We start from the raw sequence: 72,089 nt of genomic DNA on the forward strand, positions 1-72,089 counted from the left end.
GCCAAATTGATAATTTTGAAATGAGGCGTAATCACAGAGACCGTGTATCTGCCACGACCTTGCTTGTCTGCATCCACATACATGGCACAAAGGTCATCCGCACACTGTGTATGGCTTCCGCCCGGGTAATTCGTCTGTCATCATGTCGTCCCGGTAGCATGTTTTGTTTTGCGAAACAAACACTACACCAGCCAGCTCGGCTCGTGGCGTGGTCGCACTTCAGCGGTATGCCGTGGCACGAACTACCTGAGCCGCCGTTGCCTAGCAACGCCGCAGCCGTGGACCAACTGATGACGCCGCCGTCGACGCCGCTGCCGTCGCCGCTCGCTCCACCAGATGTGCTCCGCTCGTGTAGAGGAAGAGGAGGTGTCGCCTCGCGGGACCTGAACATCGGGAGAACAAACTCTGCAAAACTGCGCATGCGCGCCCAGAGCACAGATGGAAAGGAGGATACGGAGGGGGAGCGTTTTTGGTGGCCGGATGTCATGCCAGAGAATTTTTCGGGTTTGTGTTTTTGCAACAATTAACTCTCAAACCTCTCAAACGCAGGCGCGCCAATAATGCCGTGGTCGAGGATGACCAAGAGGCTGGCGTGCGTTTCAGTGAACGGGTGTGTGCGCCAACACAGTGCCTCGTTTGTGCATGCTATGCGAGCTCGGTGAATATTGCTTTCAGTTAATGCTGTAGTTCATGGTTTAGACTGAGGTGAGTGCTGTGAGAATACTTCTTTGTGCACATGCGCTGTTGTCTCGTACTTGCCCGCCAACTCTAGATAGTGTTCGTCACTCTCTCATCGCCCTGCAGGTTGTTGGCAGAGCTGCTGCATGACAGCGCAAGTGTGCGATGGTGTGGATTATTAATGCGGCGCCTTCAGATGTAACAACTTCACGACAGCCTCCTGGTGAAGGAGCGCAAAAAGGCCGCGGAGTGGCGAGGTCGTTTTGCGACCATTGAATGTTTGCAACTGCGCACCGATCGATAGCCGGTGGCCTCTAACGAAACTTTTGTCTTTTTCAAGATCCATCTCCTTCGCGCATGTCCTCTTTATAAATTTTGGCCGCAGCCGTTATTTCCGTGTGTGCCGGAGTAAACGCGCCGGCTGTGGGATTTATTGCCTTCCTCGCAGCTTCAGCGGATGGGGTACGCGACAAGCGCTATGAAACCATCGAGCTTCGCGACAGGTAGGTGGCACTTACCTGTGCGGAACAGCCGTATGTTTCTTATTTTTCACGCGGTGGTGCAGTGCAGGAAATCAGCTTTGTGACACTGCCGAAGGGCGAAAGAAGGGATTGCTGGCCGGCGAGAAGCCAAACTTTAAATATAAGTTGGCTCATTGTTAAATAAAACTGACGCACCTCTTAGCGCCACCAACCGTCTGTACAGCATGAGATTGTAGTCAAGTTTATGCACAGATATGTATGTAATGCATTCACTGTGTTTACTCGCTCAGGTCGGTCATTGCTAAGTAACTCCTTTGTTAGGCGATGGACGCCACAAGGAAGTCATCTTGCATACAGAGATGACTTTATTAGCCCTCAGCTGGCATCAGATTCGAGGTCTTTGGAATTATTTGTGATTTTACAACCGAGATAACTACATTGGTATAATTGCTTAAGCATCTTTAAGCACCTTGATTTAACATTTGGGATGCCTGTCTTTACCACTGTTTCTCAACATTCTCTCTACAAGTTCCAATGCATTCGAGGAAGCTGTGGGAAAGATTTTCAGAGAAAATATTGCATTCAATAATAACAGACCGTGCAAGGAGAGCTAGCGGCCGCTGCATGGGCCTCACGTGGCCTTGAAGCAAGAACGCAGCTGCTACTATAACCACTTTCCAGTGCAGTTCCATGCAAGCAACATCGACGGCACGTACTGTATCGATGGATCCACTGCACTGTTTTTGCTTGTTGCTGATTAATTGTCTTGTAAATGCGCTAGATGTTCATGTGTGTGCTAACCAGTGGCAGGCAATTTTTTACTTTGTTTTTCTGCTTCTGCAGGAGCCCTCACTTGTTTTACTCATTCTGGGAGTGAGGTTGTTGAATTTATTTGAGCAAACTAGCTGCAGTTGTAGCATTGCTCTGATCTGCAGTGTCCTTCTTTCTTGCCTCCTTTTTTATTTGTCTGTACAGATGCAGTAAGCTCTTGGGGCTGATGTGCGATTTCCCAGCTCGATTCTATCTTGACCAAGTTAGCTGGGATCGGTATGATGATATGCGTACTCTCACTGTTTCGACAGGTTCAGAGTGTGGCCCTAGTTAAGTTTAAACAGTTTGTAATCTTTAAAACTTATCAGCTTTTAACTTTATTGTGGAATGCGTATTTTGGCATCTGTGCATTTCCTGATATGCTGCTTTTTGAAAATTATACTGAGCGCTTTCAGCTACGTGATTAGCAGAGAGAGAAGTTGGGGAAACACCATTTTGCCTGTGTAATTTCTTGTCAGGTTCGGAATGAATGCAAGATTTAGGCCGGGGCAAATTTACACTTGTTTCAGTTTCGTTTAGTTTATTGGGGTTTAACGTCCCAAAGCGACTAAGGCTATAGGAGACGCCGCAGTGAAGGGCTCCCGGAATTTCGAGCACCTGGGGTTCTTTAACGTGCACTGACATCGCACAGTACACGGGCGCCTAGAATTTCGCCCTCCGCTGCCGGAATCGAACCCGCGTCTTTCGGGCCAGCAGCCGAGCGCCATAACCACTCAGCCATCGCGGCGGCTTACACTTGATTCATAAGCATACAGTGTGTCGTATAAAACAAGCTAGACTAAGGTTCCTTATAGAGGAAGGGTTCGGAAAATGGGCTCCTGGGAGTGCCTACTTGGTTCCTGAGATCTCTCTCCTTTCTCTGCACTCCTTCCTTTGCCCACTTTATTTAGGGACTGATTAATAGTATGATTGCACATAGCAGAATATTTCAGCATTCATCCATTTGTTAGTAAATGTATTTGGGTATTTTTGTCATCCGTGTCTGCATGATTTTTTTCGTCCATGTCAGGAAGGTATGAAGTCGGGACATAGGGCTCCCCAGCAACTTGAGAACCCTTGTTCCACAGGCATGACCCTTGTTCGTATGAGCAGTTTTACAACTGGTGGGTGTATTGTTCAAAGACACGCATCATGAAACTCAGCTACGTCTGTTTGTAGTCACTTCGCAGTGTGTACTGCATTGCATATGAGGCACCATTCGGAGTGGGCTTGGGAGCAGCAGGCTGGGCACTAGGCTCGAAATTATACCCCACTAATGCCTACAGAATTGACAATATTTTTTCTTTTCCTGCTGCCCGGCTGACTCAGTCAGAATTATCAAATTTTTGTCATTACATGTTTCTTATGTTCTGTGATACCGAGTCAAACCTTGGCCCAAATTACAAAGATATGTTACAATGGTATGCGCTTGGGCTAAGAGACAGGAGATCCTCTATTAATAACCTAAAACAACGGGAAAGCAAAAAAGAGTAGAAAATGTTATTTGAGCAAAAACAGATGCAAACAATTAAAAACAACATGTACGTCGGCAGAAAAACCTCATTTTATCGCATCTGAAGCGGTAACAGCATGAAGAGATGTTTCTCGCGACGTGCCGTATAGTGATGACAGCCATTGCTTACCTCCGCAACTGCTACTGGTACATCCACACGAAGTGAAACTTGGCTGCAGAGTGGTGCTTTCAGCAATGGTGTTTGATTGTGGCTGCTTCAGTGTTCAGTCAGCTTGTGTTATCAGATAATTAGACCTGCACTAGTACATTGCACAGTGGTGCCTAATTACATTTCTGAGATGCTGCGACATGCAATAAATGAAAGATGCACCCTATATTCCTTTTACGGTTCCACAGCTCCTACCAAACTTTCTGTAAAATGTACATGCATCTTGGCAGCTTCTTCACTTAAACCACGTGAAGAAAAACATTACTTGAAAAATATGTATCGTTGTTGGGCTTGCAAAGTGAAGCCTGGGAGCAGCAAGTGAACAGTGAACCAATGTCTTTATTAAACGCAGGTACTTATAGCGCACTCTATATGTAAGAGAGCGAGTGTGTTATCGTGCATCCGACAGTTGCATGCTCCTGATTGCTGGAGCCCATGCTTGGTGCGCAGGCGTGCGCCAGCGCAAGCAGAGATGATACAAACTAGATCAGAAATCACGTATGTACCCGATACACCTTAATCTGCAGGTTACTTTCACTAGCGGTTTTCGGACGATGGGTGAAATTTTCTGCAAATCGACAAACCTGAGAGGTTCAGCGGCCCTCAGCTAATTGCTGTCATTCATCACCTCATGCAGTTAGCACTTTACGATAGAGTTGATGAACATGAGAGCAGGACTCCAAGAAAGAACTTGGTCGCACATAGAGGCTGGCTTTTAAGTGAAAAGCAGAAGTTTAAAACATTAGGCCAAATGCATTTTTGAAATTAGATTTTAATGCAATAAGGTCACATCAGAATATTGACATGGATGCCACTGGTAGGCAGCTAGTGGCTACCATTTACACCGAATCCCAAGAGAGAGAGAGAAGGCAAAAGCCATTAGTATGTAGAGAAGATGGGATTGTTGGATTGAAAAGCACCATTGTACATTCTGACATCGTGCACCACAACCTCAAGTACACACACAGTGAGCCGGTGCCAGAGTTGTAACGTGTTACCGGGAATTGATTAATTGTAATTTTGTAATTAATCAGTTCCTTTTTTGAAGTGGTAACGTTCTGAGAAATTCAGTTACTTTTTCTGTAATTGATTACTGGCAATCAGTTACTGTTTTTCCAAAAACAAGTTGTAACCAACGGTGCAGCTATGAGAACCTCGACATGACGGAAAGCTATCGCGTTCCTTTCTCTTTTTCCTCTTTTATTCCCACGTTGCTCCCTTTCCTTGCGGCTATCTTGTTTGTGCTGCCTATATCTGCGATAAAAATGTAGTGTGTTCCTTGTGGTGAGTGATACGTAATGATTTGCCTGCTGGATTATTACACGATACATTTGCCATGAGCTTGACTAAATGCATTCTTATTGCTGGCAACACGCTGTCACTTTACTGTGCCTTAGACCAAACGACCACAAAACAAGTGCGACGTAACATGCATCCCTTATTTTTTCATGCAGACTACTCCCGTACCTTTCACGGCGCTGCACACTATTTATAAAACGAAGGGTAGAGCAAGCGGGAATGTTTCCTTCGTGACAGAGCGACAATGGACCGACGGCCGAAAAGCATCGCGCGCAATTGTGTCTGGAACACAACTGGGTCACTGCCATGTTCTGCGGCTGTTCTCGTCCCTAGAAATATCAAGTGACCACTCTGTATGGCTGCCTTCACCCCCGCCATCTTGTCAGATGGCGCCGCAATTTACCTCTACACCGAGCTTCCACACAGAGCATGGAGGCGGGCATATAGCTCAAGAAGGCGCGTAAAGCAGGGAGTCTATTGAAACCAGCACTACTCCTACAGTGTTTATTATTATCTGAAGGAAAAGTTTTAGGATCAAGTCGGCTTCTATTGTGGATAAAATAACAGCACCGCAAAGACGAATCACACAGGCATGGTTATTTATTTATTTATTTAAACATACTACAGGCATTTTTTGGGCCCATGCAGGCGTGTTTACAATGCATCAATGTGATCAAACAGTGAAAACAAAATACAAAGATACACAGATTTCCTCTGACCCAAACACAAAAAGAATAGGAGAGAATTCAACAAAAAAGTAATTTTTTGAATAGAATTATCAAATAATTTCACGGACGTACACTTCACCGCATCTTGAGGTAATTTATTCCAATAGAATATGGCATCTGGAAACAGTGACAACTTGTGGATATTTACACGGCTGACTGGTTGACGGACTGTTTTACTATTTTTAGTTCTAGACGATTGTTTGAAAGGAGGGTGTAAGTATTGCGAATTCGCTATCTGGAAGTGGCCGTGAAGGAGTTGGAACAAAACTTTAATCATGAAATGTTTCTTCGCTTTAACAGTCTTTGTAAATTTGATTAAATTATTATACTGGTAGCGCTAGTTTGACATGTACACTTTTAGTAAAGAAACCTTTGTGCTAGTCTTTGGATGCGCTCTAATTTGTTGGTTAAAATTTTTTGATGGGGGCTCCAGACTATATCCGCATATTCTAGGGTAGGTTTGATAAGAGTTTTATAGGCACTGAGTTAAATATGGGCCGGCGTGTTACGCAGCTTTCTGCTTAAATAATTTAATTTATCTCCAGCGTTAGAACAAATAGATTTGATGTAGGGTTCCCAACGCAGGTTGTATGTTAGGATAAGTCCCGGACACTTCACCTGATCATATTTTTAACCTGTGTGTCACCAAGTGTGTATGTAAAATTCAGAGGATGATTCTTATTAGTGAATGTGTTGTTTCGGTCTCATCCGCGTTTAGTTTCGTTCCCCACATCTTACACCAAATGTGGATTGATGGTGATAAAGATGAATTTTTATGGCGCAAGGACAGCTTTGGCCAAAGAGCGCGATGACACAAGGTAGTTTTCATTTCACAAGGTGGGGTCAAAGACCCATTTCTTTATTATTTCATCCTAAGAAGACGAGCACCAGGAAGGGGAAAGCTTGCGCCCATTCTATCACCGGTGGGTAACCGGCGGCACTGGGGATCGAACCCCGCACCTCCCGCATGCGAGGCGGATGCTCAAATCACTAGGTCACCGCTGTGGTTAAAAATGTGGATTGCTTCTAAGGAATTGATAAGGAGAATATTGTCTATTTTTTTTACATGTATGCATACGACACAGTCGCCTGCAAAAAGGCGAAGCTGGATCGATGAACTAACAGAGGGTTTAATATCGTTTATTTAAATGAGAAAAAAAGAGTTGCAAGAACTGATCCCTGCGATAAACCCGAATACACATCTAAGTTATGCGAAACTTGTTGACCCATTTTAAAACATGTTTTTCTGTTCTGTAAATAGCAGGAAATCCATGACACGATGATGCAATCCATTCCATAAGATGGTAATTTTGTTTTAAGGTCATCGTGAGGAACAAAAACAAACGGTTGAGGAAAATTTAAGAATATAGCAACTATCTGATTGCCTTCATTAATTGTGTTAGCGATGCCATGAGTAATTTCAGCAAACTGCGTTGCTTTTAAAAACTAGCTGTTCTGAAACAATGTGTTTTTTCGTAAATGGGTCGTAAGTGAGATTAATATTTTCTGGATATGAGAATATGGCTTTATAAATAATGTGTTCCATCACTTTGCAGCTGTTGCTTGTAAGCAATATTGGACGATAGTTACGCAATTCAGTTTTAGAACCCGATTTGTGTATAGGAATTATTTTGGCACAGTGCCAGTCATCTGTAATTACGAGTGTTTGTAATAATCTTGTATAAACTATAAGCAGGTATTTAGACACCTAGTCAGCTTATCGGGCTGAAAATGTGTTTGAGATGGAATCAGGACCCGGAGATTTCATTGTGTCAAGTTTTTATAAAAGAGAAAGGATTCCAGCTTCACTAGTGGTTAGTTCTGTAATGAGTTCCTTGATTGTGCAAGCGGGTAGAGATGCGTGGGAGGCTGTTCGGATGAAACCAAACTGGAAAAACGTATCGAATTTATTTGCAATATCATCAGGTTTACTGATGGTGTCACTGAAATCGGTAATGATAGAACCAGTTGACGGCTCTTCAGATAAGTACCGCCAAAACTTATGACGGTTGAGGGCCATGATAGGAGGCAGCGTCAAATCAAAAAAGCGAGTTTTTGCATCTCGGACTTTCCTCTGTAAACAGTTAACATGGCTTGCAATGTCGTTTTTATTTCCTGTTTTTCGTCGTCGTTTTATTTTTCTTTTAAGTTGAATTATCTCGTGCGTTATGCACGGGTACTCCCTGTTTATGCGTTTTTTTTTCGGAGCAGAAGGTATCTCTTTTTCGCAAGTCTGTACAACATTATTGAAACAGCACACAAGTTCACGCACATCCGTCAATGCGCTGAATTCGTCACAGTTGTACTCTAGTGCATTTGAAATTGCAGGGTCATCTGCACGTTCATAGTCCTTCACAAAGGTTGGAGATGTTTTCCTCTTTTTGCAAGTGACTGATATGGGGCATGAAGTACCAGTAATTGATGGTCAGATGTGCTGTCTTCGACACGCACTGAAAAATCTGCAAGCTTATTCCCAACAAAAACTAAATCAAGAAGTGAACAGGAAGACGACAGAACTCGGGTGTGATCGATAACCATTTGATCCAAGGAAAAACGAAATGCAGTAAATAAAAGTGTTTCCGCAATTTGGGCATTTTTTAGTTATGTGAAAATTCCGCCCAATTTATCCCTGGCAGATTAAAGTCCCCCGAGAAAATCAACTTAGGTCAGGAATTAGTGTGCTGGGCCAGGTAATGGTACAATTTTTCAAGATAATCTGGAGGGGCGTTTAGGGGTCGATACACGCCTCCCAGTAATATACATTTACCGGAATATGTTATCTTGCACCACACACTTTCGTGGTCATCAGTACCTTTCGGGACTGAACACTTTATGTTGCTTTTATAGCATAGCTACACCTCCCCCTCGTGGCTCTCTATCCTAGCGTAATACTTTATATGTTGATGGGACAACTTCGGAATCACGTACCCCTGCTTGTAACCATGTTTCCGTTTTAATTATATTGTGAGGATGCCCCATAATTAGCTGCTCGAGGTGGCCTAATTTATTCACTACACTTCTAGGATTAAATGAAAGGATTCTTACCGTTTTGGCTGGTCAGATACGATTGCTGCACGAGCTTGCTGCTCCTGGAGTGGAAATTGGCTGAGTGTTCGTTGCATCATCGGCCCTTCTTGTTATTTCTACCCTGGTTTGTTTTGTTTCGTTCCAAACTAAAACCTTGCCGTTGACCTTTAGCTTGTCAAAGTAAAGCGACACCTTCGCTTCAGCTTCCCTCTCGCGTTCCAATGAGCGCCATACCTTGGTGCATAATTCTCGCACACGTTTTGAAAAATCTGCAGATATGGAAATGCCAGAACCTTTTAGTTTGAAACAGCTTCACATAATATCCTATTTGTCTGCGGAATTGAAGGCCCGAACTATGACTGGACGGGGTTTTTGCTCTTAGGATTACCTATCCCATAAATACCTTCGACCGATTGCACTTCCATGCCCAGCTTGTCTCTGAAGATTTCTTGCTTAATTTGATGCTCAAGTGATTTAGCATCCTCCACCGGTTTCTCGATCACACCGAAATTCACTAAATTGTAGCGCTGTCTTCGCTTTTATAAGTCATCGATTTTTGCTGCTATACCTTAGATGCGTTTGTTCGTACTTCTGTATAGTCTCACTTCCATCAGTTCTTTCTTCGCATTTGTTCAGCCTACCCAAGTCGTTTCCAATTGTTTCAATTCTCAACCTTATATTGTCGACCGTTTTCTCTACGTGTTTTAGGTTTGTAACTAGTTACTTCAAAATTTTGTTGGTTTTTGCTTGCCCTTTCAGAAAATGTTTCATTAGTTCATTGCTAGGATGGCCGTCAGAGTCAGAGCTGGGGCCTGGGTTGAGCGCAATGTCACCGGAAGTCAGCAGTAAAAGCCTGATGACACTATAACAATCACAAAGTATACTTAGGAGAAACTGTGGACTTGGTAGCACCATCAGGGTTACATCATCGTATCTAATTGAGGAAACAAAGTATTTGTCACCAACCTGTACGACAAAAACGAAGAATTTGAGCATTGGTCTCTGGCCTGTGCCACCATGTGTACTGAAGCATCAGCTGACGGGGTGCTGGTTATATTCCCGCGTAGGCGTGGTTCCGTTGACGTCCCAGCAGCAGCTCGGCGATAGCGGCTCACCAGGTTTGCTTCGATGTAGCGCAGATTAAAGGCATTTTCTTGGGAAAGCAGCTGTTTTGCCGCCACCGCCGATAAACTGCCTTCCAACTGGCCATGTGCGTCCGGGCTGGTGGTCAAGCTGTACGGCCACAGAACAACCTATAATACTAAAACGAAGAATTTAAGCATTGGTGTGGTCAGTGTCACCAATTCCAGTGAAGTATGAGCTGACGGGATGCTGGTTATATTCCCGCGTAGGCGTGGTTTCGTAAACGTCCCAGCAGCAGCTCGGCGATAGCGGCTCTCCAGGTTTGCTTCGATGTAGCGCAGATTGCACGCATTTTCTTGGAAAAGCAGCTGTTTTGCCGCCACCGCCGATAAACTGCCTTCCAACTGGCCATGTGCGTCCGTGCTGGTGGTCAAGCTGTACGGGCACAGAACAACCTATACGACTTAAACGAAGAATTTAAGCATTGGTGTGGTCAGTGTCACCAATTCCACTGAAGTATCAGCTGATGGGATGCTGGTTATATTCCCGCGTAGGCGTGGTTTCGTGGACGTCCCAGCAGCAGCTCGGTGATAGCGGCTCTCCAGGCTTGCTTCGATGTAGCGCAGATTGCACGCATTTTCTTGGAAAAGTGCTGTTTTGCCGCCACCGCCGATAGACTGCCTTCCAACTGGTCATGTGCGTCCGTGCTGGTGGTCAAGCTGTACGGGCACAGAACAACCTATACGACTTAAACGAAGAATTTAGGCATTGGTGTAGTCAGTGTCACCAATTCCACTGAAGTATCAGCTGACGGGATGCTGGTTATATTCCCGCGTAGGCGTGGTTTCGTTGACGTCCCAGCAGCAGCTCGGCGATAGCGGCTCTCCAGGTTTGCTTCGATGTAGCGCAGATTGCACGCATTTTCTTGAAAAAGCAGCTGTTTTGCCGCCACCGCCGATAGACTGCCTTCCAACTGGTCATGTGCGTCCGTGCTGGTGGTCAAGCTGTACGGGCACAGAACAACCTATACGACTTAAACGATGAATTTAAGCATTGGTGTGGTCAGTGTCACCAATTCCACTGAAGTATCAGCTGACGGGATGCTGGTTATATTCCCGCGTAGGCGTGGTTCCGTTGACGTCCCAACAGCAGCTGGGCGATAGCGGATCTCCAGGTTTGCTTCGATGTAGCGCATATTGCACGCACTTTCTTGGAAAAGCAGCTGTTTTGCCGCCACCGCCGATAAACTGCCTTCCAAATGGTCATGTGCGTCCGTGCTGGTGGTCAAGCTGTAAGGGCACAGAACAACCTATACGACTTAAACGAAGAATTTAAGCATTGGTGTGGTCAGTGTCACCAATTCCACTGAAGTATCAGCTGATGGGATGCTGGTTATATTCCCGCGTAGGCGTGGTTTCGTTGACGTCCCAGCAACAGCTCGATGATAGCGGATCTCCAGACTTGCTTCGATGTAGCGCAGATTGCACGCATTTTCTTGGCAAAGTGCTGTTTTGCCGCCACCGCCGATAGACTGCCTTCCAACTGGTCATGTGCGTCCGTGCTGGTGGTCAAGCTGTACGGGCACAGAACAACCTATACGACCTAAACGAAGAATTTAGGCATTGGTGTAGTCAGTGTCACCAATTCCACTGAAGTATCAGCTGACGGGATGCTGGTTATATTCCCGCGTAGGCGTGGTTTCGTTGACGTCCCAGCAGCAGCTGGGCGATAGCGGCTCTCCAGGTTTGCTTCGATGTAGCGCAGATTGCACGCACTTTCTTGGAAAAGCAGCTGTTTTGCCGCCAACGCCGATAGACTGCCTTCCAACTGGTCATGTGCGTCCGTGCTGGTGGTCAAGCTGTACGGGCACAGAACAACCTATACGACTTAAACGAAGAATTTAGGCATTGGTGTAGTCAGTGTCACCAATTCCACTGAAGTATCAGCTGACGGGATGCTGGTTATATTCCCGCGTAGGCGTGGTTCCGTTGACGTCCCAACAGCAGCTGGGCGATAGCGGATCTCCAGGTTTGCTTCGATGTAGCGCAGATTGCACGCACTTTCTTGGAAAAGCAGCTGTTTTGCCGCCAACGCCGATAGACTGCCTTCCAACTGGTCATGTGCGTCCGTGCTGGTGGTCAAGCTGTACGGGCACAGAACAACCTATACGACCTAAACGAAGAATTTAGGCATTGGTGTAGTCAGTGTCACCAATTCCACTGAAGTATCAGCTGACGGGATGCTGGTTATATTCCCGCGTAGGCGTGGTTCCGTTGACGTCCCAACAGCAGCTGGGCGATAGCGGCTCTCCAGGTTTGCTTCGATGTAGCGCAGATTGCACGCATTTTCTTGGAAAAGCAGCTGTTTTGCCGCCACCGCCGATAAACTGCCATCCAAATGGTCATGTGCGACCGGGCGTGTGGTCAAGCTATACGGCCACAGAGCAACCTATACGACAAAAATAAATAATTTAAGCATTGGTCTGTTCAGTGTCACCAATTCCACTGAAGTATCAGCTGACGGGATGCTGGTTATATTCCCCGCGTATGCGTGGTTTCGTTGACGTCCCAGCAGCAGCTCGGTGATAGCGGATCTCCAGGCTTGCTTCGATGTAGCGCAGATTGCACGCATTTTCTTGGAAAAGCAGCTGTTTTGCCGCCACCGCCGATAAACTGCCTTCCAACTGGTCATGTGCGACCGGGCTGGTGGTCAAGCTGTACGGCCACAGAGCAACCTATACGACAAAAACAAAGAATTTAAGCATTGGTCTGTTCAGTGTCACCAATTCCACTGAAGTATCAGCTGACGGGATGCTGGTTATATTCCCCGCGTAGGCGTGGTTTTGTTGACGTCCCAGCAGCAGCTCGGTGATAGCGGATCTCCAGGCTTGCTTCGATGTAGCGCAGATTGCACGCATTTTCATGGAAAAGCAGCTGTTTTGCCGCCACCGCCGATAGACTGCCTTCCTACTGGTCATGTGCCTCCGTGCTGGTGGTCAAGCTGTACGGGCACAGAACAACCTATACGACTAAAACGAAGAATTTAAGCATTGGTGTGGTCAGTGTCACCAATTCCACTGAAGTATCAGCTTACGGGATGCTGATTATATTCCCCGCGTAGGCGTGGTTTTGTTGACGTCCCAGGAGCAGCTCGGCGATAGCGGCTCTCCAGGCTTGCTTCGATGTAGCGCAGATTGCACGCATTTTCTTGGAAGAGCAGCTGTTTTGCCGCCACCGCCGATAAACTGCCTTCCAACTGGTCATGTGCGACCGGGCTGGTGGTCAAGCTGTACGGCCACAGAGCAACCTATACGACAAAAACAAAGAATTTAAGCATTGGTCTGTTCAGTGTCACCAATTCCACTGAAGTATCAGCTGACGGGATGCTGGTTATATTCCCCGCGTAGGCGTGGTTTCGTTGACGTCCCAGCAGCAGCTCGGTGATAGCGGATCTCCAGGCTTGCTTCGATGTAGCGCAGATTGCACACATTTTCTTGGAGAAGCAGCTGTTTTGCCGCCACCGCCGATAAACTGCCTTCCAACTGGTCATGTGCGACCGGGCTGGTGGTCAAGCTGTACGGCCACAGAGCAACCTATACGACTTAAACCAAGAATTAAGGCATTGGTGTGGTCAGTGTCACCAATTCCACTGAAGTATCAGCTTACGGGATGCTGATTATATTCCCCGCGTAGGCGTGGTTTTGTTGACGTCCCAGCAGCAGCTCGGCGATAGCGGCTCTCCAGGTTTGCTTCTATGTAGCGCAGATTGCATGCATTTTCTAGGAAAAGCAGCTGTTTTGCCGCCACCGCCGATAAACTGCCTTCCAACTGGTCATGTGCGACCGTGCTGGTGGTCAAGCTGTACGGCCACAGAACAACCCATAAGACTAAAACGAAGAATTTAAGCATTGGTGTGGTCAGTGTCACCAATACCACTGAAGTATCAGCTGACGGGATGCTGGTTATATTCCCGCGTAGGCGTGGTTCCGTTGACGTCCCAACAGCAGCTGGGCGATAGCGGCTCTCCAGGTTTGCTTCGATGTAGCGCAGATTGCACGCACTTTCTTGGAAAAGCAGCTGTTTTGCCGCCAACGCCGATAGACTGCCTTCCAACTGGTCATGTGCGTCCGTGCTGGTGGTCAAGCTGTACGGGCACAGAACAACCTATACGACTTAAACGAAGAATTTAAGCATTGTTGTGGTCAGTGTCACCAATACCACTGAAGTATCAGCTGACGGGATGCTGGTTATATTCCCGCGTAGGCGTGGTTTCGTTGACGTCCCAGCAACTGCTCGATGATAGCGGATCTCCAGGCTTGCTTCGATGTAGCGCAGATTGCACGCATTTTCTTGGAAAAGTGCTGTTTTGCCGCCACCGCCGATAGACTGCCTTCCAACTGGTCATGTGCGTCCGTGCTGGTGGTCAAGCTGTACGGCCACAGAGCAACCTATACGACAAAAACAAAGAATTTAAGCATTGGTCTGTTCATGGTCACCATTCGACTGAAGTATCAGCTGACGGGATGCTGGTTTTATTCCCGCGTAGGCGGGGTTTCGTTGACGTCCCAGTAGCAGCTCGGTAATAGCGGATCTCCAGGCTTGCTTCGATGTAGCGCAGATTGCACGCATTTTCTTGGAAAAGCAGCTGTTTTGCCGCCACCGCCGATAAACTGCCATCCAAATGGTCATGTGCGACCGGGCGTGTGGTCAAGCTATACGGCCACAGAGCAACCTATACGACAAAAATAAATAATTTAAGCATTGGTCTGTTCAGTGTCACCAATTCCACTGAAGTATCAGCTGACGGGATGCTGGTTATATTCCCCGCGTATGCGTGGTTTCGTTGACGTCCCAGCAGCAGCTCGGTGATAGCGGATCTCCAGGCTTGCTTCGATGTAGCGCAGATTGCACGCATTTTCTTGGAAAAGCAGCTGTTTTGCCGCCACCGCCGATAAACTGCCTTCCAACTGGTCATGTGCGACCGGGCTGGTGGTCAAGCTGTACGGCCACAGAGCAACCTATACGACAAAAACAAAGAATTTAAGCATTGGTCTGTTCAGTGTCACCAATTCCACTGAAGTATCAGCTGACGGGATGCTGGTTATATTCCCCGCGTAGGCGTGGTTTTGTTGACGTCCCAGCAGCAGCTCGGTGATAGCGGATCTCCAGGCTTGCTTCGATGTAGCGCAGATTGCACGCATTTTCATGGAAAAGCAGCTGTTTTGCCGCCACCGCCGATAGACTGCCTTCCTACTGGTCATGTGCCTCCGTGCTGGTGGTCAAGCTGTACGGGCACAGAACAACCTATACGACTAAAACGAAGAATTTAAGCATTGGTGTGGTCAGTGTCACCAATTCCACTGAAGTATCAGCTTACGGGATGCTGATTATATTCCCCGCGTAGGCGTGGTTTTGTTGACGTCCCAGGAGCAGCTCGGCGATAGCGGCTCTCCAGGCTTGCTTCGATGTAGCGCAGATTGCACGCATTTTCTTGGAAGAGCAGCTGTTTTGCCGCCACCGCCGATAAACTGCCTTCCAACTGGTCATGTGCGACCGGGCTGGTGGTCAAGCTGTACGGCCACAGAGCAACCTATACGACAAAAACAAAGAATTTAAGCATTGGTCTGTTCAGTGTCACCAATTCCACTGAAGTATCAGCTGACGGGATGCTGGTTATATTCCCCGCGTAGGCGTGGTTTCGTTGACGTCCCAGCAGCAGCTCGGTGATAGCGGATCTCCAGGCTTGCTTCGATGTAGCGCAGATTGCACACATTTTCTTGGAGAAGCAGCTGTTTTGCCGCCACCGCCGATAAACTGCCTTCCAACTGGTCATGTGCGACCGGGCTGGTGGTCAAGCTGTACGGCCACAGAGCAACCTATACGACTTAAACCAAGAATTTAAGCATTGGTGTGGTCAGTGTCACCAATTCCACTGAAGTATCAGCTTACGGGATGCTGATTATATTCCCCGCGTAGGCGTGGTTTTGTTGACGTCCCAGCAGCAGCTCGGCGATAGCGGCTCTCCAGGTTTGCTTCTATGTAGCGCAGATTGCATGCATTTTCTAGGAAAAGCAGCTGTTTTGCCGCCACCGCCGATAAACTGCCTTCCAACTGGTCATGTGCGACCGTGCTGGTGGTCAAGCTGTACGGCCACAGAACAACCCATAAGACTAAAACGAAGAATTTAAGCATTGGTGTGGTCAGTGTCACCAATACCACTGAAGTATCAGCTGACGGGATGCTGGTTATATTTCCGCGTAGGCGTGGTTTCGTTGACGTCCCAGTAGCAGCTCGGTGATAGCGGCTCTCCAGGCTTGCTTCGATGTAGCGCAGATTGCACGCATTTTCTTGGAAGAGCAGCTGTTTTGCCGCCACCGCCGATAAACTGCCTTCCAACTGGTCATGTGCGACCGGGCTGGTGGTCAAGCTGTACGGCCACAGAGCAACCTATACGACAAAAACAAAGAATTTAAGCATTGGTCTGTTCAGTGTCACCAATTCCACTGAAGTATCAGCTGACGGGATGCTGGTTATATTCCCCGCGTAGGCGTGGTTTCGTTGACGTCCCAGTAGCAGCTCGGTGATAGCGGCTCTCCAGGCTTGCTTCGATGTAGCGCAGATTGCACGCATTTTCTTGGAAGAGCAGCTGTTTTGCCGCCACCGCCGATAAACTGCCTTCCAACTGGTCATGTGCGACCGGGCTGGTGGTCAAGCTGTACGGCCACAGAGCAACCTATACGACAAAAACAAAGAATTTAAGCATTGGTCTGTTCAGTGTCACCAATTCCACTGAAGTATCAGCTGACGGGATGCTGGTTATATTCCCCGCGTAGGCGTGGTTTCGTGGACGTCCCAGCAGCAGTTCGGTGATAGCGGCTCTCCAGGCTTGCTTCGATGTAGCGCAGATTGCACGCATTTTCTTGGAAAAGTGCTGTTTTGCCGCCACCGCCGATAGACTGCCTTCCAACTGGTCATGTGCGTCCGTGCTGGTGGTCAAGCTGTACGGGCACCGAGCAATCTATACGACTTAAACGAAGAATTTAGGCATTGGTGTAGTCAGTGTCACCAATTCCACTGAAGTATCAGCTGACGGGATGCTGGTTATATTCCCGCGTAGGCGTGGTTTCGTTGACGTCCCAGCAGCAGCTCGGCGATAGCGGCTCTCCAGGTTTGCTTCGATGTAGCGCAGATTGCACGCATTTTTTTGGAAAAGAAGCTGTTTTGCCGCCACCGCCGATAGACTGCCTTCCAACTGGTCATGTGCGTCCGTGCTGGTGGTCAAGCTGTACGGGCACAGAACAACCTATACGACTTAAACGATGAATTTAAGCATTGGTGTGGTCAGTGTCACCAATTCCACTGAAGTATCAGCTGACGGGATGCTGGTTATATTCCCGCGTAGGCGTGGGTCCGTTGACGTCCCAGCAGCAGCTCGGCGATAGCGGCTCTCCAGGTTTGCTTCGATGTAGCGCAGATTGCACGCACTTTCTTGGAAAAGCAGCTGTTTTGCCGCCACCGCCGATAAACTTCCTTCCAACTGGCCATGTGCGTCCGTGCTGGTGGTCAAGCTGTACGGGCACAGAACAACCTATACGACTTAAACGAAGATGTTAAGCATTACTGTGGTCAGTGTCACCAATTCCACTGAAGTATCAGCTGATGGGATGCTGGTTATATTCCCGCGTAGGCGTGGTTTCGTTGACGTCCCAGCAGCAGCTCGGCGATAGCGGCTCTCCAGGTTTGCTTCGATGTAGCGCAGATTGCACGCACTTTCTTGGAAAAGCAGCTGTTTTGCCGCCACCGCCGATAAACTGCCTTCCAACTGGTCATGTGCGTCCGTGCTGGTGGTCAAGCTGTACGGGCACAAAACAACCTATACGACTTAAACGAAGAATTTAAGCATTGGTGTGGTCAGTGTCACCAATTCCACTGAAGTATCAGCTGATGGGATGCTGGTTATATTCCCGCGTAGGCGTGGTTTCGTTGACGTCCCAGCAGCAGCTCGGTGATAGCGGCTCTCCAGGCTTGCTTCGATGTAGCGCAGATTGCACGCATTTTCTTGGAAAAGTGTTGTTTTGCCGCCACCGGCGATAGACTGCCTTCCAACTGGTCATGTGCGTCCGTGCTGGTGGTCAAGCTGTACGGCCACAGAGCAACCTATACGACAAAAACAAAGAATTTAAGCATTGGTCTGTTCAGGGTCACCATTCGACTGAAGTATCAGCTGAAGGGATGCTGGTTTTATTCCCGCGTAGGCGGGGTTTCGTTGACGTCCCAGTAGCAGCTCGGTGATAGCCGCTCTCCAGGCTTGCTTCGATGTAGCGCAGATTGCACGCATTTTCTTGGAAAAGCAGCTGTTTTGCCGCCACCGCCGATAAACTGCCTTCCAACTGGCCATGTGCGACCGTGCTGGTGGTCAAGCTGTACGGCCACAGAACAACCCATAAGACTAAAACGAAGAATTTATGCATTGGTGTGGTCAGTGTCACCAATACCACTGAAGTATCAGCTGACGGGATGCTGGTTATATTCCCGCGTAGGCGTGGTTTCGTGGACGTCCCAGCAACAGCTCGATGATAGCGGATCTCCAGGCTTGCTTCGATGTAGCGCAGATTGCACGCACTTTCTTGGAAAAGCAGCTGTTTTGCCGCCACCGCCGATAAACTGCCTTCCAACTGGTCATGTGCGTCCGGGCTAGTGGTCAAGCTGTACGGCCACAGAACAACCTATAATACTAAAACGAAGAATTTAAGCATTGGTGTGGTCAGTGTCACCAATTCCACTGAAGTATGAGCTGACGGGATGCTGGTTATATTCCCGCGTATGCGTGGTTTCGTTGACGTCCCAGCAGCAGCTCGGCGATAGCGGCTCTCCAGGTTTGCTTCGATGTAGCGCATATTGCACGCATTTTCTTGGAAAAGCAGCTGTTTTGCCGCCACCGCCGATAAACTGCCTTCCAACGGGTCATGTGCGTCCGTGCTGGTGGTCAAGCAGTACGGGCACAGAACAACCTATACGACTTAAACGAAGAATTTAAGCATTGGAGTGGTCAGTGTCACCAATTCCACTGAAGTATCAGCTGATGGGATGCTGGTTATATTCCCGCGTAGGCGTGGTTTCGTGGACGTCCCAGCAGCAGCTCGGTGATAGCGGGTCTCCAGGCTTGCTTCGATGTAGCGCAGATTGCACGCATTTTCTTGAAAAAGTGCTGTTTTGCCGCCACCGCCGATAGACTGCCTTCCAACTGGTCATGTGCGTCCGTGCTGGTGGTCAAGCTGTACGGGCACAGAACAACCTATACGACTTAAACGAAGAATTTAGGCATTGGTGTAGTCAGTGTCACCAATTCCACTGAAGTATCAGCTGACGGGATGCTGGTTATATTCCCGCGTAGGCGTGGTTTCGTTGACGTCCCAGCAGCAGCTTGGCGATAGCGGCTCTCCAGGCTTGCTTCGATGTAGCGCAGATTGCACGCACTTTCTTGGAAAGGCAGCTGTTTTGCCGCCAACGCCGATAGACTGCCTTCCAACTGGTCATGTGCGTCCGTGCTGGTGGTCAAGCTGTACGGGCACAGAACAACCTATACGACTTAAACGAAGAATTTAAGCATTGGTGTGGTCAGTGTCACCAATTCCACTGAAGTATCAGCTGATGGGATGCTGGTTATATTCCCGCGTAGGCGTGGTTTCGTTGACGTCCCAGCAGCAGCTCGGCGATAGCGGCTCTCCAGGTTTGCTTCGATGTAGCGCAGATTGCACGCACTTTCTTGGAAAAGCAGCTGTTTTGCCGCCACCGCCGATAAACTGCCTTCCAACTGGCCATGTGCGTCCGTGCTGGTGGTCAAGCTGTACGGGCACAGAACAACCTATACGACTTAAACGAAGAAGTTAAGCATTACTGTGGTCAGTGTCACCAAATCCACTGAGGTATCAGCTGATGGGATGCTGGTTATATTCCCACGTAGGCGAGGTTTCGTTGACGTCCCAGCAGCAGCTCGGCGATAGCGGCTCTCCAGGTTTGCTTCGATGTAGCGCAGCTTGCACGCACTTTCTTGGAAAAGCAGCTGTTTTGCCGCCACCGCCGATAAACTGCCTTCCAACTGGTCATGTGCGTCCGTGCTGGTGGTCAAGCTGTACGGGCACAAAACAACCTATACGACTTAAACGAAGAATTTAAGCATTGGTGTGGTCAGTGTCACCAATTACACTGAAGTATCAGCTGATGGGATGCTGGTTATATTCCCGCGTAGGCGTGGTTTCGTTAACGTCCCAGCAGCAGCTCGGTGATAGCGGCTCTCCAGGGTTGCTTCGATGTAGCGCAGATTGCACGCATTTTCTTGGAAAAGTGCTGTTTTGCCGCCACCGGCGATAGACTGCCTTCCAACTGGTCATGTGCGTCCGTGCTGGTGGTCAAGCTGTACGGCCACAGAGCAACCTATACGACAAAAACAAAGAATTTAAGCATTGGTCTGTTCAGGGTCACCATTCGACTGAAGTATCAGCTGAAGGGATGCTGGTTTTATTCCCGCGTGGGCGGGGTTTCGTTGACGTCCCAGTAGCAGCTCGGTGATAGCCGCTCTCCAGGCTTGCTTCGATGTAGCGCAGATTGCACGCATTTTCTTGGAAAAGCAGCTGTTTTGCCGCCACCGCCGATAAACTGCCTTCCAACTGGTCATGTGCGACCGTGCTGGTGGTCAAGCTGTACGGCCACAGAACAACCCATAAGACTAAAACGAAGAATTTATGCATTGGTGTGGTCAGTGTCACCAATACCACTGAAGTATCAGCTGACGGGATGCTGGTTATATTCCCGCGTAGGCGTGGTTTCGTTGACGTCCCAGCAACAGCTCGATGATAGCGGATCTCCAGGCTTGCTTCGATGTAGCGCAGATTGCACGCATTTTCTTGGAAAAGTGCTGTTTTGCCGCCAACGCCGATAGACTGCCTTCCAACTGGTCATGTGCGTCCGTGCTGGTGGTCAAGCTGTACGGCCACAGAGCAACCTATACGACAAAAACAAAGAATTTAAGCATTGGTCTGTTCAGTGTCACCAATTCCACTGAAGTATCAGCTGACGGGATGCTGGTTATATTCCCCGCGTAGGCGTGGTTTCGTTGACGTCCCAGCAGCAGCTCGGTGATAGCGGATCTCCAGGCTTGCTTCGATGTAGCGCAGATTGCACGCATTTTCTTGGAAAAGCATCTGTTTTGCCGCCACCGCCGATAAACTGCCTTCCAACTGCTCATGTGCGACCGGGCTGGTGGTCAAGCTGTACGGCCACAGAGCAACCTATACGACAAAAAAAAAGAATTTAAGCATTGGTCTGTTCAGTGTCACCAATTCCACTGAAGTATCAGCTGACGGGAAGCTGGTTATATTCCCCGCGTAGGCGTGGTTTTGTTGACGTCCCAGCAGCAGCTCGGTGATAGCGGATCTCCAGGCTTGCTTCGATGTAGCGCAGATTGCACGCATTTTCTTGGAAAAGCAGCTGTTTTGCCGCCACCGCCGATAGACTGCCTTCCAACTGGTCATGTGCCTCCGTGCTGGTGGTCAAGCTGTACGGGCACAGAACAACCTATACGACTAAAACCAAGAATTTAAGCATTGGTGTGGTCAGTGTCACCAATTCCACTGAAGCATCAGCTGACGGGATATCTGATTATATTCCCCGCGTAGGCGTGGTTTTGTTGACGTCCCAGCAGCAGCTCGGCGATAGCGGCTCTCCAGGTTTGCTTCTATGTAGCGCAGATTGCATGCATTTTCTAGGAAAAGCAGCTGATTTGCCGCCACCGCCGATAAACTGCCTTCCAACTGGTCATGTGCGTCCGTGCTGGTGGTCAAGCTGTACGGGCACAGAACAACCTATACGACTAAAACGAAGAATTTAAGCATTGGTGTGGTCAGTGTCACCAATTCCACTGAAGTATCAGCTGATGGGATGCTGGTTTTATTCCCGCGTAGGCGGGGTTTCGTTGACGTCCCAGCAGCAGCTCGGCGATAGCGGCTCTCCAGGTTTGCTTCGATGTAGCGCAGATTGCACGCATTTTCTTGGAAAGGAAGCTGTTTGGCCGCCACCGCCGATAGACTGCCTTCCAACTGGTCATGTGCGTCCGTGCTGGTGGTCAAGCTGTACGGGCACAGAACAACCTATATGACTTAAACGAAGAATTTAAGCATTGGTGTGGTCAGTGTCACCAATTCCACTGAAGTATCAGCTGACGGGATGCTGGTTATATTCCCGCGTAGGCGTGGTTTCGTTGACGTCCCAGCAGCAGCTCGGCGATAGCGGCTCTCCAGGTTTGCTTCGATGTAGCGCAGATTGCACGCATTTTCTTGGAAAAGAAGCTGTTTTGCCGCCACCGCCGATAGACTGCCTTCCAACTGGTCATGTGCGTCCGTGCTGGTGGTCAAGCTGTACGGGCACAGAACAACCTATACGAATAAAACGATGAACTTAAGCATTGGTGTGGTCAGTGTCACCAATTCCACTGAAGTATCAGCTGACGGGATGCTGGTTATATTCCCGCGTAGGCGTGGTTCCGTTGATGTCCCAACAGCAGCTGGGCGATAGCGGATCTCCAGGTTTGCTTCGATGTAGCGCATATTGCACGCACTTTCTTGGAAAAGCAGCTGTTTTGCCGCCACCGCCGATAAACTGCCTTCCAAATGGTCATGTGCGTCCGTGCTGGTGGTCATGCTGTACGGGCACAGAACAACCTATAGTACTTAAACGAAGAATTTGCGCATTGGTGTGGTCAGTGTCACCAATTCCACTGAAGTATCAGCTGATGGGATGCTGGTTATATTCCCGCGTAGGCGTGGTTTCGTTGACGTCCCAGCAGCAGCTCGGCGATAGCGGCTCTCCAGGTTTGCTTCGATGTAGCGCAGATTGCAAGCACTTTCTTGGAAAAGCAGCTGTTTTGCCGCCACCGCCGATAGACTGCCTTCCAACTGGTCATGTGCGTCCGTGCTGGTGGTCAAGCTGTACGGGCACAGAACAACCTATACGACTTAAACGAAGAATTTAGGCATTGGTGTAGTCAGTGTCACCAATTCCACTCAAGTATCAGCTGACGGGATGCTGGTTATATTCCCGCGTAGGCGTGGTTTCGTTGACGTCCCAGCAGCAGCTCGGCGATAGCGGCTCTCCAGGCTTGCTTCGATGTACCGCAGATTGCACGCACTTTCTTGGAAAAGCAGCTGTTTTGCCGCCACCGCCGATAAACTGCCTTCCAAATGGTCATGTGCGTCCGTGCTGGTGGTCAAGCTGTACGGGCACAGAACAACCTATACGACTTAAACGAAGAATTTAAGCATTGGTGTGGTCAGTGTCACCAATTCCACTGAAGTATCAGCTGATGGGATGCTGGTTATATTCCCGCGTAGGCGTGGTTTCGTTGACGTCCCAGCAGCAGCTCGGCGATAGCGGCTCTCCAGGCTTGCTTCGATGTAGCGCAGATTGCACGCATTTTCTTGGAAAAGCAGCTGTTTTGCCGCCACCGCCGATAAACTGCCTTCCAGCTGGTCATGTGCGACCGGGCTGGTGGTCAAGCTGTACGGCCACAGAGCAACCTATACGACAAAAACAAAGAATTTAAGCATTGGTCTGTTCAGTGTCACCAATTCCACTGAAGTATCAGCTGACGGGATGCTGGTTATATTCCCCGCGTAGGCGTGGTTTCGTTGACGTCCCAGCAGCAGCTCGGTGATAGCGGATCTCCAGGCTTGCTTCGATGTAGCGCAGATTGCACGCATTTTCTTGGAAAAGCATCTGTTTTGCCGCCACCGCCGATAAACTGCCTTCCAACTGCTCATGTGCGACCGGGCTGGTGGTCAAGCTGTACGGCCACAGAGCAACCTATACGACAAAAAAAAAAGAATTTAAGCATTGGTCTGTTCAGTGTCACCAATTCCACTGAAGTATCAGCTGACGGGAAGCTGGTTATATTCCCCGCGTAGGCGTGGTTTTGTTGACGTCCCAGCAGCAGCTCGGCGATAGCGGCTCTCCAGGTTTGCTTCGATGTAGCGCAGATTGCAAGCACTTTCTTGGAAAAGCAGCTGTTTTGCCGCCACCGCCGATAGACTGCCTTCCAACTGGTCATGTGCGTCCGTGCTGGTGGTCAAGCTGTACGGGCACAGAACAACCTATACGACTTAAACGAAGAATTTAGGCATTGGTGTAGTCAGTGTCACCAATTCCACTCAAGTATCAGCTGACGGGATGCTGGTTATATTCCCGCGTAGGCGTGGTTTCGTTGACGTCCCAGCAGCAGCTCGGCGATAGCGGCTCTCCAGGCTTGCTTCGATGTACCGCAGATTGCACGCACTTTCTTGGAAAAGCAGCTGTTTTGCCGCCACCGCCGATAAACTGCCTTCCAAATGGTCATGTGCGTCCGTGCTGGTGGTCAAGCTGTACGGGCACAGAACAACCTATACGACTTAAACGAAGAATTTAAGCATTGGTGTGGTCAGTGTCACCAATTCCACTGAAGTATCAGCTGATGGGATGCTGGTTATATTCCCGCGTAGGCGTGGTTTCGTTGACGTCCCAGCAGCAGCTCGGCGATAGCGGCTCTCCAGGCTTGCTTCGATGTAGCGCAGATTGCACGCATTTTCTTGGAAAAGCAGCTGTTTTGCCGCCACCGCCGATAAACTGCCTTCCAGCTGGTCATGTGCGACCGGGCTGGTGGTCAAGCTGTACGGCCACAGAGCAACCTATACGACAAAAACAAAGAATTTAAGCATTGGTCTGTTCAGTGTCACCAATTCCACTGAAGTATCAGCTGACGGGATGCTGGTTATATTGCCCGCGTAGGCGTGGTTTCGTTGACGTCCCAGCAGCAGCTCGGTGATAGCGGATCTCCAGGCTTGCTTCGATGTAGCGCAGATTGCACGCATTTTCTTGGAAAAGCATCTGTTTTGCCGCCACCGCCGATAAACTGCCTTCCAACTGCTCATGTGCGACCGGGCTGGTGGTCAAGCTGTACGGCCACAGAGCAACCTATACGACAAAAAAAAAAGAATTTAAGCATTGGTCTGTTCAGTGTCACCAATTCCACTGAAGTATCAGCTGACGGGAAGCTGGTTATATTCCCCGCGTAGGCGTGGTTTTGTTGACGTCCCAGCAGCAGCTAGGTGATAGCGGATCTCCAGGCTTGCTTCGATGTAGCGCAGATTGCACGCATTTTCTTGGAAAAGCAGCTGTTTTGCCGCCACCGCCGATAGACTGCCTTCCAACTGGTCATGTGCCTCCGTGCTGGTGGTCAAGCTGTACGGGCACAGAACAACATATACGACTAAAACGAAGAATTTAAGCATTGGTCTGTTCAGTGTCACCAATTCCACTGAAGTATCAGCTGACGGGAAGCTGGTTATATTCCCCGCGTAGGCGTGGTTTTGTTGACGTCCCAGCAGCAGCTCGGTGATAGCGGATCTCCAGGCTTGCTTCGATGTAGCGCAGATTGCACGCATTTTCTTGGAAAAGCAGCTGTTTTGCCGCCACCGCCGATAGACTGCCTTCCAACTGGTCATGTGCCTCCGTGCTGGTGGTCAAGCTGTACGGGCACAGAACAACATATACGACTAAAACGAAGAATTTAAGCATTGGTGTGGTCAGTGTCACCAATTCCACTGAAGTATCAGCTGACAGGATGCTGGCTATATTCCCCGCGTAGGCGTGGTTTCGTTGACGTCCCAGCAGCAGCTCGGCGATAGCGGCTATCCAGGTTTGCTTCTATGTAGCGCAGATTGCATGCATTTTCTAGGAAAAGCAGCTGATTTGCCGCCACCGCCGATAAACTGCCTTCCAACTGGTCATGTGCGTCCGTGCTGGTGGTCAAGCTGTACGGGCACAGAACAACCTATACGACTAAAACGAACAATTTAAGCATTGGTGTGGTCAGTGTCACCAATTCCACTGAATTATCAGCTGATGGGATGCTGGTTTTATTCCCGCGTAGGCGGGGTTTCGTTGACGTCCCAACAGCAGCTCGGCGATAGCGGCTCTCCAGGTTTGCTTCGATGTAGCGCAGATTGCACGCATTTTCTTGCAAAAGAAGCTGTTTTGCCGCCACCGCCGAAAGACTGCCTTCCAACTGGTCATGTGCGTCCGTGCTGGTGGTCAAGCTGTACGGGCACAGAACAACCTATACGACTTAAACGAAGAATTTAAGCATTGGTGTGGTCAGTGTCACCAATTCCACTGAAGTATCAGCTGACGGGATGCTGGTTATATTCCCGCGTAGGCGTGGTTTCGTTGACGTCCCAGCAGAAGCTCGGCGATAGCGGCTCTCCAGGTTTGCTTCGATGTAGCGCAGATTGCACGCATTTTCTTGGAAAAGAAGCTGTTTTGCCGCCACCGCCGATAGACTGCCTTCCAACTGGTCATGTGCGTCCGTGCTGGTGGTCAAGCTGTACGGGCACAGAACAACCTATACGACTTAAACGATGAATTTAAGCATTGGTGTAGTCACTGTCACCAATTCCACTGAAGTATCAGCTGACGGGATGCTGGTTATATTCCCGCGTAGGCGTGGTTCCGTTGATGTCCCAACAGCAGCTGGGCGATAGCGGATCTCCAGGTTTGCTTCGATGTAGCGCATATTGCACGCACTTTCTTGGAAAAGCAGCTGTTTTGCCGCCACCGCCGATAAACTGCCTTCCAAATGGTCATGTGCGTCCGTGCTGGTGGTCATGCTGTACGGGCACAGAACAACCTATAGTACTTAAACGAAGAATTTAAGCATTGGTGTGGTCAGTGTCACCAATTCCACTGAAGTATCAGCTGATGGGATGCTGGTTATATTCCCGCGTAGGCCTGGTTTCGTTGACGTCCCAGCAGCAGCTCGGCGATAGCGGCTCTCCAGGTTTGCTTCGATGTAGCGCAGATTGCAAGCACTTTCTTGGAAAAGCAGCTGTTTGGCCGCCACCGGCGATAGACTGCCTTCCAACTGGTCATGTGCGTCCGTGCTGGTGGTCAAGCTGTACGGGCACAGAACAACCTATACGACTTAAACGAAGAATTTAGGCATTGGTGTAGTCAGTGTCACCAATTCCACTGAAGTATCAGCTGACGGGATGCTGGTTATATTCCCGCGTAGGCGTGGTTTCGTTGACGTCCCAGCAGCAGCTCGGCGATAGCGGCTCTCCAGGTTTGCTTCGATGTAGCGCATATTGCACGCACTTTCTTGGAAAAGCAGCTGTTTTGCCGCCAACGCCGATAGACTGCCTTCCAACTGGTCATGTGCGTCCGTGCTGGTGGTCAAGCTGTACGGGCACAGAACCTATACGACTTAAACGAAGAATTTAAGCATTGGTGTGGTCAGTGTCACCAATTCCACTGAAGTATCAGCTGATGGGATGCTGGTTATATTCCCGCGTAGGCGTGGTTTCGTTGACGTCCCAGCAGCAGCTCGGCGATAGCGGCTCTCCAGGTTTGCTTCGATGTAGCGCAGATTGCACGCACTTTCTTGGAAAAGCAGCGGTTTTGCAGCCACCGCCGATAAACTGCCTTCCAACTGGCCATGTGCGTCCGTGCTGGTGGTCAAGCTGTACGGGCACAGAACAACCTATACGACTTAAACGAAGAAGTTAAGCATTACTGTGGTCAGTGTCACCAATTCCACTGAAGTATCAGCTGATGGGATGCTGGTTATATTCCCGCGTAGGCGTGGTTTCGTTGACGTCCCAGCAGCAGCTCGGCGATAGCGGCTCTCCAGGTTTGCTTCGATGTAGCGCAGATTGCACGCACTTTCTTGGAAAAGCAGCTGTTTTGCCGCCACCGCCGATAAACTGCCTTCCAACTGGTCATGTGCGTCCGTGCTGGTGGTCAAGCTGTACGGGCACAAAACAACCTATACGACTTAAACGAAGAATTTAAGCATTGGTGTGGTCAGTGTCACCAATTCCACTGAAGTATCAGCTGATGGGATGCTGGTTATATTCCCGCGTAGGCGTGGTTTCGTTGACGTCCCAGCAGCAGCTCGGTGATAGCGGCTCTCCAGGCTTGCTTCGATGTAGCGCAGATTGCACGCATTTTCTTGGAAAAGTGCTGTTTTGCCGCCACCGGCGATAGACTGCCTTCCAACTGGTCATGTGCGTCCGTGCTGGTGGTCAAGCTGTACGGCCACAGAGCAACCTATACGACAAAAACAAAGAATTTAAGCATTGGTCTGTTTAGGGTCACCATTCGACTGAAGTATCAGCTGAAGGGATGCTGGTTTTATTCCCGCGTAGGCGGGGTTTCGTTGACGTCCCAGTAGCAGCTCGGTGATAGCCGCTCTCCAGGCTTGCTTCGATGTAGCGCATATTGCACGCATTTTCTTGGAAAAGCAGCTGTTTTGCCGCCACCGCCGATAAACTGCCTTCCAACTGGCCATGTGCGACCGTGCTGGTGGTCAAGCTGTACGGCCACAGAACAACCCATAAGACTAAAACGAAGAATTTATGCATTGGTGTGGTCAGTGTCACCAATACCACTGAAGTATCAGCTGACGGGATGCTGGTTATATTCCCGCGTAGGCGTGGTTTCGTTGACGTCCCAGCAGCAGCTCGGCGATAGCGGCTCTCCAGGTTTGCTTCGATGTAGCGCAGATTGCACGCACTTTCTGGGAAAAGCAGCGGTTTTGCAGCCACCGCCGATAAACTGCCTTCCAACTGGCCATGTGCGTCCGTGCTGGTGGTCAAGCTGTACGGGCACAGAACAACCTATACGACTTAAACGAAGAAGTTAAGCATTACTGTGGTCAGTGTCACCAATTCCACTGAAGTATCAGCTGATGGGATGCTGGTTATATTCCCGCGTAGGCGTGGTTTCGTTGACGTCCCAGCAGCAGCTCGGCGATAGCGGCTCTCCAGGTTTGCTTCGATGTAGCGCAGATTGCACGCACTTTCTTGGAAAAGCAGCTGTTTTGCCGCCACCGCCGATAAACTGCCTTCCAACTGGTCATGTGCGTCCGTGCTGGTGGTCAAGCTGTACGGGCACAAAACAACCTATACGACTTAAACGAAGAATTTAAGCATTGGTGTGGTCAGTGTCACCAATTCCACTGAAGTATCAGCTGATGGGATGCTGGTTATATTCCCGCGTAGGCGTGGTTTCGTTGACGTCCCAGCAGCAGCTCGGTGATAGCGGCTCTCCAGGCTTGCTTCGATGTAGCGCAGATTGCACGCATTTTCTTGGAAAAGTGCTGTTTTGCCGCCACCGGCGATAGACTGCCTTCCAACTGGTCATGTGCGTCCGTGCTGGTGGTCAAGCTGTACGGCCACAGAGCAACCTATACGACAAAAACAAAGAATTTAAGCATTGGTCTGTTCAGGGTCACCATTCGACTGAAGTATCAGCTGAAGGGATGCTGGTTTTATTCCCGCGTAGGCGGGGTTTCGTTGACGTCCCAGTAGCAGCTCGGTGATAGCGGATCTCCAGGCTTGCTTCGATGTAGCGCAGATTGCACGCACTTTCTTGGAAAAGCAGCTGTTTTGCCGCCACCGCCGATAAACTGCCTTCCAACTGGTCATGTGCGTCCGGGCTAGTGGTCAAGCTGTACGGCCACAGAACAACCTATAATACTAAAACAAAGAATTTAAGCATTGGTGTGGTCAGTGTCACCAATTCCACTGAAGTATGAGCTGACGGGATGCTGGTTATATTCCCGCGTATGCGTGGTTTCGTTGACGTCCCAGCAGCAGCTCGGCGATAGCGGCTCTCCAGGTTTGCTTCGATGTAGCGCATATTGCACGCATTTTCTTGGAAAAGCAGCTGTTTTGCCGCCACCGCCGATAAACTGCCTTCCAACTGGTCATGTGCGTCCGTGCTGGTGGTCAAGCTGTACGGGCACAGAACAACCTATACGACTTAAACGAAGAATTTAAGCATTGGTGTGGTCAGTGTCACCAATTCCACTGAAGTATCAGCTGATGGGATGCTGGTTATATTCCCGCGTAGGCGTGGTTTCGTTGACGTCCCAGCAGAAGCTCGGCGATAGCGGCTCTCCAGGTTTGCTTCGATGTAGCGCAGATTGCACGCATTTTCTTGGAAAAGAAGCTGTTTTGCCGCCACCGCCGATAGACTGCCTTCCAACTGGTCATGTGCGTCCGTGCTGGTGGTCAAGCTGTACGGGCACAGAACAACCTATACGACTTAAACGAAGAATTTAAGCATTGGTGTGGTCAGTGTCACCAATTCCACTGAAGTATCAGCTGACAGGATGCTGGCTATATTCCCCGCGTAGGCGTGGTTTCGTTGACGTCCCAGCAGCAGCTCGGCGATAGCGGCTATCCAGGTTTGCTTCTATGTAGCGCAGATTGCATGCATTTTCTAGGAAAAGCAGCTGATTTGCCGCCACCGCCGATAAACTGCCTTCCAACTGGTCATGTGCGTCCGTGCTGGTGGTCAAGCTGTACGGGCACAGAACAACCTATACGACTAAAACGAACAATTTAAGCATTGGTGTGGTCAGTGTCACCAATTCCACTGAAGTATCAGCTGATGGGATGCTGGTTTTATTCCCGCGTAGGCGGGGTTTCGTTGACGTCCCAACAGCAGCTCGGCGATAGCGGCTCTCCAGGTTTGCTTCGATGTAGCGCAGATTGCACGCATTTTCTTGCAAAAGAAGCTGTTTTGCCGCCACCGCCGAAAGACTGCCTTCCAACTGGTCATGTGCGTCCGTGCTGGTGGTCAAGCTGTACGGGCACAGAACAACCTATACGACTTAAACGAAGAATTTAAGCATTGGTGTGGTCAGTGTCACCAATTCCACTGAAGTATCACCTGACGGGATGCTGGTTATATTCCCGCGTAGGCGTGGTTTCGTTGACGTCCCAGCAGAAGCTCGGCGATAGCGGCTCTCCAGGTTTGCTTCGATGTAGCGCAGATTGCACGCATTTTCTTGGAAAAGAAGCTGTTTTGCCGCCACCGCCGATAGACTGCCTTCCAACTGGTCATGTGCGTCCGTGCTGGTGGTCAAGCTGTACGGGCACAGAACAACCTATACGACTTAAACGATGAATTTAAGCATTGGTGTAGTCACTGTCACCAATTCCACTGAAGTATCAGCTGACGGGATGCTGGTTATATTCCCGCGTAGGCGTGGTTCCGTTGATGTCCCAACAGCAGCTGGGCGATAGCGGATCTCCAGGTTTGCTTCGATGTAGCGCATATTGCACGCACTTTCTTGGAAAAGCAGCTGTTTTGCCGCCACCGCCGATAAACTGCCTTCCAAATGGTCATGTGCGTCCGTGCTGGTGGTCATGCTGTACGGGCACAGAACAACCTATAGTACTTAAACGAAGAATTTAAGCATTGGTGTGGTCAGTGTCACCAATTCCACTGAAGTATCAGCTGATGGGATGCTGGTTATATTCCCGCGTAGGCCTGGTTTCGTTGACGTCCCAGCAGCAGCTCGGCGATAGCGGCTCTCCAGGTTTGCTTCGATGTAGCGCAGATTGCAAGCACTTTCTTGGAAAAGCAGCTGTTTGGCCGCCACCGGCGATAGACTGCCTTCCAACTGGTCATGTGCGTCCGTGCTGGTGGTCAAGCTGTACGGGCACAGAACAACCTATACGACTTAAACGAAGAATTTAGGCATTGGTGTAGTCAGTGTCACCAATTCCACTGAAGTATCAGCTGACGGGATGCTGGTTATATTCCCGCGTAGGCGTGGTTTCGTTGACGTCCCAGCAGCAGCTCGGCGATAGCGGCTCTCCAGGTTTGCTTCGATGTAGCGCATATTGCACGCACTTTCTTGGAAAAGCAGCTGTTTTGCCGCCAACGCCGATAGACTGCCTTCCAACTGGTCATGTGCGTCCGTGCTGGTGGTCAAGCTGTACGGGCACAGAACAACCTATACGACTTAAACGAAGAATTTAAGCATTGGTGTGGTCAGTGTCACCAATTCCACTGAAGTATCAGCTGATGGGATGCTGGTTATATTCCCGCGTAGGCGTGGTTTCGTTGACGTCCCAGCAGCAGCTCGGCGATAGCGGCTCTCCAGGTTTGCTTCGATGTAGCGCAGATTGCACGCACTTTCTTGGAAAAGCAGCGGTTTTGCAGCCACCGCCGATAAACTGCCTTCCAACTGGCCATGTGCGTCCGTGCTGGTGGTCAAGCTGTACGGGCACAGAACAACCTATACGACTTAAACGAAGAAGTTAAGCATTACTGTGGTCAGTGTCACCAATTCCACTGAAGTATCAGCTGATGGGATGCTGGTTATATTCCCGCGTAGGCGTGGTTTCGTTGACGTCCCAGCAGCAGCTCGGCGATAGCGGCTCTCCAGGTTTGCTTCGATGTAGCGCAGATTGCACGCACTTTCTTGGAAAAGCAGCTGTTTTGCCGCCACCGCCGATAAACTGCCTTCCAACTGGTCATGTGCGTCCGTGCTGGTGGTCAAGCTGTACGGGCACAAAACAACCTATACGACTTAAACGAAGAATTTAAGCATTGGTGTGGTCAGTGTCACCAATTCCACTGAAGTATCAGCTGATGGGATGCTGGTTATATTCCCGCGTAGGCGTGGTTTCGTTGACGTCCCAGCAGCAGCTCGGTGATAGCGGCTCTCCAGGCTTGCTTCGATGTAGCGCAGATTGCACGCATTTTCTTGGAAAAGTGCTGTTTTGCCGCCACCGGCGATAGACTGCCTTCCAACTGGTCATGTGCGTCCGTGCTGGTGGTCAAGCTGTACGGCCACAGAGCAACCTATACGACAAAAACAAAGAATTTAAGCATTGGTCTGTTTAGGGTCACCATTCGACTGAAGTATCAGCTGAAGGGATGCTGGTTTTATTCCCGCGTAGGCGGGGTTTCGTTGACGTCCCAGTAGCAGCTCGGTGATAGCCGCTCTCCAGGCTTGCTTCGATGTAGCGCAGATTGCACGCATTTTCTTGGAAAAGCAGCTGTTTTGCCGCCAGCGCCGATAAACTGCCTTCCAACTGGCCATGTGCGACCGTGCTGGTGGTCAAGCTGTACGGCCACAGAACAACCCATAAGACTAAAACGAAGAATTTATGCATTGGTGTGGTCAGTGTCACCAATACCACTGAAGTATCAGCTGACGGGATGCTGGTTATATTCCCGCGTAGGCGTGGTTTCGTTGACGTCCCAGCAGCAGCTCGGCGATAGCGGCTCTCCAGGTTTGCTTCGATGTAGCGCAGATTGCACGCACTTTCTGGGAAAAGCAGCGGTTTTGCAGCCACCGCCGATAAACTGCCTTCCAACTGGCCATGTGCGTCCGTGCTGGTGGTCAAGCTGTACGGGCACAGAACAACCTATACGACTTAAACGAAGAAGTTAAGCATTACTGTGGTCAGTGTCACCAATTCCACTGAAGTATCAGCTGATGGGATGCTGGTTATATTCCCGCGTAGGCGTGGTTTCGTTGACGTCCCAGCAGCAGCTCGGCGATAGCGGCTCTCCAGGTTTGCTTCGATGTAGCGCAGATTGCACGCACTTTCTTGGAAAAGCAGCTGTCTTGCCGCCACCGCCGATAAACTGCCTTCCAACTGGTCATGTGCGTCCGTGCTGGTGGTCAAGCTGTACGGGCACAAAACAACCTATACGACTTAAACGAAGAATTTAAGCATTGGTGTGGTCAGTGTCACCAATTCCACTGAAGTATCAGCTGATGGGATGCTGGTTATATTCCCGCGTAGGCGTGGTTTCGTTGACGTCCCAGCAGCAGCTCGGTGATAGCGGCTCTCCAGGCTTGCTTCGATGTAGCGCAGATTGCACGCATTTTCTTGGAAAAGTGCTGTTTTGCCGCCACCGGCGATAGACTGCCTTCCAACTGGTCATGTGCGTCCGGGCTAGTGGTCAAGCTGTACGGCCACAGAACAACCTATAATACTAAAACAAAGAATTTAAGCATTGGTGTGGTCAGTGTCACCAATTCCACTGAAGTATGAGCTGACGGGATGCTGGTTATATTCCCGCGTATGCGTGGTTTCGTTGACGTCCCAGCAGCAGCTCGGCGATAGCGGCTCTCCAGGTTTGCTTCGATGTAGCGCATATTGCACGCATTTTCTTGGAAAAGCAGCTGTTTTGCCGCCACCGCCGATAAACTGCCTTCCAACTGGTCATGTGCGTCCGTGCTGGTGGTCAAGCTGTACGGGCACAGAACAACCTATACGACTTAAACGAAGAATTTAAGCATTGGTGTGGTCAGTGTCACCAATTCCACTGAAGTATCAGCTGATGGGATGCTGGTTATATTCCCGCGTAGGCGTGGTTTCGTGGACGTCCCAGCAGCAGCTCGGTGATAGCGGGTCTCCAGGCTTGCTTCGATGTAGCGCAGATTGCACGCATTTTCTTGAAAAAGTGCTGTTTTGCCGCCACCGCCGATAGACTGCCTTCCAACTGGTCATGTGCGTCCGTGCTGGTGGTCAAGCTGTACGGGCACAGAACAACCTATACGACTTAAACGAAGAATTTAGGCATTGGTGTAGTCAGTGTCACCAATTCCACTGAAGTATCAGCTGATGGGATGCTGGTTATATTCCCGCGTGGGCGTGGTTTCGTTGACGTCCCAGCAGCAGCTTGGCGAAAGCGGCTCTCCAGGCTTGCTTCGATGTAGCGCAGATTGCACGCACTTTCTTGCAAAAGCAGCTGTTTTGCCGCCAACGCCGATAGACTGCCTTCCAACTGGTCATGTGCGTCCGTGCTGGTGGTCAAGCTGTACGGGCACAGAACAACCTATACGACTTAAACGAAGAATTTAAGCATTGGTGTGGTCAGTGTCACCAATTCCACTGAAGTATCAGCTGATGGGATGCTGGTTATATTCCCGCGTAGGCGTGGTTTCGTTGACGTCCCAGCAGCAGCTCGGCGATAGCGGCTCTCCAGGTTTGCTTCGATATAGCGCAGATTGCACGCACTTTCTTGGAAAAGCAGCTGTTTTGCCGCCACCGCCGATAAACTGCCTTCCAACTGGCCATGTGCGTCCGTGCTGGTGGTCAAGCTGTACGGGCACAGAACAACCTATACGACTTAAACGAAGAATTTCAGCATTACTGTGGTCAGTGTCACCAATTCCACTGAAGTATCAGCTGATGGGATGCTGGTTATATTCCCACGTAGGCGAGGTTTCGTTGACGTCCCAGCAGCAGCTCGGCGATAGCGGCTCTCCAGGTTTGCTTCGATGTAGCGCAGATTGCACGCACTTTCTTGGAAAAGCAGCTGTTTTGCCGCCACCGCCGATAAACTGCCTTCCAACTGGTCATGTGCGTCCGTGCTGGTGGTCAAGCTGTACGGGCACAAAACAACCTATACGACTTAAACGAAGAATTTAAGCATTGGTGTGGTCAGTGTCACCAATTCCACTGAAGTATCAGCTGATGGGATGCTGGTTATATTCCCGCGTAGGCGTGGTTTCGTTAACGTCCCAGCAGCAGCTCGGTGATAGCGGCTCTCCAGGGTTGCTTCGATGTAGCGCAGATTGCACGCATTTTCTTGGAAAAGTGCTGTTTTGCCGCCACCGGCGATAGACTGCCTTCCAACTGGTCATGTGCGTCCGTGCTGGTGGTCAAGCTGTACGGCCACAGAGCAACCTATACGACAAAAGCAAAGAATTTAAGCATTGGTCTGTTCAGGGTCACCATTCGACTGAAGTATCAGCTGAAGGGATGCTGGTTTTATTCCCGCGTAGGCGGGGTTTCGTTGACGTCCCAGTAGCAGCTCGGTGATAGCCGCTCTCGAGGCTTGCTTCGATGTAGCGCAGATTGCACGCATTTTCTTGGAAAAGCAGCTGTTTTGCCGCCACCGCCGATAAACTGCCTTCCAACTGGTCATGTGCGTCCGTGCTGGTGGTCAAGCTGTACGGGCACAAAACAACCTATACGACTTAAACGAAGAATTTAAGCATTGGTGTGGTCAGTGTCACCAATTCCACTGAAGTATCAGCTGATGGGATGCTGGTTATATTCCCACGTAGGCGAGGTTTCGTTGACGTCCCAGCAGCAGCTCGGCGATAGCGGCTCTCCAGGTTTGCTTCGATGTAGCGCAGATTGCACGCACTTTCTTGGAAAAGCAGCTGTTTTGCCGCCACCGCCGATAAACTGCCTTCCAACTGGTCATGTGCGACCGTGCTGGTGGTCAAGCTGTACGGCCACAGAACAACCCATAAGACTAAAACGAAGAATTTATGCATTGGTGTGGTCAGTGTCACCAATACCACTGAAGTATCAGCTGACGGGATGCTGGTTATATTCCCGCGTAGGCGTGGTTTCGTTGACGTCCCAGCAACAGCTCGATGATAGCGGATCTCCAGGCTTGCTTCGATGTAGCGCAGATTGCACGCATTTTCTTGGAAAAGTGCTGTTTTGCCGCCAACGCCGATAGACTGCCTTCCAACTGGTCATGTGCGTCCGTGCTCGTGGTCAAGCTGTACAGCCACAGAGCAACCTATACGACAAAAACAAAGAATTTAAGCATTGGTCTGTTCAGTGTCACCAATTCCACTGAAGTATCAGCTGACGGGATGCTGGTTATATTCCCCGCGTAGGCGTGGTTTCGTTGACGTCCCAGCAGCAGCTCGGTGATAGCGGATCTCCAGGCTTGCTTCGATGTAGCGCAGATTGCACGCATTTTCTTGGAAAAGCATCTGTTTTGCCGCCACCGCCGATAAACTGCCTTCCAACTGCTCATGTGCGACCGGGCTGGTGGTCAAGCTGTACGGCCACAGAGCAACCTATACGACAAAAAAAAAAAGAATTTAAGCATTGGTCTGTTCAGTGTCACCAATTCCACTGAAGTATCAGCTGACGGGAAGCTGGTTATATTCCCCGCGTAGGCGTGGTTTTGTTGACGTCCCAGCAGCAGCTCGGTGATAGCGGATCTCCAGGCTTGCTTCGATGTAGCGCAGATTGCACGCATTTTCTTGGAAAAGCAGCTGTTTTGCCGCCACCGCCGATAGACTGCCTTCCAACTGGTCATGTGCCTCCGTGCTGGTGGTCAAGCTGTACGGGCACAGAACAACCTATACGACTAAAACCAAGAATTTAAGCATTGGTGTGGTCAGTGTCACCAATTCCACTGAAGCATCAGCTGACGGGATGCTGATTATATTCCCCGCGTAGGCGTGGTTTTGTTGACGTCCCAGCAGCAGCTCGGCGATAGCGGCTCTCCAGGTTTGCTTCTATGTAGCGCAGATTGCATGCATTTTCTAGGAAAAGCAGCTGATTTGCCGCCACCGCCGATAAACTGCCTTCCAACTGGTCATGTGCGTCCGTGCTGGTGGTCAAGCTGTACGGGCACAGAACAACCTATACGACTAAAACGAAGAATTTAAGCATTGGTGTGGTCAGTGTCACCAATTCCACTGAAGTATCAGCTGATGGGATGCTGGTTTTATTCCCGCGTAGGCGGGGTTTCGTTGACGTCCCAGCAGCAGCTCGGCGATAGCGGCTCTCCAGGTTTGCTTCGATGTAGCGCAGATTGCACGCATTTTCTTGGAAAGGAAGCTGTTTGGCCGCCACCGCCGATAGACTGCCTTCCAACTAATCATGTGCGTCCGTGCTGGTGGTCAAGCTGTACGGGCACAGAACAACCTATACGACTTAAACGAAGAATTTAAGCATTGGTGTGGTCAGTGTCACCAATTCCACTGAAGTATCAGCTGACGGGATGCTGGTTATATTCCCTCGTAGGCGTGGTTTCGTTGACGTCCCAGCAGCAGCTCGGCGATAGCGGCTCTCCAGGTTTGCTTCGATGTAGCGCAGATTGCACGCATTTTCTTGGAAAAGAAGCTGTTTTGCCGCCACCGCCGATAGACTGCCTTCCAACTGGTCATGTGCGTCCGTGCTGGTGGTCAAGCTGTACGGGCACAGAACAACCTATACGACTTAAACGATGAACTTAAGCATTGGTGTGGTCAGTGTCACCAATTCCACTGAAGTATCAGCTGACGGGATGCTGGTTATATTCCCGCGTAGGCGTGGTTCCGTTGATGTCCCAACAGCAGCTGGGCGATAGCGGATCTCCAGGTTTGCTTCGATGTAGCGCATATTGCACGCACTTTCTTGGAAAAGCAGCTGTTTTGCCGCCACCGCCGATAAACTGCCTTCCAAATGGTCATGTGCGTCCGTGCTGGTGGTCATGCTGTACGGGCACAGAACAACCTATAGTACTTAAACGAAGAATTTAAGCATTGGTGTGGTCAGTGTCACCAATTCCACTGAAGTATCAGCTGATGGGATGCTGGTTATATTCCCGCGTAGGCGTGGTTTCGTTGACGTCCCAGCAGCAGCTCGGCGATAGCGGCTCTCCAGGTTTGCTTCGATGTAGCGCAGATTGCAAGCACTTTCTTGGAAAAGCAGCTGTTTTGCCGCCACCGCCGATAGACTGCCTTCCAACTGGTCATGTGCGTCCGTGCTGGTGGTCAAGCTGTACGGGCACAGAACAACCTATACGACTTAAACGAAGAATTTAGGCATTGGTGTAGTCAGTGTCACCAATTCCACTCAAGTATCAGCTGACGGGATGCTGGTTGTATTCCCGCGTAGGCGTGGTTTCGTTGACGTCCCAGCAGCAGCTCGGCGATAGCGGCTCTCCAGGCTTGCTTCGATGTAGCGCAGATTGCACGCACTTTCTTGGAAAAGCAGCTGTTTTGCCGCCAACGCCGATAGACTGCCTTCCAACTGGTCATGTGCGTCCGTGCTGGTGGTCAAGCTGTACGGGCACAGAACAACCTATACGACTTAAACGATGAATTTAAGCATTGGTGTGGTCAGTGTCACCAATTCCACTGAAGTATCAGCTGACGGGATGCTGGTTATATTCCCGCGTAGGCGTGGTTCCGTTGACGTCCCAACAGCAGCTGGGCGATAGCGGATCTCCAGGTTTGCTTCGATGTAGCGCAGATTGCACGCACTTTCTTGGAAAAGCAGCTGTTTTGCCGCCACCGCCGATAAACTGCCTTCCAAATGGTCATGTGCGTCCGTGCTGGTGGTCAAGCTGTACGGGCACAGAACAACCTATACGACTTAAACGAAGAATTTAAGCATTGGTCTGTTCAGTGTCACCAATTCCACTGAAGTATCAGCTGACGGGATGCTGGTTATATTCCCCGCGTAGGCGTGGTTTCGTTGACGTCCCAGCAGCAGCTCGGTGATAGCGGATCTCCAGGCTTGCTTCGATGTAGCGCAGATTGCACGCATTTTCTTGGAAAAGCATCTGTTTTGCCGCCACCGCCGATAAACTGCCTTCCAACTGCTCATGTGCGACCGGGCTGGTGGTCAAGCTGTACGGCCACAGAGCAACCTATACGACAAAAAAAAAAGAATTTAAGCATTGGTCTGTTCAGTGTCACCAATTCCACTGAAGTATCAGCTGACGGGAAGCTGGTTATATTCCCCGCGTAGGCGTGGTTTTGTTGACGTCCCAGCAGCAGCTCGGTGATAGCGGATCTCCAGGCTTGCTTCGATGTAGCGCAGATTGCACGCATTTTCTTGGAAAAGCAGCTGTTTTGCCGCCACCGCCGATAGACTGCCTTCCAACTGGTCATGTGCCTCCGTGCTGGTGGTCAAGCTGTACGGGCACAAAACAACCTATACGACTTAAACGAAGAATTTAAGCATTGGTGTGGTCAGTGTCACCAATTCCACTGAAGTATCAGCTGATGGGATGCTGGTTATATTCCCGCGTAGGCGTGGTTTCGTTGACGTCCCAGCAGCAGCTCGGTGATAGCGGCTCTCCAGGCTTGCTTCGATGTAGCGCAGATTGCACGCATTTTCTTGGAAAAGTGCTGTTTTGCCGCCACCGGCGATAGACTGCCTTCCAACTGGTCATGTGCGTCCGTGCTGGTGGTCAAGCTGTACGGCCACAGTGCAACCTATACGACAAAAACAAAGAATTTAAGCATTGGTCTGTTCAGGGTCACCATTCGACTGAAGTATCAGCTGAAGGGATGCTGGTTTTATTCCCGCGTAGGCGGGGTTTCGTTGACGTCCCAGTAGCAGCTCGGTGATAGCCGCTCTCCAGGCTTGCTTCGATGTAGCGCAGATTGCACGCATTTTCTTGGAAAAGCAGCTGTTTTGCCGCCACCGCCGATAAACTGCCTTCCAACTGGCCATGTGCGACCGTGCTGGTGGTCAAGCTGTACGGCCACAGAACAACCCATAAGACTAAAACGAAGAATTTATGCATTGGTGTGGTCAGTGTCACCAATACCACTGAAGTATCAGCTGACGGGATGCTGGTTATATTCCCGCGTAGGCGTGGTTTCGTTGACGTCCCAGCAACAGCTCGATGATAGCGGATCTCCAGGCTTGCTTCGATGTAGCGCAGATTGCACGCACTTTCTTGGAAAAGCAGCTGTTTTGCCGCCACCGCCGATAAACTGCCTTCCAACTGGTCATGTGCGTCCGGGCTAGTGGTCAAGCTGTACGGCCACAGAACAACCTATAATACTAAAACAAAGAATTTAAGCATTGGTGTGGTCAGTGTCACCAATTCCACTGAAGTATGAGCTGACGGGATGCTGGTTATATTCCCGCGTATGCGTGGTTTCGTTGACGTCCCAGCAGCAGCTCGGCGATAGCGGCTCTCCAGGTTTGCTTCGATGTAGCGCATATTGCACGCATTTTCTTGGAAAAGCAGCTGTTTTGCCGCCACCGCCGATAAACTGCCTTCCAACTGGTCATGTGCGTCCGTGCTGGTGGTCAAGCTGTACGGGCACAGAACAACCTATACGACTTAAACGAAGAATTTAAGCATTGGTGTGGTCAGTGTCACCAATTCCACTGAAGTATCAGCTGATGGGATGCTGGTTATATTCCCGCGTAGGCGTGGTTTCGTGGACGTCCCAGCAGCAGCTCGGTGATAGCGGGTCTCCAGGCTTGCTTCGATGTAGCGCAGATTGCACGCATTTTCTTGAAAAAGTGCTGTTTTGCCGCCACCGCCGATAGACTGCCTTCCAACTGGTCATGTGCGTCCGTGCTGGTGGTCAAGCTGTACGGGCACAGAACAACCTATACGACTTAAACGAAGAATTTAGGCATTGGTGTAGTCAGTGTCACCAATTCCACTGAAGTATCAGCTGATGGGATGCTGGTTATATTCCCGCGTGGGCGTGGTTTCGTTGACGTCCCAGCAGCAGCTTGGCGAAAGCGGCTCTCCAGGCTTGCTTCGATGTAGCGCAGATTGCACGCACTTTCTTGCAAAAGCAGCTGTTTTGCCGCCAACGCCGATAGACTGCCTTCCAACTGGTCATGTGCGTCCGTGCTGGTGGTCAAGCTGTACGGGCACAGAACAACCTATACGACTTAAACGAAGAATTTAAGCATTGGTGTGGTCAGTGTCACCAATTCCACTGAAGTATCAGCTGATGGGATGCTGGTTATATTCCCGCGTAGGCGTGGTTTCGTTGACGTCCCAGCAGCAGCTCGGCGATAGCGGCTCTCCAGGTTTGCTTCGATATAGCGCAGATTGCACGCACTTTCTTGGAAAAGCAGCTGTTTTGCCGCCACCGCCGATAAACTGCCTTCCAACTGGCCATGTGCGTCCGTGCTGGTGGTCAAGCTGTACGGGCACAGAACAACCTATACGACTTAAACGAAGAATTTCAGCATTACTGTGGTCAGTGTCACCAATTCCACTGAAGTATCAGCTGATGGGATGCTGGTTATATTCCCACGTAGGCGAGGTTTCGTTGACGTCCCAGCAGCAGCTCGGCGATAGCGGCTCTCCAGGTTTGCTTCGATGTAGCGCAGATTGCACGCACTTTCTTGGAAAAGCAGCTGTTTTGCCGCCACCGCCGATAAACTGCCTTCCAACTGGTCATGTGCGTCCGTGCTGGTGGTCAAGCTGTACGGGCACAAAACAACCTATACGACTTAAACGAAGAATTTAAGCATTGGTGTGGTCAGTGTCACCAATTCCACTGAAGTATCAGCTGATGGGATGCTGGTTATATTCCCGCGTAGGCGTGGTTTCGTTAACGTCCCAGCAGCAGCTCGGTGATAGCGGCTCTCCAGGGTTGCTTCGATGTAGCGCAGATTGCACGCATTTTCTTGGAAAAGTGCTGTTTTGCCGCCACCGGCGATAGACTGCCTTCCAACTGGTCATGTGCGTCCGTGCTGGTGGTCAAGCTGTACGGCCACAGAGCAACCTATACGACAAAAGCAAAGAATTTAAGCATTGGTCTGTTCAGGGTCACCATTCGACTGAAGTATCAGCTGAAGGGATGCTGGTTTTATTCCCGCGTAGGCGGGGTTTCGTTGACGTCCCAGTAGCAGCTCGGTGATAGCCGCTCTCGAGGCTTGCTTCGATGTAGCGCAGATTGCACGCATTTTCTTGGAAAAGCATCTGTTTTGCCGCCACCGCCGATAAACTGCCTTCCAACTGCTCATGTGCGACCGGGCTGGTGGTCAAGCTGTACGGCCACAGAGCAACCTATACGACAAAAAAAAAGAATTTAAGCATTGGTCTGTTCAGTGTCACCAATTCCACTGAAGTATCAGCTGACGGGAAGCTGGTTATATTCCCCGCGTAGGCGTGGTTTTGTTGACGTCCCAGCAGCAGCTCGGTGATAGCGGATCTCCAGGCTTGCTTCGATGTAGCGCAGATTGCACGCATTTTCTTGGAAAAGCAGCTGTTTTGCCGCCACCGCCGATAGACTGCCTTCCAACTGGTCATGTGCCTCCGTGCTGGTGGTCAAGCTGTACGGGCACAAAACAACCTATACGACTTAAACGAAGAATTTAAGCATTGGTGTGGTCAGTGTCACCAATTCCACTGAAGTATCAGCTGATGGGATGCTGGTTATATTCCCGCGTAGGCGTGGTTTCGTTGACGTCCCAGCAGCAGCTCGGTGATAGCGGCTCTCCAGGCTTGCTTCGATGTAGCGCAGATTGCACGCATTTTCTTGGAAAAGTGCTGTTTTGCCGCCACCGGCGATAGACTGCCTTCCAACTGGTCATGTGCGTCCGTGCTGGTGGTCAAGCTGTACGGCCACAGAGCAACCTATACGACAAAAACAAAGAATTTAAGCATTGGTCTGTTCAGGGTCACCATTCGACTGAAGTATCAGCTGAAGGGATGCTGGTTTTATTCCCGCGTAGGCGGGGTTTCGTTGACGTCCCAGTAGCAGCTCGGTGATAGCCGCTCTCCAGGCTTGCTTCGATGTAGCGCAGATTGCACGCATTTTCTTGGAAAAGCAGCTGTTTTGCCGCCACCGCCGATAAACTGCCTTCCAACTGGCCATGTGCGACCGTGCTGGTGGTCAAGCTGTACGGCCACAGAACAACCCATAAGACTAAAACGAAGAATTTATGCATTGGTGTGGTCAGTGTCACCAATACCACTGAAGTATCAGCTGACGGGATGCTGGTTATATTCCCGCGTAGGCGTGGTTTCGTTGACGTCCCAGCAACAGCTCGATGATAGCGGATCTCCAGGCTTGCTTCGATGTAGCGCAGATTGCACGCACTTTCTTGGAAAAGCAGCTGTTTTGCCGCCACCGCCGATAAACTGCCTTCCAACTGGTCATGTGCGTCCGGGCTAGTGGTCAAGCTGTACGGCCACAGAACAACCTATAATACTAAAACAAAGAATTTAAGCATTGGTGTGGTCAGTGTCACCAATTCCACTGAAGTATGAGCTGACGGGATGCTGGTTATATTCCCGCGTATGCGTGGTTTCGTTGACGTCCCAGCAGCAGCTCGGCGATAGCGGCTCTCCAGGTTTGCTTCGATGTAGCGCATATTGCACGCATTTTCTTGGAAAAGCATCTGTTTTGCCGCCACCGCCGATAAACTGCCTTCCAACTGCTCATGTGCGACCGGGCTGGTGGTCAAGCTGTACGGCCACAGAGCAACCTATACGACAAAAAAAAAAGAATTTAAGCATTGGTCTGTTCAGTGTCACCAATTCCACTGAAGTATCAGCTGACGGGAAGCTGGTTATATTCCCCGCGTAGGCGTGGTTTTGTTGACGTCCCAGCAGCAGCTCGGTGATAGCGGATCTCCAGGCTTGCTTCGATGTAGCGCAGATTGCACGCATTTTCTTGGAAAAGCAGCTGTTTTGCCGCCACCGCCGATAGACTGCCTTCCAACTGGTCATGTGCCTCCGTGCTGGTGGTCAAGCTGTACGGGCACAAAACAACCTATACGACTTAAACGAAGAATTTAAGCATTGGTGTGGTCAGTGTCACCAATTCCACTGAAGTATCAGCTGATGGGATGCTGGTTATATTCCCGCGTAGGCGTGGTTTCGTTGACGTCCCAGCAGCAGCTCGGTGATAGCGGCTCTCCAGGCTTGCTTCGATGTAGCGCAGATTGCACGCATTTTCTTGGAAAAGTGCTGTTTTGCCGCCACCGGCGATAGACTGCCTTCCAACTGGTCATGTGCGTCCGTGCTGGTGGTCAAGCTGTACGGCCACAGAGCAACCTATACGACAAAAACAAAGAATTTAAGCATTGGTCTGTTCAGGGTCACCATTCGACTGAAGTATCAGCTGAAGGGATGCTGGTTTTATTCCCGCGTAGGCGGGGTTTCGTTGACGTCCCAGTAGCAGCTCGGTGATAGCCGCTCTCCAGGCTTGCTTCGATGTAGCGCAGATTGCACGCATTTTCTTGGAAAAGCAGCTGTTTTGCCGCCACCGCCGATAAACTGCCTTCCAACTGGCCATGTGCGACCGTGCTGGTGGTCAAGCTGTACGGCCACAGAACAACCCATAAGACTAAAACGAAGAATTTATGCATTGGTGTGGTCAGTGTCACCAATACCACTGAAGTATCAGCTGACGGGATGCTGGTTATATTCCCGCGTAGGCGTGGTTTCGTTGACGTCCCAGCAACAGCTCGATGATAGCGGATCTCCAGGCTTGCTTCGATGTAGCGCAGATTGCACGCACTTTCTTGGAAAAGCAGCTGTTTTGCCGCCACCGCCGATAAACTGCCTTCCAACTGGTCATGTGCGTCCGGGCTAGTGGTCAAGCTGTACGGCCACAGAACAACCTATAATACTAAAACAAAGAATTTAAGCATTGGTGTGGTCAGTGTCACCAATTCCACTGAAGTATGAGCTGACGGGATGCTGGTTATATTCCCGCGTATGCGTGGTTTCGTTGACGTCCCAGCAGCAGCTCGGCGATAGCGGCTCTCCAGGTTTGCTTCGATGTAGCGCATATTGCACGCATTTTCTTGGAAAAGCAGCTGTTTTGCCGCCACCGCCGATAAACTGCCTTCCAACTGGTCATGTGCGTCCGTGCTGGTGGTCAAGCTGTACGGGCACAGAACAACCTATACGACTTAAACGAAGAATTTAAGCATTGGTGTGGTCAGTGTCACCAATTCCACTGAAGTATCAGCTGATGGGATGCTGGTTATATTCCCGCGTAGGCGTGGTTTCGTGGACGTCCCAGCAGCAGCTCGGTGATAGCGGGTCTCCAGGCTTGCTTCGATGTAGCGCAGATTGCACGCATTTTCTTGAAAAAGTGCTGTTTTGCCGCCACCGCCGATAGACTGCCTTCCAACTGGTCATGTGCGTCCGTGCTGGTGGTCAAGCTGTACGGGCACAGAACAACCTATACGACTTAAACGAAGAATTTAGGCATTGGTGTAGTCAGTGTCACCAATTCCACTGAAGTATCAGCTGATGGGATGCTGGTTATATTCCCGCGTGGGCGTGGTTTCGTTGACGTCCCAGCAGCAGCTTGGCGAAAGCGGCTCTCCAGGCTTGCTTCGATGTAGCGCAGATTGCACGCACTTTCTTGCAAAAGCAGCTGTTTTGCCGCCAACGCCGATAGACTGCCTTCCAACTGGTCATGTGCGTCCGTGCTGGTGGTCAAGCTGTACGGGCACAGAACAACCTATACGACTTAAACGAAGAATTTAAGCATTGGTGTGGTCAGTGTCACCAATTCCACTGAAGTATCAGCTGATGGGATGCTGGTTATATTCCCGCGTAGGCGTGGTTTCGTTGACGTCCCAGCAGCAGCTCGGCGATAGCGGCTCTCCAGGTTTGCTTCGATATAGCGCAGATTGCACGCACTTTCTTGGAAAAGCAGCTGTTTTGCCGCCACCGCCGATAAACTGCCTTCCAACTGGCCATGTGCGTCCGTGCTGGTGGTCAAGCTGTACGGGCACAGAACAACCTATACGACTTAAACGAAGAATTTCAGCATTACTGTGGTCAGTGTCACCAATTCCACTGAAGTATCAGCTGATGGGATGCTGGTTATATTCCCACGTAGGCGAGGTTTCGTTGACGTCCCAGCAGCAGCTCGGCGATAGCGGCTCTCCAGGTTTGCTTCGATGTAGCGCAGATTGCACGCACTTTCTTGGAAAAGCAGCTGTTTTGCCGCCACCGCCGATAAACTGCCTTCCAACTGGTCATGTGCGTCCGTGCTGGTGGTCAAGCTGTACGGGCACAAAACAACCTATACGACTTAAACGAAGAATTTAAGCATTGGTGTGGTCAGTGTCACCAATTCCACTGAAGTATCAGCTGATGGGATGCTGGTTATATTCCCGCGTAGGCGTGGTTTCGTTAACGTCCCAGCAGCAGCTCGGTGATAGCGGCTCTCCAGGGTTGCTTCGATGTAGCGCAGATTGCACGCATTTTCTTGGAAAAGTGCTGTTTTGCCGCCACCGGCGATAGACTGCCTTCCAACTGGTCATGTGCGTCCGTGCTGGTGGTCAAGCTGTACGGCCACAGAGCAACCTATACGACAAAAGCAAAGAATTTAAGCATTGGTCTGTTCAGGGTCACCATTCGACTGAAGTATCAGCTGAAGGGATGCTGGTTTTATTCCCGCGTAGGCGGGGTTTCGTTGACGTCCCAGTAGCAGCTCGGTGATAGCCGCTCTCGAGGCTTGCTTCGATGTAGCGCAGATTGCACGCATTTTCTTGGAAAAGCAGCTGTTTTGCCGCCACCGCCGATAAACTGCCTTCCAACTGGTCATGTGCGTCCGTGCTGGTGGTCAAGCTGTACGGGCACAAAACAACCTATACGACTTAAACGAAGAATTTAAGCATTGGTGTGGTCAGTGTCACCAATTCCACTGAAGTATCAGCTGATGGGATGCTGGTTATATTCCCACGTAGGCGAGGTTTCGTTGACGTCCCAGCAGCAGCTCGGCGATAGCGGCTCTCCAGGTTTGCTTCGATGTAGCGCAGATTGCACGCACTTTCTTGGAAAAGCAGCTGTTTTGCCGCCACCGCCGATAAACTGCCTTCCAACTGGTCATGTGCGACCGTGCTGGTGGTCAAGCTGTACGGCCACAGAACAACCCATAAGACTAAAACGAAGAATTTATGCATTGGTGTGGTCAGTGTCACCAATACCACTGAAGTATCAGCTGACGGGATGCTGGTTATATTCCCGCGTAGGCGTGGTTTCGTTGACGTCCCAGCAACAGCTCGATGATAGCGGATCTCCAGGCTTGCTTCGATGTAGCGCAGATTGCACGCATTTTCTTGGAAAAGTGCTGTTTTGCCGCCAACGCCGATAGACTGCCTTCCAACTGGTCATGTGCGTCCGTGCTCGTGGTCAAGCTGTACGGCCACAGAGCAACCTATACGACAAAAACAAAGAATTTAAGCATTGGTCTGTTCAGTGTCACCAATTCCACTGAAGTATCAGCTGACGGGATGCTGGTTATATTCCCCGCGTAGGCGTGGTTTCGTTGACGTCCCAGCAGCAGCTCGGTGATAGCGGATCTCCAGGCTTGCTTCGATGTAGCGCAGATTGCACGCATTTTCTTGGAAAAGCATCTGTTTTGCCGCCACCGCCGATAAACTGCCTTCCAACTGCTCATGTGCGACCGGGCTGGTGGTCAAGCTGTACGGCCACAGAGCAACCTATACGACAAAAAAAAAAGAATTTAAGCATTGGTCTGTTCAGTGTCACCAATTCCACTGAAGTATCAGCTGACGGGAAGCTGGTTATATTCCCCGCGTAGGCGTGGTTTTGTTGACGTCCCAGCAGCAGCTCGGTGATAGCGGATCTCCAGGCTTGCTTCGATGTAGCGCAGATTGCACGCATTTTCTTGGAAAAGCAGCTGTTTTGCCGCCACCGCCGATAGACTGCCTTCCAACTGGTCATGTGCCTCCGTGCTGGTGGTCAAGCTGTACGGGCACAGAACAACCTATACGACTAAAACCAAGAATTTAAGCATTGGTGTGGTCAGTGTCACCAATTCCACTGAAGCATCAGCTGACGGGATGCTGATTATATTCCCCGCGTAGGCGTGGTTTTGTTGACGTCCCAGCAGCAGCTCGGCGATAGCGGCTCTCCAGGTTTGCTTCTATGTAGCGCAGATTGCATGCATTTTCTAGGAAAAGCAGCTGATTTGCCGCCACCGCCGATAAACTGCCTTCCAACTGGTCATGTGCGTCCGTGCTGGTGGTCAAGCTGTACGGGCACAGAACAACCTATACGACTAAAACGAAGAATTTAAGCATTGGTGTGGTCAGTGTCACCAATTCCACTGAAGTATCAGCTGATGGGATGCTGGTTTTATTCCCGCGTAGGCGGGGTTTCGTTGACGTCCCAGCAGCAGCTCGGCGATAGCGGCTCTCCAGGTTTGCTTCGATGTAGCGCAGATTGCACGCATTTTCTTGGAAAGGAAGCTGTTTGGCCGCCACCGCCGATAGACTGCCTTCCAACTGGTCATGTGCGTCCGTGCTGGTGGTCAAGCTGTACGGGCACAGAACAACCTATACGACTTAAACGAAGAATTTAAGCATTGGTGTGGTCAGTGTCACCAATTCCACTGAAGTATCAGCTGACGGGATGCTGGTTATATTCCCTCGTAGGCGTGGTTTCGTTGACGTCCCAGCAGCAGCTCGGCGATAGCGGCTCTCCAGGTTTGCTTCGATGTAGCGCAGATTGCACGCATTTTCTTGGAAAAGAAGCTGTTTTGCCGCCACCGCCGATAGACTGCCTTCCAACTGGTCATGTGCGTCCGTGCTGGTGGTCAAGCTGTACGGGCACAGAACAACCTATACGACTTAAACGATGAACTTAAGCATTGGTGTGGTCAGTGTCACCAATTCCACTGAAGTATCAGCTGACGGGATGCTGGTTATATTCCCGCGTAGGCGTGGTTCCGTTGATGTCCCAACAGCAGCTGGGCGATAGCGGATCTCCAGGTTTGCTTCGATGTAGCGCATATTGCACGCACTTTCTTGGAAAAGCAGCTGTTTTGCCGCCACCGCCGATAAACTGCCTTCCAAATGGTCATGTGCGTCCGTGCTGGTGGTCATGCTGTACGGGCACAGAACAACCTATAGTACTTAAACGAAGAATTTAAGCATTGGTGTGGTCAGTGTCACCAATTCCACTGAAGTATCAGCTGATGGGATGCTGGTTATATTCCCGCGTAGGCGTGGTTTCGTTGACGTCCCAGCAGCAGCTCGGCGATAGCGGCTCTCCAGGTTTGCTTCGATGTAGCGCAGATTGCAAGCACTTTCTTGGAAAAGCAGCTGTTTTGCCGCCACCGCCGATAGACTGCCTTCCAACTGGTCATGTGCGTCCGTGCTGGTGGTCAAGCTGTACGGGCACAGAACAACCTATACGACTTAAACGAAGAATTTAGGCATTGGTGTAGTCAGTGTCACCAATTCCACTCAAGTATCAGCTGACGGGATGCTGGTTGTATTCCCGCGTAGGCGTGGTTTCGTTGACGTCCCAGCAGCAGCTCGGCGATAGCGGCTCTCCAGGCTTGCTTCGATGTAGCGCAGATTGCACGCACTTTCTTGGAAAAGCAGCTGTTTTGCCGCCAACGCCGATAGACTGCCTTCCAACTGGTCATGTGCGTCCGTGCTGGTGGTCAAGCTGTACGGGCACAGAACAACCTATACGACTTAAACGATGAATTTAAGCATTGGTGTGGTCAGTGTCACCAATTCCACTGAAGTATCAGCTGACGGGATGCTGGTTATATTCCCGCGTAGGCGTGGTTCCGTTGACGTCCCAACAGCAGCTGGGCGATAGCGGATCTCCAGGTTTGCTTCGATGTAGCGCAGATTGCACGCACTTTCTTGGAAAAGCAGCTGTTTTGCCGCCACCGCCGATAAACTGCCTTCCAAATGGTCATGTGCGTCCGTGCTGGTGGTCAAGCTGTACGGGCACAGAACAACCTATACGACTTAAACGAAGAATTTAAGCATTGGTCTGTTCAGTGTCACCAATTCCACTGAAGTATCAGCTGACGGGATGCTGGTTATATTCCCCGCGTAGGCGTGGTTTCGTTGACGTCCCAGCAGCAGCTCGGTGATAGCGGATCTCCAGGCTTGCTTCGATGTAGCGCAGATTGCACGCATTTTCTTGGAAAAGCATCTGTTTTGCCGCCACCGCCGATAAACTGCCTTCCAACTGCTCATGTGCGACCGGGCTGGTGGTCAAGCTGTACGGCCACAGAGCAACCTATACGACAAAAAAAAAAGAATTTAAGCATTGGTCTGTTCAGTGTCACCAATTCCACTGAAGTATCAGCTGACGGGAAGCTGGTTATATTCCCCGCGTAGGCGTGGTTTTGTTGACGTCCCAGCAGCAGCTCGGTGATAGCGGATCTCCAGGCTTGCTTCGATGTAGCGCAGATTGCACGCATTTTCTTGGAAAAGCAGCTGTTTTGCCGCCACCGCCGATAGACTGCCTTCCAACTGGTCATGTGCCTCCGTGCTGGTGGTCAAGCTGTACGGGCACAGAACAACATATACGACTAAAACGAAGAATTTAAGCATTGGTCTGTTCAGTGTCACCAATTCCACTGAAGTATCAGCTGACGGGAAGCTGGTTATATTCCCCGCGTAGGCGTGGTTTTGTTGACGTCCCAGCAGCAGCTCGGTGATAGCGGATCTCCAGGCTTGCTTCGATGTAGCGCAGATTGCACGCATTTTCTTGGAAAAGCAGCTGTTTTGCCGCCACCGCCGATAGACTGCCTTCCAACTGGTCATGTGCCTCCGTGCTGGTGGTCAAGCTGTACGGGCACAGAACAACATATACGACTAAAACAAAGAATTTAAGCATTGGTGTGGTCAGTGTCACCAATTCCACTGAAGTATCAGCTGACGGGATGCTGGCTATATTCCCCGCGTAGGCGTGGTTTCGTTGACGTCCCAGCAGCAGCTCGGCGATAGCGGCTATCCAGGTTTGCTTCTATGTAGCGCAGATTGCATGAATTTTCTAGGAAAAGCAGCTGATTTGCCGCCACCGCCGATAAACTGCCTTCCAACTGGTCATGTGCGTCCGTGCTGGTGGTCAAGCTGTACGGGCACAGAACAACCTATACGACTAAAACGAACAATTTAAGCATTGGTGTGGTCAGTGTCACCTATTCCACTGAAGTATCAGCTGATGGGATGCTGGTTTTATTCCCGCGTAGGCGGGGTTTCGTTGACGTCCCAGCAGCAGCTCGGCGATAGCGGCTCTCCAGGTTTGCTTCGATGTAGCGCAGATTGCACGCATTTTCTTGCAAAAGAAGCTGTTTTGCCGCCACCGCCGAAAGACTGCCTTCCAACTGGTCATGTGCGTCCGTGCTGGTGGTCAAGCTGTACGGGCACAGAACAACCTATACGACTTAAACGAAGAATTTAAGCATTGGTGTGGTCAGTGTCACCAATTCCACTGAAGTATCAGCTGACGGGATGCTGGTTATATTCCCGCGTAGGCGTGGTTTCGTTGACGTCCCAGCAGAAGCTCGGCGATAGCGGCTCTCCAGGTTTGCTTCGATGTAGCGCAGATTGCACGCATTTTCTTGGAAAAGAAGCTGTTTTGCCGCCACCGCCGATAGACTGCCTTCCAACTGGTCATGTGCGTCCGTGCTGGTGGTCAAGCTGTACGGGCACAGAACAACCTATACGACTTAAACGATGAATTTAAGCATTGGTGTAGTCACTGTCACCAATTCCACTGAAGTATCAGCTGACGGGATGCTGGTTATATTCCCGCGTAGGCGTGGTTCCGTTGATGTCCCAACAGCAGCTGGGCGATAGCGGATCTCCAGGTTTGCTTCGATGTAGCGCATATTGCACGCACTTTCTTGGAAAAGCAGCTGTTTTGCCGCCACCGCCGATAAACTGCCTTCCAAATGGTCATGTGCGTCCGTGCTGGTGGTCATGCTGTACGGGCACAGAACAACCTATAGTACTTAAACGAAGAATTTAAGCATTGGTGTGGTCAGTGTCACCAATTCCACTGAAGTATCAGCTGATGGGATGCTGGTTATATTCCCGCGTAGGCGTGGTTTCGTTGACGTCCCAGCAGCAGCTCGGCGATAGCGGCTCTCCAGGTTTGCTTCGATGTAGCGCAGATTGCAAGCACTTTCTTGGAAAAGCAGCTGTTTTGCCGCCACCGCCGATAGACTGCCTTCCAGCTGGTCATGTGCGTCCGTGCTGGTGGTCAAGCTGTACGGGCACAGAACAACCTATACGACTTAAACGAAGAATTTAGGCATTGGTGTAGTCAGTGTCACCAATTCCACTCAAGTATCAGCTGACGGGATGCTGGTTATATTCCCGCGTAGGCGTGGTTTCGTTGACGTCCCAGCAGCAGCTCGGCGATAGCGGCTCTCCAGGCTTGCTTCGATGTAGCGCAGATTGCACGCACTTTCTTGGAAAAGCAGCTGTTTTGCCGCCACCGCCGATAAACTGCCTTCCAAATGGTCATGTGCGTCCGTGCTGGTGGTCAAGCTGTACGGGCACAGAACAACCTATACGACTTAAACGAAGAATTTAAGCATTGGTGTGGTCAGTGTCACCAATTCCACTGAAGTATCAGCTGATGGGATGCTGGTTATATTCCCGCGTAGGCGTGGTTTCGTTGACGTCCCAGCAGCAGCTCGGCGATAGCGGCTCTCCAGGCTTGCTTCGATGTAGCGCAGATTGCACGCATTTTCTTGGAAAAGCAGCTGTTTTGCCGCCACCGCCGATAAACTGCCTTCCAGCTGGTCATGTGCGACCGGGCTGGTGGTCAAGCTGTACGGCCACAGAGCAACCTATACGACAAAAACAAAGAATTTAAGCATTGGTCTGTTCAGTGTCACCAATTCCACTGAAGTATCAGCTGACGGGATGCTGGTTATATTCCCGCGTAGGCGTGGTTTCGTTGACGTCCCAGCAGCAGCTCGGCGATAGCGGCTCTCCAGGTTTGCTTCGATGTAGCGCAGATTGCACGCACTTTCTTGGAAAAGCAGCTGTTTTGCCGCCACCGCCGATAAACTGCCTTCCAACTGGTCATGTGCGTCCGTGCTGGTGGTCAAGCTGTACGGGCACAAAACAACCTATACGACTTAAACGAAGAATTTAAGCATTGGTGTGGTCAGTGTCACCAATTCCACTGAAGTATCAGCTGATGGGATGCTGGTTATATTCCCGCGTAGGCGTGGTTTCGTGGACGTCCCAGCAGCAGCTCGGTGATAGCGGGTCTCCAGGCTTGCTTCGATGTAGCGCAGATTGCACGCATTTTCTTGAAAAAGTGCTGTTTTGCCGCCACCGCCGATAGACTGCCTTCCAACTGGTCATGTGCGTCCGTGCTGGTGGTCAAGCTGTACGGGCACAGAACAACCTATACGACTTAAACGAAGAATTTAGGCATTGGTGTAGTCAGTGTCACCAATTCCACTGAAGTATCAGCTGACGGGATGCTGGTTATATTCCCGCGTAGGCGTGGTTTCGTTGACGTCCCAGCAGCAGCTTGGCGATAGCGGCTCTCCAGGCTTGCTTCGATGTAGCGCAGATTGCACGCACTTTCTTGGAAAAGCAGCTGTTTTGCCGCCAACGCCGATAGACTGCCTTCCAACTGGTCATGTGCGTCCGTGCTGGTGGTCAAGCTGTACGGGCACAGAACAACCTATACTACTTAAACGAAGAATTTAAGCATTGGTGTGGTCAGTGTCACCAATTCCACTGAAGTATCAGCTGATGGGATGCTGGTTATATTCCCGCGTAGGCGTGGTTTCGTTGACGTCCCAGCAGCAGCTCGGCGATAGCGGCTCTCCAGGTTTGCTTCGATGTAGCGCAGATTGCACGCACTTTCTTGGAAAAGCAGCTGTTTTGCCGCCACCGCCGATAAACTGCCTTCCAACTGGCCATGTGCGTCCGTGCTGGTGGTCAAGCTGTACGGGCACAGAACAACCTATACGACTTAAACGAAGAAGTTAAGCATTACTGTGGTCAGTGTCACCAATTCCACTGAAGTATCAGCTGATGGGATGCTGGTTATATTCCCGCGTAGGCGTGGTTTCGTTGACGTCCCAGCAGCAGCTCGGCGATAGCGGCTCTCCAGGCTTGCTTCGATGTAGCGCAGAATGCACGCATTTTCTTGGAAAAGTGCTGTTTTGCCGCCACCGGCGATAGACTGCCTTCCAACTGGTCATGTGCGTCCGTGCTGGTGATCATGCTGTACGGCCACAGAGCAACCTATACGACAAAAACAAAGAAATTAAGCATTGGTCTGTTCAGGGTCACCATTCGACAGAAGTATCAGCTGAAGGGATGCTGGTTTTATTCCCGCGTAGGCGGGGTTTCGTTGACGTCCCAGTAGCAGCTCGGTGATAGCGGATCTCCAGGCTTGCTTCGATGTAGCGCAGATTGCACGCATTTTCTTGGAAAAGCAGCTGTTTTGCCGCCACCGCCGATAAACTTCCTTCCAGCTGGTCATGTGCGACCGGGCTGGTGGTCAAGCTGTACGGCCACAGAGCAACCTATACGACAAAAACAAAGAATTTAAGCATTGGTCTGTTCAGTGTCACCAATTCGACTGAAGTATCAGCTGACGGGATGCTGGTTTTATTCCCCGCGTAGGCGGGGTTTCGTTGACGTCCCAGCAGCAGCTCGGTGATAGCGGATCTCCAGGCTTGCTTCGATGTAGCGCAGATTGCACGCATTTTCTTGGAAAAGCATCTGTTTTGCCGCCACCGCCGATAAACTGCCTTCCAACTGCTCATGTGCGACCGGGCTGGTGGTCAAGCTGTACGGCCACAGAGCAACCTATACGACAAAAAAAAAGAATTTAAGCATTGGTCTGTTCAGTGTCACCAATTCCACTGAAGTATCAGCTGACGGGATGCTGGTTATATTCCCGCGTAGGCGTGGTTCCGTTGATGTCCCAACAGCAGCTGGGCGATAGCGGATCTCCAAGCTCTCTTCGATGTAGCGCAGATTGCACGCATTTTCTTCGAAAAGCATCTGTTTTGCCGCCACCGCCGATAAACTGCCTTCCAACTGCTCATGTGCGACCGGGCTGGTGGTCAAGCTGTACGGCCACAGAGCAACCTATACGAAAAAAAAAAAGAATTTAAGCATTGGTCTGTTCAGTGTCACCAATTCCACTGAAGTATTAGCTGACGGGAAGCTGGTTATATTCCCCGCGTAGGCGTGGTTTTGTTGACGTCCCAGCAGCAGCTCGGTGATAGCGGATCTCCAGCCTTGCTTCGATGTAGCGCAGATTGCACGCATTTTCTTGGAAAAGCAGCTGTTTTGCCGCCACCGCTGATAGACTGCCTTCCAACTGGTCATGTGCGTCCGTGCTGGTGGTCAAGCTGTACGGGCACAGAACAACCTATACGACTAAAACGAAGAATTTAAGCATTGGTGTGGTCAGTGTCACCAATTCCACTGAAGTATCAGCTGACGGGATGCTGATTATATTCCCCGCGTAGGCGTGGTTTTGTTGACGTCCCAGCAGCAGCTCGGCGATAGCGGCTCTCCAGGTTTGCTTCTATGTAGCGCAGATTGCATGCATTTTCTAAGAAAAGCAGCTGATTTGCCGCCACCGCCGATAAACTGCCTTCCAACTGGTCATGTGCGTCCGTGCTGGTGGTCAAGCTGTACGGGCACAGAACAACCTATACGACTAAAACGAAGAATTTAAGCATTGGTGTTGTCAGTGTCACCAATTCCACTGAAGTATCAGCTGATGGGATGCTGGTTTTATTCCCGCGTAGGCGGGGTTTCTCAGACGTCCCAGCAGCAGCTCGGCGATAGCGGCTCTCCAGGTTTGCTTCGATGTAGCGCAGATTTCACGCACTTACTTGGAAAAGCAGCTGTTTTGCCGCCACCGCCGATAAACTGCCTTCCAACTGGTCATGTGCGTCCGTGCTGGTGGTCAAGCTCTACGGGCACAGAACAACCTATACGACTTAAACGAAGAAGTTAAGCATTACTGTGGTCAGTGTCACCAATTCCACTGAAGTATCAGCTGATGGGATGCTGGTTATATTCCCGCGTAGGCGTGGTTTCGTTGACGTCCCAGCAGCAGCTCGGTGATAGCGGCTCTCCAGCCTTGCTTCGATGTAGCGCAGATTGAACGCATTTTCTTGGAAAAGTGCTGTTTTGCCGCCACCGCCGATAGACTGCCTTCCAACTGGTCATGTGCGTCCGCGCTGGTGGTCAAGCTGTACGGGCACAGAACAACCTATACGACTTAAACGAAGAATTTAGGCATTGGTGTAGTCAGTGTCACCAATTCCACTGAAGTATCAGCTGACGGGATGCTGGTTATATTCCCGCGTAGGCGTGGTTTCGTTGACGTCCCAGCAGCAGCTCGGCGATAGCGGCTCTCCAGGCTTGCTTCGATGTAGCGCAGATTGCACGCACTTTCTTGGAAAAGCAGCTGTTTTGCCGCCAACGCCGATAGACTGCCTTCCAACTGGTCATGTGCGTCCGTGCTGGTGGTCAAGCTGTACGGGCACAGAACAACCTATACGACTTAAACGATGAATTTAAGCATTGGTGTGGTCAGTGTCACCAATTCCACTGAAGTATCAGCTGACGGCATGCTGGTTATATTCCCGCGTAGGCGTGGTTCCGTTGACATCCCAACAGCAGCTGGGCGATAGCGGATCTCCAGGTTTGCTTCGATGTAGCGCATATTGCACGTACTTTCTTGGAAAAGCACCTGTTTTGCCGCCACCGCCGATAAACTGCCTTCCAAATGGTCATGTGCGTCCGTGCTGGTGGTCAAAATGTACGGGCACAGAACAACCTATACGACTTAAACGAAGAATTTAAGCATTGGTGTGGTCAGTGTCACCAATTCCACTGAAGTATCAGCTGATGCGATGCTGGTTATATTCCCGCGTAGGCGTGGTTTCGTTGACGTCCCAGCAGCAGCTCGGCGATAGCGGCTCTCCAGGTTTGCTTCGATGTAGCGCAGATTGCACGCACTTTCTTGGAAAACCAGCTGTTTTGCCGCCACCGCCGATAAACTGCCTTCCAACTGGCCATGTGCGTCCGTGCTGGTGGTCAAGCTGTACGGGCACAGAACAACCTATACGACTTAAACGAAGAAGTTAAGCATTACTGTCGTCAGTGTCACCAATTCCACTGAAGTATCAGCTGATGGGATGCTGGTTATATTCCCGCGTAGGCGTGGTTTCGTTGACGTCCCAGCAGCAGCTCGGTGATAGCGGCTCTCCAGGCTTGCTTCGATGTAGCGCAGATTGCACGCATTTTCTTGGAAAAGTGCTGTTTTGCCGCCACCGGCGATAGATTGCCTTCCAACTGGTCATGTGCGTCCGTGCTGGTGGTCAAGCTGTACGGCCACAGAGCAACCTATACGACAAAAACCAAGAATTTAAGCATTGGTCTCTTCAGGGTCACCATTCAACTGAAGTATCAGCTGAAGGGATGCTGGTTTTATTCCCGCGTAGGCGGGGTTTCGTTGACGTCCCAGTAGCAGCTCGGTGATAGCCGCTCTCCAGGCTTGCTTCGATGTAGCGCAGATTGCACGCATTTTCTTGGAAAAGCAGCTGTTTTGCCGCCACCGCCGATAAACTGCCTTCCAACTGGTCATGTGCGACCGGGCTGGTGGTCAAGCTGTACGGCCACAGAACAACCCATAAGACTAAAACGAAGAATTTAAGCATTGGTCTGTTCAGTGTCACCAATTCCACTGAAGTATCAGCTGACGGGATGCTGGTTATATTCCCCGCGTAGGCGTGGTTTCGTTGACGTCCCAGCAGCAGCTCGGTGATAGCGGATCTCCAGGCTTGCTTCGATGTAGCGCAGATTGCACGCATTTTCTTGGAAAAGCAGCTGTTTTGCCGCCACCGCCGATAAACTGCCTTCCAACTGCTCATGTGCGACCGGGCTGGTGGTCAAGCTGTACGGCCACAGAGCAACCTATACGACGAAAACGAAGAATTTAAGCATTGGTGTGGTCAGTGTCACCAATTCCACTGAAGTATCAGCTGATGGGATGCTGGTTTTATTCCCGCGCAGGCGGGGTTTCGTTGACGTCCCAGCAGCAGCTCGGCGATAGCGGCTCTCCAGGTTTGCTTCGATGTAGCGCAGATTGCACGCATTTTCTTGGAAAAGAAGCTGTTTTGCCGCCACCGCCGATAGACTGCCTTCCAACTGGTCATGTGCGTCCGGTTTGGTGGTCAAGCTGTACGGGCACAGAACAACCTATACGACTTAAACGATGAATTTAAGCATTGGTGTGGTCAGTGTCACCAATTCCACTGAAGTATCAGCTGACGGGATGCTGGTTATATTCCCGCGTAGGCGTGGTTCCGTTGACGTCCCAACAGCAGCTGGGCGATAGCGGATCTCCAGGTTTGCTTCGATGTAGCGCATATTGCACGCACTTTCTTGGAAAAGCAGCTGTTTTGCCGCCACCGCCGATAAACTGCCTTCCAAATGGTCATGTGCGACCGTGCTGGTGGTCATGCTGTACGGCCACAGAACAACCCATAAGACTAAAACGAAGAATTTAAGCATTGGTGTGGTCAGTGTCACCAATACCACTGAAGTATCAGCTGACGGGATGCTGGTTATATTCCCGCGTAGGCGTGGTTTCGTTGACGCCCCAGCAGCAGCTCGGTGATAGCGGATCTCCAGGCTTGCTTCGATGTAGCGCAGATTGCACGCATTTTCTTGGAAAAGTGCTGTTTTGCCGCCACCGCCGATAGACTGCCTTCCAACTGGTCATGTGTGTCCGTTCTGGTGGTCAAGCTGTACGGCCACAGAGCAACCTTTACGACAAAAACAAAGAATTTAAGCATTGGTCTGTTCAGGGTCACCATTCGACTGAAGTATCAGCTGACGGGATGCTGGTTTTATTCCCGCGTAGGCGGGGTTTCGTTGACGTCCCAGTAGCAGCTCGGTGATAGCGGCTCTCCAGGCTTGCTTCGATGTAGCGCAGTTTGCACGCATTTTCTTGGAAAAGCAGCTGTTTTGCCGCCACCGCCGATAAACTGCCTTTCAACGGGTCATGTGCGACCGGGCTGGTGGTCAAGCTGTACGGCCACAGAGCAACCTATACGACAAAAACAAAGAATTTAAGCATTGGTCTGTTCAGTGTCACCAATTCCACTGAAGTATCAGCTCACGGGATGCTGGTTATATTCCCCGCGTAGGCGTGGCTTCGTTGACGTCCCAGCAGCAGCTCGGTGATAGCGGATCTCCAGGCTTGCTTCGATGTTGCGCAGATTGCACGCATTTTCATGGAGAAGCAGCTGTTTTGCCGCCACCGCCGATAAACTGCCTTCCAACTGGTCATGTGCGACCGGGCTGGTGGTCAAGCTGTACGGCCACAGAGCAACCTATACGACTTAAACGAAGAATTTAAGCATTGGTGTGGTCAGTGTCACCAATTCCACTGAAGTATCAGCTGATGGGATGCTGGTTATATTCCCGCGTAGGCGTGGTTTCGTGGACGTCCCAGCAGCAGCTTGGTGATAGCGGCTCTCCAGGCTTGCTTCGATGTAGCGCAGATTGCACGCATTTTCTTGGAAAAGTGCTGTTTTGCCGCCACCGCCGATAGACTGCCTTCCAACTGGTCATGTGCGTCCGTGCTGGTGGTCAAGCTGTACGTGCACAGAACAACCTATACGACTTAAACGAAGAATTTAGGCATTGGTGTAGTCAGTGTCACCAATTCCACTGAAGTATCAGCTGACGGGATGCTGGTTATATTCCCGCGTAGGCGTGGTTTCGTTGACGTCCCAGCAGCAGCTCGGCGATAGCGGCTCTCCAGGTTTGCTTCGATGTAGCGCAGATTGCACGCACTTTCTTGGAAAAGCAGCTGTTTTGCCGCCAACGCCGATAGACTGCCTTCCAACTGGTCATGTGCGTCCGTGCTGGTGGTCAAGCTGTACGGGCACAGAACAACCTATACGACTTAAACGAAGAATTTAAGCATTGGTGTGGTCAGTGTCACCAATTCCACTGAAGTATCAGCTGACGGGATGCTGGTTATATTCCCGCGTAGGCGTGGTTTCGTTGACGTCCCAGCAGCAGCTTGGCGATAGCGGCTCTCCAGGTTTGCTTCGATGTAGCGCAGATTGCACGCATTTTCTTGGAAAAGTGCTGTTTTGCCGCCACCGCCGATAGACTGCCTTCCAACTGGTCATGTGCGTCCGTGCTGGTGGTCAAGCTGTACGGGCACAGAACAACCTATACGACTTAAACGAAGAATTTAGGCATTGGTGTAGTCAGTGTCACCAATTCCACTGAAGTATCAGCTGACCGGATGCTGGTTATATTCCCGCGTAGGCGTGATTTCGTTGACGTCCCAGCAGCAGCTCGGCGATAGCGGCTCTCCAGGCTTGCTTCGATGTAGCGCAGATTGCACGCACTTTCTTGGAAAAGCAGCTGTTTTGCCGCCAACGCCGATAGACTGCCTTCCAACTGGTCATGTGCGTCCGTGCTGGTGGTCAATCTGTACGGGCACAGAACAACCTATACGACTTAAACAATGAATTTAAGCATTGGTGTGGTCAGTGTCACCAATTCCACTGAAGTATCAGGTGACGGGATGCTGGTTATATTCCCGCGTAGGCGTGGTTCCGTTGACATCCCAACAGCAGCTGGGCGATAGCGGATCTCCAGGTTTGCATCGATGTAGCGCATATTGCACGTACTTTCTTGGAAAAGCAGCTGTTTTGCCGCCACCGCCGATAAACTGCCTTCCAAATGGTCATGTGCGTCCGTGCTGGTGGTCAAGCTGTACGGGCACAGAACAACCTATACGACTTAAACGAAGAATTTAAGCATTGGTGTGGTCAGTGTCACCAATTCCACTGAAGTATCAGCTGTTGGGATGCTGGTTATATTCCCGCGTAGGCGTGGTTTCGTTGACGTCCCAGCAGCAGCTCGGCGATAGCGGCTCTCCAGGTTTGCTTCGATGTAGCGCAGATTGCACGCACTTTCTTGGAAAAGCAGCTGTTTTGCCGCCACCGCCGATAAACTGCCTTCCAACTGGCCATGTGCGTCCGTGCTGGTGGTCAAGCTGTACGGGCACAGAACAACCTATACGACTTAAACGAAGAAGTTAAGCATTACTGTGGTCAGTGTCACCAATTCCACTGAAGTATCAGCTGATGGGATGCTGGTTATATTCCCGCGTAGGCGTGGTTTCGTTGACGTCCCAGCAGCAGCTCGGTGATAGCGGCTCTCCAGGCTTGCTTCGATGTAGCGCAGATTGCACGCATTTTCTTGGAAAAGTGCTGTTTTGCCGCCACCGGCGATAGATTGCCTTCCAACTGGTCATGTGCGTCCGTGCTGGTGGTCAAGCTGTACGGCCACAGAGCAACCTATACGACAAAAACTAAGAATTTAAGCATTGGTCTGTTCAGGGTCACCATTCGCCTGAAGTATCAGCTGAAGGGATGCTGGTTTTATTCCCGCGTAGGCGGGGTTTCGTTGACGTCCCAGTAGCAGCTCGGTGATAGCCGCTCTCCAGGCTTGCTTCGATGTAGCGCATATTGCACGCATTTTCTTGGAAAAGCAGCTGTTTTGCCGCCACCGCCGATAAACTGCCTTCCAACTGGTCATGTGCGACCGGGCTGGTAGTCAAGCTGTACGGCCACAGAGCAACCTATACGAAAAAAACAAAGAATTTAAGCATTGGTCTGTTCATGGTCACCATTCGACTGAAGTATCAGCTGACGGGATGCTGGTTTTATTCCCGCGTAGGCGGGGTGTCGTTGACGTCCCAGTAGCAGCTCGGTGATAGCGGATCTCCAGGCTTGCTTCGATGTAGCGCAGATTGCACGCATTTTTTGGAAAAGCAGCTGTTTTGCCGCCACCGCCGATAAACTGCCTTCCAACTGGTCATGTGCGACCGGGCTGGTGGTCAAGCTGTACGGCCACAGAGCAACCTATACGACAAAAACAAAGAATTTAAGCATTGGTCTGTTCAGTGTCACCAATTCCACTGAAGTATCAGCTGACGGGATGCTGGTTATATTCCTCGCGTAGGCGTGGTTTCGTTGACGTCCCAGCAGCAGCTCGGTGATAGCGGATCTCCAGGCTTGCTTCGATGTAGCGCAGATTGCACGCATTTTCTTGGAAAAGCAGCTGTTTTGCCGCCACCGCCGATAAACTGCCTTCCAACTGCTAATGTGCGACCGGGCTGGTGGTCAAGCTGTACGGCCACAGAGCAACCTATACGACAAAAACAAAGAATTTAAGCATTGGTCTGTACAGTGTCACCAATTCCACTGAAGTATCAGCTGACGGGATGCTGGTTATATTCCCCGCGTAGGCGTGGTTTTGTTGACGTCCCAGCAGCAGCTCGGTCATAGCGGATCTCCAGCCTTGCTTCGATGTAGCGCAGATTGCACGCATTTTTTTGGAAAAGCAGCTGTTTTGCCGCCACCGCCGATAGACTGCCTTCCAACTGGTCATGTGCGTCCGTGCTGGTGGTCAAGCTGTACCGGCACAGAACAACCTATACGACTAAAACGAAGAATTTAAGCATTGTTGTGGTCAGTGTCACCAATTCCACTGAAGTATCAGCTGACGGGATGCTGATTATATTCCCCGCGTAGGCGTGGTTTTGTTGACGTCCCAGCAGCAGCTCGGCGATAGCGGCTCTCCAGGTTTGCTTCTATGTAGCGCAGATTGCATGCATTTTCTAGGAAAAGCAGCTGATTTGCCGCCACCGCCGATAAACTGCCTTCCAACTGGTCATGTGCGTCCGTGCTGGTGGTCAAGCTGTACGGACACAGAACAACCTATACGACTTAAACGAAGAAGTTAAGCATTACTGTGGTCAGTGTCACCAATTCCACTGAAGTATCAGCTGATGGGATGCTGGTTATATTCCCGCGTAGGCGTGGTTTCGTTGACGTCCCAGCAGTAGCTCGGCGATAGCGGCTCTCCAGGTTTGCTTCGATGTAGCGCAGATTGCACGCACTTTCTTGGAAAAGCAGCTGTTTTGCCGCCACCGCCGATAAACTGCCTTCCAACTGGTCATGTGCGTCCGGGCTAGTGGTCAAGCTGTACGGCCACAGAACAACCTATAATACTAAAACGAAGAATTTAAGCATTGGTGTGGTCAGTGTCACCAATTCCACTGAAGTATGAGCTGACGGGATGCTGGTTATATTCCCGCGTAGGCGTGGTTTCGTTGACGTCCCAGCAGCAGCTCGGCGATAGCGGCTCTCCAGGTTTGCTTCGATGTAGCGCAGATTGCACGCATTTTCTTGGAAAAGCAGCTGTTTTGCCGCCACCGCCGATAAACTGCCTTCCAACTGGTCATGTGCGTCCGTGCTGGTGGTCAAGCTGTACGGGCACAGAACAACCTATACGACTTAAACGAAGAATTTAAGCATTGGTGTGGTCAGTGTCACCAATTCCACTGAAGCATCAGCTGATGGGATGCTGGTTATATTCCCGCGTAGGCGTGGTTTCGTGGACGTCCCAGCAGCAGCTCGGTGATAGCGGCTCTCCAGGCTTGCTTCGATGTAGCGCAGATTGCACGCATTTTCTTGGAAAAGTGCTGTTTTGCCGCCACCGCCGATAGACTGCCTTCCAACTGGTCATGTGCGTCCGTGCTGGTGGTCAAGCTGTACGGGCACAGAACAACCTATACGACTTAAACGAAGAATTTAGGCATTGGTGTAGTCAGTGTCACCAATTCCACTGAAGTATCAGCTGACGGATGCTGGTTATATTCCCGCGTAGGCGTGGTTTCGTTGACGTCCCAGCAGCAGCTCGGCGATAACGGCTCTCCAGGCTTGCTTCGATGTAGCGCAGATTGCACGCACTTTCTTGGAAAAGCAGCTGTTTTGCCGCCACCGCCGATAAACTGCCTTCCAACTGGCCATGTGCGTCCGTGCTGGTGGTCAAGCTGTACGGGCACAGAACAACCTATACGACTTAAACGAAGAAGTTAAGCATTACTGTGGTCAGTGTCACCAATTCCACTGAAGTATCAGCTGATGGGATGCTGGTTATATTCCCGCGTAGGCGTGGTTTCGTTGACGTCCCAGCAGCAGCTCGGTGATAGCGGCTCTCCAGGCTTTCTTCGATGTAGCGCAGATTGCACGCATTTTCTTGGAAAAGTGCTGTTTTGCCGCCACCGGCGATAGATTGCCTTCCAACTGGTCATGTGCGTCCGTGCTGGTGGTCAAGCTGTACGGCCACAGAGCAACCTATACGACAAAAACCAAGAATTTGAGCATTGGTCTGTTCAGGGTCACCATTCGCCTGAAGTATCAGCTGAAGGGATGCTGGTTTTATTCCCGCGTAGGCGGGGTTTCGTTGACGTCCCATTAGCAGCTCGGTGATATCCGCTCTCCAGGCTTGCTTCGATGTAGCGCAGATTGCACGCATTTTCTTGGAAAAGCAGCTGTTTTGCCGCCACCGCCGATAAACTGCCTTCCAACTGGTCATGTGCGACCGGGCTGGTGGTCAAGCTGTACGGCCACAGAACAACCCATAAGACTAAAACGAAGAATTTAATCATTGGTCTGTTCAGTGTCACCAATTCCACTGAAGTATCAGCTGACGGGATGCTGGTTATATTCCCCGCGTAGGCGTGGTTTCGTTGACGTCCCAGCAGCAGCTCGGCGATAACGGCTCTCCAGGCTTGCTTCGATGTAGCGCAGATTGCACGCATTTTCTTGGAAAAGCAGCTGTTTTGCCGCCACCGCTGATAAACTGCCTTCCAACTGCTCATGTGCGACCGGGCTGGTGGTCAAGCTGTACGGCCACAGAGCAACCTATACGACTAAAACGAAGAATTTAAGCATTGGTGTGGTCAGTGTCACCAATTCCACTGAAGTATCAGCTGATGGGATGCTGGTTTTATTCCCGCGTAGGCGGGGTTTCGTTGACGTCCCAGCAGCAGCTCGGCGATAGCGGCTCTCCAGGTTTGCTTCGATGTAGCGCAGATTGCACGCATTTTCTTGGAAAAGAAGCTGTTTTGCCGCCACCGCCGATAGACTGCCTTCCAACTGGTCATGTGCGTCCGTGCTGGTGGTCAAGCTGTACGGGCACAGAACAACCTATACGACTTAAACGATGAATTTAAGCATTGGTGAGGTCAGTGTCACCAATTCCACTGAAGTATCAGCTGACGGGATGCTGGTTATATTCCCGCGTAGGCGTGGTTCCGTTGACGTCCCAACAGCAGCTGGGCGATAGCGGATCTCCAGGTTTGTTTCGATGTAGCGCATATTGCACGCACTTTCTTGGAAAAGCAGCTGTTTTACCGCCACCGCCGATAAACTGCCTTCCAAATGGTCATGTGCGTCCGTGCTGGTGGTCATGCTGTACGGGCACAGAACAACCTATACGACTTAAACGAAGAATTTAAGCATTGGTGTGGTCAGTGTCACCAATTCCACTGAAGTATCAGCTGACGGGATGCTGATTATATTCCCCGCGTAGGCGTGGTTTCGTTGACGTCCCAGCAGCAGCTCGGTGATAGCGGATCTCCAGGCTTGCTTCGATGTAGCGCAGATTGCACGCATTTTCTTGGAAAAGTGCTGTTTTGCCGCCACCGCCGATAAACTGCCTTCCAACTGGTCATGTGCGACCGTGCTGGTGGTCAAGCTGTACGGCCACAGAACAACCCTTAAGACTAAAACGAAGAATTTAAGCATTGGTGTGGTCAGTGTCACCAATACCACTGAAGTATCAGCTGACGGGATGCTGGTTTTATTCCCGCGTAGGCGGGGTTTCGTTGACGTCCCAGTAGCAGCTCGGTGATAGCGGCTCTCCAGGCTTGCTTCGATGTAGCGCAGATTGCACGCATTTTCTTGGAAAAGCAGCTGTTTTGCCGCCACCGCCGATAAACTGCCTTCCAACTGGTCATGTGCGACCGTGCTGGTGGTCAAGCTGTACGGCCACAGAACAACCCTTAAGACTAAAACGAAGAATTTAAGCATTGGTGTGGTCAGTGTCACCAATTCCACTGAAGTATCAGCTGATGGGATGCTGGTTTTATTCCCGCGTAGGCGGGGTTTCGTTGACGTCCCAGCAGCAGCTCGGCGATAGCGGCTCTCCAGGTTTGCTTCGATGTAGCGCAGATTGCACGCACTTTCTTGGAAAAGCAGTTGTTTTGCCGCCAACGCCGATAGACTGCCTTCCAACTGGTCATGTGCGTCCGTGCTGGTGTTCAAGCTGTACGGCCACAGAGCAACCTATACGACAAAAACAAAGAATTTAAGCATTGGTCTGTTCAGGGTCACCATTCGACTGAAGTATCAGCTGACGGGATGCTGGTTTTATTCCCGCGTAGGCGGGGTTTCGTTGACGTCCCAGTAGCAGCTCGGTGATAGCGGCTCTCCAGGCTTGCTTCGATGTAGCGCAGATTGCACGCATTTTCTTGGAAAAGCAGCTGTTTTGCCGCCACCGCCGATAAACTGCCTTCCAACTGGTCATGTGCGACCGTGCTGGTGGTCAAGCTGTACGGCCACAGAACAACCCTTAAGACTAAAACGAAGAATTTAAGCATTGGTGTGGTCAGTGTCACCAATTCCACTGAAGTATCAGCTGATGGGATGCTGGTTTTATTCCCGCGTAGGCGGGGTTTCGTTGACGTCCCAGCAGCAGCTCGGCGATAGCGGCTCTCCAGGTTTGCTTCGATGTAGCGCAGATTGCACGCACTTTCTTGGAAAAGCAGTTGTTTTGCCGCCAACGCCGATAGACTGCCTTCCAACTGGTCATGTGCGTCCGTGCTGGTGGTCAAGCTGTACGGGCACAGAACAACCTATACGACTTAAACGATGAATTTAAGCATTGGTGTGGTCAGTGTCACCAATTCCACTGAAGTATCAGCTGACGGGATGCTGGTTATATTCCCGCGTAGGCGTGGTTCCGTTGACATCCCAACAGCAGCTGGGCGATAGCGGATCTCCAGGTTTGCTTCGATGTAGCGCATATTGCACGTACTTTCTTGGAAAAGCAGCTGTTTTGCCGCCACCGCCGATAAACCGCCTTCCAAATGGTCATGTGCGTCCGTGCTGGTGGTTAAGCTGTACGGGCACAGAACAACCTATACGACTTAAACGAAGAATTTAAGCATTGGTGTGGTCAGTGTCACCAATTTCACTGAAGTATCAGCTGATGGGATGCTGGTTATATTCCCGCGTAGGCGTGGTTTCGTTGACGTCCCAGCAGCAGCTCGGCGATAGCGGCTCTCCAGGTTTGCTTCGATGTAGCGCAGATTGCACGCACTTTCTTGGAAAAGCAGCTGTTTTGCCGCCACCGCCGATAAACTGCCTTCCAACTGGCCATGTGCGTCCGTGCTGGTGGTCAAGCTGTACGGGCACAGAACAACCTATACGACTTAAACGAAGAAGTTAAGCATTACGGTGGTCAGTGTCACCAATTCCACTGAAGTATCAGCTGATGGGATGCTGGTTATATTCCCGCGTAGGCGTGGTTTCGTTGACGTCCCAGCAGCAGCTCGGTGATAGCGGCTCTCCAGGCTTGCTTCGATGTAGCGCAGATTGCACGCATTTTCTTGGAAAAGTGCTGTTTTGCCGCCACCGGCGATAGATTGCCTTCCAACTGGTCATGTGCGTCCGTGCTGGTGGTCAAGCTGTACGGCCACAGAGCAACCTATACGACTAAAACGAAGAATTTAAGCATTGGTGTGGTCAGTGTCACCAATTCCACTGAAGTATCAGCTGATGGGATGCTGGTTTTATTCCCGCGTAGGCGGGGTTTCGTTGACGTCCCAGCAGCAGCTCGGCGATAGCGGCTCTCCAGGTTTGCTTCGATGTAGCGCAGATTGCACGCATTTTCTTGGAAAAGAAGCTGTTTTGCCGCCACCGCCGATAGACTGCCTTCCAACTGGTCATGTGCGTCCGTGCTGGTGGTCAAGCTGTACGGGCACAGAACAACCTATACGACTTAAACGATGAATTTAAGCATTGGTGAGGTCAGTGTCACCAATTCCACTGAAGTATCAGCTGACGGGATGCTGGTTATATTCCCGCGTAGGCGTGGTTCCGTTGACGTCCCAACAGCAGCTGGGCGATAGCGGATCTCCAGGTTTGTTTCGATGTAGCGCATATTGCACGCACTTTCTTGGAAAAGCAGCTGTTTTACCGCCACCGCCGATAAACTGCCTTCCAAATGGTCATGTGCGTCCGTGCTGGTGGTCATGCTGTACGGGCACAGAACAACCTATACGACTTAAACGAAGAATTTAAGCATTGGTGTGGTCAGTGTCACCAATTCCACTGAAGTATCAGCTGACGGGATGCTGATTATATTCCCCGCGTAGGCGTGGTTTCGTTGACGTCCCAGCAGCAGCTCGGTGATAGCGGATCTCCAGGCTTGCTTCGATGTAGCGCAGATTGCACGCATTTTCTTGGAAAAGTGTTGTTTTGCCGCCACCGCCGATAAACTGCCTTCCAACTGGTCATGTGCGACCGTGCTGGTGGTCAAGCTGTACGGCCACAGAACAACCCTTAAGACTAAAACGAAGAATTTAAGCATTGGTGTGGTCAGTGTCACCAATTCCACTGAAGTATCAGCTGATGGGATGCTGGTTTTATTCCCGCGTAGGCGGGGTTTCGTTGACGTCCCAGCAGCAGCTCGGCGATGGCGGCTCTCCAGGTTTGCTTCGATGTAGCGCAGATTGCACGCACTTTCTTGGAAAAGCAGTTGTTTTGCCGCCAACGCCGATAGACTGCCTTCCAACTGGTCATGTGCGTCCGTGCTGGTGTTCAAGCTGTACGGCCACAGAGCAACCTATACGACAAAAACAAAGAATTTAAGCATTGGTCTGTTCAGGGTCACCATTCGACTGAAGTATCAGCTGACGGGATGCTGGTTTTATTCCCGCGTAGGCGGGGTTTCGTTGACGTCCCAGTAGCAGCTCGGTGATAGCGGCTCTCCAGGCTTGCTTCGATGTAGCGCAGATTGCACGCATTTTCTTGGAAAAGCAGCTGTTTTGCCGCCACCGCCGATAAACTGCCTTCCAACTGGTCATGTGCGACCGTGCTGGTGGTCAAGCTGTACGGCCACAGAACAACCCTTAAGACTAAAACGAAGAATTTAAGCATTGGTGTGGTCAGTGTCACCAATTCCACTGAAGTATCAGCTGATGGGATGCTGGTTTTATTCCCGCGTAGGCGGGGTTTCGTTGACGTCCCAGCAGCAGCTCGGCGATAGCGGCTCTCCAGGTTTGCTTCGATGTAGCGCAGATTGCACGCACTTTCTTGGAAAAGCAGCTGTTTTGCCGCCAACGCCGATAGACTGCCTTCCAACTGGTCATGTGCGTCCGGGCTAGTGGTCAAGCTGTACGGCCACAGAACAACCTATAATACTAAAACGAAGAATTTAAGCATTGGTGTGGTCAGTGTCACCAATTCCACTGAGGTATGAGCTGACGGGATGCTGGTTATATTCCCGCGTAGGCGTGGTTTCGTTGACGTCCCAGCAGCAGCTCGGCGATAGCGGCTCTCTAGGTTTGCTTCGATGTAGCGCAGATTGCACGCATTTTCTTGGAAAAGCAGCTGTTTTGCCGCCACCGCCGATAAACTGCCTTCCAACTGGTCATGTGCGTCCGTGCTGGTGGTCAAGCTGTACGGGCACAGAACAACCTATACGACTTAAACGAAGAATTTAAGCATTGGTGTGGTCAGTGTCACCAATTCCACTGAAGTATCAGCTGATGGGATGCTGGTTATATTCCCGCGTAGGCGTGGTTTCGTGGACGTCCCAGCAGCAGCTCGGTGATAGCGGCTCTCCAGACTTGCTTCGATGTAGCGCAGATTGCACGCATTTTCTTGGAAAAGTGCTGTTTTGCCGCCACCGCCGATAGACTGCCTTCCAACTGGTCATGTGCGTCCGTGCTGGTGGTCAAACTGTACGGGCACAGAACAACCTATACGACTTAAACGAAGAATTTAGGCATTGGTGTAGTCAGTGTCACCAATTCCACTGAAGTATCAGCTGACGGGATGCTGGTTATATTCCCGCGTAGGCGTGGTTTCGTTGACGTCCCAGCAGCAGCTCGGCGATAGCGGCTCTCCAGGCTTGCTTCGATGTAGCGCAGATTGCACGCACTTTCTTGGAAAAGCAGTTGTTTTGCCGCCAACGCCGATAGACTGCCTTCCAACTGGTCATGTGCGTCCGTCCTGGTGGTCAAGCTGTACGGGCACAGAACAACCTATACGAATTAAACGGAGAAGTTAAGCATTGGTGTGGTCAGTGTCACCAATTCCACTGAAGTATCAGCTGATGGGATGCTCTTTATATTCCCGCGTATGCGTGGTTTCGTTGACGCCCCAGCAGCAGCTCGGCGATAGCGGCTCTCCAGGTTTGCTTCGATGTAGCGCAGATTGCACGCACTTTCTTGGAAAAGCAGCTGTTTTGCCGCCACCGCCGATAAACTGCCTTCCAACTGGCCATGTGCGTCCGTGCTGGTGGTCAAGCTGTACGGGCACAGAACAACCTATACGACTTAAACGAAGAAGTTAAGCATTACTGTGGTCAGTGTCACCAATTCCACTGAAGTATCAGCTGATGGGATGCTGGTTATATTCCCGCGTAGGCGTGGTTTAGTTGACGTCCCAGCAGCAGCTCGGTGATAGCGGCTCTCCAGGCTTGCTTCGATGTAGCGCAGATTGCACGCATTTTCTTGGAAAAGTGCTGTTTTGCCGCCACCGGCGATAGATTGCCTTCCAACTGGTCATGTGCGTCCGTGCTGGTGGTCAAGCTGTACGGCCACAGAGCAACCTATACGACAAAAACCAAGAATTTGAGCATTGGTCTGTTCAGGGTCACCATTCGCCTGAAGTATCAGCTGAAGGGATGCTGGTTTTATTCCCGCGTAGGCGGGGTTTCGTTGACGTCCCATTAGCAGCTCGGTGATAGCCGCTCTCCAGGCTTGCTTCGATGTAGCGCAGATTGCACGCATTTTATTGGAAAAGCAGCTGTTTTGCCGCCACCGCCGATAAACTGCCTTCCAACTGGTCATGTGCGACCGGGCTGGTGGTCAAGCTGTACGGCCACAGAACAACCCATAAGACTAAAACGAAGAATTTAAGCATTGGTCTGTTCAGTGTCGCCAATTCCACTGAAGTATCAGCTGACGGGATGCTGGTTATATTCCCCGCGTAGGCGTGGTTTCGTTGACGTCCCAGCAGCAGCTCGGTGATAGCGGATCTCCAGGCTTGCTTCGATGTAGCGCAGATTGCACGCATTTTCTTGGAAAAGCAGCTGTTTTGCCGCCACCGCCGATAAACTGCCTTCCAACTGCTCATGTGCGACCGGGCTGGTGGTCAAGCTGTACGGCCACAGAGCAACCTATACGACTAAAACGAAGAATTTAAGCATTGGTGTGGTCAGTGTCACCAATTCCACTGAAGTATCAGCTGATGGGATGCTGGTTTTATTCCCGCGTAGGCGGGGTTTCGTTGACGTCCCAGCAGCAGCTCGGCGATAGCGGCTCTCCAGGTTTGCTTCGATGTAGCGCAGATTGCACGCATTTTCATGGAAAAGAATCTGTTTTGTCGCCACCGCCGATAGACTGCCTTCCAACTGGTCATGTGCGTCCGTGCTGGTGGTCAAGCTGTACGGGCACAGAACAACCTATACGACTTAAACGATGAATTTAAGCATTGGTGAGGTCAGTGTCACCAATTCCACTGAAGTATCAGCTGACGGGATGCTGGTTATATTCCCGCGTAGGCGTGGTTCCGTTGACGTCCCAACAGCAGCTGGGCGATAGCGGATCTCCAGGTTTGCTTCGATGTAGCGCATATTGCACGCACTTTCTTAGAAAAGCAGCTGTTTTGCCGCCACCGCCGATAAACTGCCTTCCAAATGGTCATGTGCGTCCGTGCTGGTGGTCATGCTGTACGGGCACAGAACAACCTATACGACTTAAACGAAGAATTTAAGCATTGGTGTGGTCAGTGTCACCAATTCCACTGAAGTATCAGCTGACGGGATGCTGATTATATTCCCCGCGTAGGCGTGGTTTCGTTGACGTCCCAGCAGCACCTCGGTGATAGCGGCTCTCCAGGCTTGCTTCGATGTAGCGCAGATTGCACGCATTTTCTTGGAAAAGTGCTGTTTTGCCGCCACCGGCGATAGATTGCCTTCCAACTGGTCATGTGCGTCCGTGCTGGTGGTCAAGCTGTACGGCCACAGAGCAACCTATACG

This window comes from Amblyomma americanum, chromosome 1 (genome assembly GCF_052857255.1).
Source record: "Amblyomma americanum isolate KBUSLIRL-KWMA chromosome 1, ASM5285725v1, whole genome shotgun sequence".
Lineage (NCBI taxonomy): Eukaryota > Metazoa > Arthropoda > Arachnida > Ixodida > Ixodidae > Amblyomma > Amblyomma americanum.